General features: G+C 46.3%; 2 protein-coding genes across 4 annotated transcripts in view; one reads left to right on the top strand and one right to left on the bottom strand.

Moving 5' to 3' along the window:
* Positions 1-1,322, bottom strand: part of TMPRSS4 (transmembrane serine protease 4) — a 43,760-nt gene extending 42,438 nt beyond the window's left edge. For both annotated transcript variants that reach the window (XM_015435780.4, XM_074015303.1), the window contains exon 1: positions 1,094-1,322. In XM_015435780.4, coding sequence (XP_015291266.3) covers positions 1,094-1,096 — 3 coding nt within the window. In that variant the 5' untranslated portion in view covers positions 1,097-1,322. The remainder of the gene's footprint in view (positions 1-1,093) is intronic.
* Positions 1,323-16,235: 14,913 nt separating this feature from the next.
* On the top strand, positions 16,236-63,491 carry SMIM35 (small integral membrane protein 35). Of its 2 annotated transcripts, XM_065529025.2 has the most exons (5): positions 16,236-16,447; positions 41,720-41,867; positions 59,172-59,288; positions 60,234-60,267; positions 61,095-63,491. In XM_065529025.2, exons 1-5 carry the CDS (start codon positions 16,322-16,324, stop codon positions 61,192-61,194), a joined length of 525 nt encoding a protein of 174 aa, XP_065385097.1. In that variant the 5' UTR covers positions 16,236-16,321; the 3' UTR covers positions 61,195-63,491. The 2 variants fall into 2 exon arrangements, with proteins under 2 accessions (XP_065385097.1, XP_073871403.1); XM_074015302.1 differs by lacking the exons at positions 16,236-16,447; positions 41,720-41,867 and having other exon boundaries at positions 58,018-59,288.
* Positions 63,492-71,108: the final 7,617 nt, after the last annotated feature.

Here is a 71,108-nt window from a genome sequence, read left to right as displayed (position 1 = left end):
CGGATCTCAGCTCACTGCAAGCTCCGCCTCCCGGGTTCACGCCATTCTCCTGCCTCAGCCTCCCGAGTAGCTGGGACTACAGGTGCCCGCCACCTCGCCCGGCTAGTTTTTTGTATTTTTTTAGTAGAGATGGGGTTTCACCATGTTAGCCAGGATGGTCTCGATCTCCTGACCTTGTGATCCACCCGTCTCGGCCTCCCAAAGTGCTGGGATTACAGGCTTGAGCCACCGCGCCCCGCCGACACTCCAGGTATTAAGAGGAGAAGGAGGAGAGAGGGTGAGGGCATGAAAAGAGACCAAGTAAAAGATCTCCACAAACACCCTAGATTGTTTGAAGGCATTTCTGCACTGTTTTCTTTTCTTTTCTTTTTCTTTGTTTTTTTTTTTTTTTTTTTTTTTTTTTTTTTGAGACAGAGTTTCACTCTTGTTTCCCAGGTTGGAGTGCAATGCGTGATCTTGGCTCACTGCAACCTCCTCCTCCCAAGTTCAAGCAATTCTCCTGCCTCAGCCTCCCAAGTAGCTGGGATTACAGGCACCTGCCACCACGCCAGGCTAATTTTTTATATTTTTACTAGAGACGGGGTTTCACCATGTTGGCCAGACTGGTCTCGAACTCCTGACCTCAGGTGATCCACCCACCTCGGCCTCCCAAAGTGCTGGGATTACAGGTGTGAGCCACCGTGCCTGGTCTGCACTTTTCTTTAAAAAGAAAAGGAATCAGTTTCCCCAGGGAGTGGCAGAGGGCCACTGTGGCATCAAAACAGCCCCCTGCCTTGGAAAAATAGCGCCAACCTCTAACCAACAGACCTGGAGACACTGGGCAAAAGAACATTCAGGATTCAGGAAAGAACAGTCAGGAAGGACAGCCCTGGCTCTGTGCCTGAGGACCATGGCAATGGTGGGAGAGAGGAAGGCGGGTGTGTATGAGATGTGTATGGGACTGGGGTGTGGGGGGATTTGGGTGTGACCTCTTTTCTTAACCTAGAAGGTGTCACAGAATTCTCAGCTGATGAGCGCTTAGGCTGGTTGAAGGGCCTTTTTTGGGGAGCCCCACCCTCCCCGTGTCTTGGGAACAGAGGGCCCCCACACTCACCATGCTGGCTCTGTGATCCTCCCAGTCTCCCTGTAGCCTGGAGCTGAGATTGTCACCCCAAGGCAGCAGGAGGGCCTCCCCACACAGGTCCTGGGTGGCCAGCGGGTCAGAAGTCCCTGGTCAGCACTGGCTGGAGGAGGCCCGAGTGCAGGGCGGGCCTTGGTCCCTCACGCCCAGCATCCTTGTCCACTTAGCAAGCTGCTGCCTCTCACCGCTGTATTCCAGGAGTGATTGGGGGACTGTGGGCAGCTTGATTAAAACAGCACTACAGGTGAAGTTGCCAAACTGGAATGATTATGTGTCTTGTAACCTGACACCTGTCTTAGGGGCTGGAACAACACCTGAAGTCATTCATGGGCCCTTCGGCCTCAGAACAGGTGACACACCTATGTCACAAAAGCCTTCCTGCCTGAATGATTTCCACCCAACCGTGTGTTGGCTGAAGGTGATGCCAGGAGTTTCCGCCCTTACTCCCCCTACCTTGTAGGTGCATGACTTCTCACTGTGTGAGTGCTTTGGTTTGGGGTTGGGGGAAGTTGGAGTGGTCTGGGAGTTGGGCGACAGAGTTTGCAGCTCAGTGCAAAGGGATCATTGACAGGTGTGGGGCAACAGGATTGGAAAGTTCACAGAGAAGAAGGGAGTTTCTTCTCTTAGGGAGATAAGATGTGCCCCCTTTCCCTGGATCCCAGAAGCGAATCCACAGAGCCAATGATTTGCCAATGTGCTAGTGCTTCCTGCCCCTGCCTCAGCGGCCATTCAAAATTCTGAAAATCACTATTGGTGCCCTGGCTAGAGCCCATGTCTCCTTGTCCACAGGGTCACTTCTTTCTTTCTTTCTTTCTTTTTTTCTTTTTAAAGACAGGGTCTCTCTCTGTCCCCCAGGCCGGAGGGCAGGGGCGCAATCTCAGCTCATTGCAACCTCTGCCTCCCAGGTTCAAGTAATTCTCATGCTCCAGCTTCCCGAGTAGCTGGGACTACAGGCGTCTGCTACCATGCCCAGCTAAGTTTTGTGTTTTTGTATTTTCTTTTCTTTTCTTTTGAGACAGAGTCTCACTCTGTTGCCCAGGCTGGAGTGCAGTGTCACGATCTTGGCTCACTGCAACCTCCACCTCCCAGGTTCAAGTGATTCTCCTGCCTCAGCTTCCTGAGTAGCTGTTGGAATTACAGGTGTTGTGCACCACCATGCCCGGCTAATTTGTATTTTTAGTAGAGGTGGGGTTTTGCCATGTTGGCCCGGCTGGTCTCAAACACCTGGCTTCAACTGATCCACCTGCCTCAGCCTCCCAAAGTGCTGGGATTATGGCGTGAGACACCACACCTGGGCCCACAGGATCATTTCCGATTCATGCTCTGCCACATCCTGATAGCTGGAGCTGCCCCCCTGGCCAGGGGATGCGCAAGGTGAAACCTTATAGCCACAGACATTTTTCTGGGAGGGACTTGGATAATTGTCCACATTGTTCCTCCATTCTGTGGGTGACAAAACTAAATTCCAGAGAGGCAAAGTCAATGACCCAAAGTCATGTAATGAATTAGTGTCTGGTTCCATATGAATCTAGATCTCCTTCCATTTCTCAGACCTGACCCTCCCAGGAGACCAGCCTGGGTTAGACGTGTGTATTAGTCCTTCTGTTGATAACGTGCTTCTATGTATCAGCCCTTTAATTCTCCAGAAACAACAACCCCAATATTTTGTTTCCATTTGTCAGCTGAAGAAACTATAGCTCATGGACATGAAGTAGTTCGGGGCAGAGTTGGGGCTGGAACCTGGTTCTCTTACTGGTTCACATTGCCAGCCTTGTGAACATGCTAAATGGAACACAAGTGTCTGAAAGCTCCGGGTTTGTGGTTTGGGATAATATGGCCCATGGAGGACCCCAGTGATGTCTGAGCAGGAGGAATACCGGGTCAGTGTAACGGATTGTTGGCCAAATCTTGGCTGATGAATGCAGTGTGGCCTTGTACTTGTCTCTGAGCAGCAGAAATCTGAAACTGGCCTGAAGGGCTCTGGAGCCAGCGCAGTCCCAGCCCTTCCTTACTCAAGGCTGGTGGCCTTTAGAGTTGGGAGTCTTGGGCAGAGACAAGAGCCTGTGATCTCAGGTGACCTCAGGGTCAGGGATGTGATGATCCAGGCAGGCACCTCCCCAGCAGCAGGGCAGTGAGAAGCCAGTGGGCCACTGGGAGCCACGTTTTCAGTTGTCTTGGTTCCTCTATGTGCCAGGCTAAACATCTGGTCCACAGGTTTGCATTGCTTCACCTGGTGCTCAGGTGATGAACCAGGAAAGAGGCAGCTGTCTGGGCATGAAGGCTGCTGGGCATGGCTGGTTGGAGGGATGATGACTCAGCCTTCCTGGCTTCTGCTCCCCGTTTGGTCTGGGAATTTGTGGAGCGGTCTGGGAAGAAGGCGCATGAGCAAGACTGGGCAGGGTGGTTGTGATGCCTGCAGGTGGGGGTGAAGGTTTATAGAGGGAGGCACAGGGGCCTGGAGAGAGCAGAGGCCCCCCTCTCCCAGGTGCCGGGGAAAACCAGCTGGACCAGAGCCCACTTTTTTTTTTTTTTTCTGAGACAGGGTCCTACTCTGTTGCCCAGGCTGGAGTGCAGTGGTGCAATCTCAGCTCACTGCAACCTCCACCTCCTGAGCTCAAGGGATTCCCCTGCCTCAGTCCCCCAAGTAGCTGGGATTACAGACTTGAGCCACTATGCCCGGCTAATTTTTGCTCAAGCCACCATGCCTGGCTAATTTTTGTAGTTTTTTGAAGAGACAGGGTTTCACCATGTTGGCCAGGCTGGTCTCGAACCCCGGAGCTCAAGCAATCCACTCGCTTTGGTTTCCCAAAGTGCTGGGATTACAGGTGTGAGCCACCACACCCGGCCCAGAACCCCCATTCTCCCAGAGGAAGCCTCAGCTCCCTGTCAGCTCCGTCTTGCCTGCCTCTTTCTCTTGCCCACCCATCTCTTTAGATTCTCCTCCCATTTTTCCTCCCTTCTTTCCCTCCCATTACTACCCTTTTATCTCTTCTTCTTTATTTTTGACATTTTTTCTCTTCCTTCTTCTCTTTCCTTATCTGTTTCCAGCGTGTGTGTCAAGATCAGAGGCAGAGTTATCATGAAACTCCTGAATCTGAAGCTTCAGAGCCCGTCAAATGCACGGCTCCTTCCAGGGCCCTGGGAAAGGGACCAGCAATATGTTCACACTATCATAGGTTTTTGCAAATTTTGCCGAATATTTCTTTGATATGCTTTTTTTTCAAGAAAGCCCCTCAAGAAGTGGCCTATCCCTGTGAGTGAAGGCCAGAGCCTTCCTCACCCAGGCTGGTCCCATACAGGTGACCTCAGTTTTAGGACCAAGAGGTCTTGTCCAGCTGAGAGCTCCACGCACACCAGATTCTGAGAGGTGTCAGCAGCACTTCAAAAAACTTTGTTGTTTGTTTTCTGTGAGGTTTCTGGACCATGGACTGAGCTCAGACACATCCTGTGGGAGAATATTATTTCTGTAAAGATGGTTATTTAACCCTCCTCCACCCCATCATGGCGGCGCTGCTGAGGGCTGACCCAGAGGCCAGGGCAACTCGCTGGTGTCCATGGAGGAGGTCCGAGGCCTATTGCCACAGCCCTCCCGCCTTGCACAGCACAGAGGCGGTCACCCCAGGGACAGGCAGGCACCCGGCTGCTCCTCTCGCCCTTCCTGGAGGAGGCGCTGCCTTCTGTCCCTGCAACTGCCTTCCTTATGGGCCAGCCTGACACTCAGACTTGTTTGAAGCTGCACCGGTAGCTTTTTTGTCTCTTTTCAGCATTCACAACAGCCAGGGACTTGATCTGAATGTATTTTAAATCACATTAAGTAAAGAGTCTGTTGTTTTTTGAAAAAAACCCAAGCCCCTCAAAATGGGTAAGCTTCAGGCCTCTTAAAACCTGGATCCTCCTTGGTCAAGAGCATGAGCTCTAGTGGCCTGGGGTCCTGCCTCCTAATCTCAGCCATGAATGATTTGTGCAACCATGGGCATTTTATTTAAACCTCTTGCATGCCACCTTCTTCATCTGTAAAGTGGGGATAATAATAGTACTGACTTCATAGGGTTGTTATGAAGATTAAGAGATAATCCTGGCTGGGCGCAGTGGCTCATGCCTGTATTCCCAGCACTTTGGGAGGTCAAGGCAGGCAGATAACTTGAGGTCAGGAGTTTGAGACCAGCCTGGCCAACATGGCGAAACCCCTATTAAAAATACCAAACTACTCTACTAAAAATACCAAAAAAATTAGGTGGGCGTAATGGCGGGCGCCTGTAATCCTAGCTACTCAGGAGGTTGAGGCAGGAGAATTGCTTGAACCCAGGAGGTGGAGGTTGCAGTGACCCAAGATTGTGCCACTGCACTCCAGCCTGGGTGACAGAGCAAGACTCTGTCTCACAAAACAAAAAACAAAAAACAAAAAACAAAAACCAAAACAAAACCTTCACTTCCATGTGAAATGTTTGGTGCCTAAGAGAGAAGTTGTAAATGGCACTCTTATCCCCATTCACTTCACAAAACGTGTTTATGTAGCTCATGCTAGGCCTACCTCTTGTGTTAGGATCTGTGGATTAAGAGGTAAAACACAGGCTCTGAATACACACACCCCACAGTCTACTGAAGGAGACAGGAGACATCCACACATCATAGTAAGCTTAAAAAGATGTTCTAGTAGAGATAAAAAGAGAACATTTGGGGGTTTGGAAACCTTTTTTCATTTTTACAGTTCTCTCTGCTCCCTTCCTCCTTCCTTTCCTCTCTGCCCGATTTCCTTCTTTCTTCCTGCCTTCATTTTTCCCCTAGATATTTTTACTTAGCTACAGTAATTTGTAGGATGGTATATCAATTGCCAGTTGTTTCTTTTTGAAGACGGAGTCTAGCTCTGTCACCCAGGCTGGAGTGCAATGGCATGATCTCGGCTCACTGCAACCTCTGCCTCCCAGGCTCAAGCAATTCTCCTGCCTCAGCCTCCCGAGTAGCTGGGATTACAAGTCCCTGCCACCACACCTGGCTAATTTTTGTATTTTAGTAGAGACGGGGTTTTGCCACATTGGCCAGGCTGGTCTTGAACTGCTGACCTCAGGTGATCCACCCACCTTGGCCTCCCAAAGTGCTGGGATTACAGGTGTGAGCCACGGTGCCTGGCTGCCAGTTTTTTCTGATTGTACATTTGATCTCAGTATCAGCAGTCACCCACTCATCCATCTATATGTGCCTGGCCATCCATCCACCCATCCATCCAGCCAGCCAGCAAGTATTTTCTCTGATGATACCAGACAATGTGGTTAGACACTGTGGTTGGGGAAAGCAAAGTATCTTCTGCCTTGAAGAGCTCAGTCTGCCCATATACTGCACCTCCCTTCTAGGAGCTTCTGAGAGCAGCAAGCCCTGCAGATCCTTCCTGCTCAAGGTACGAGTGCCCATGGACCCAGCAACGCCACCAGTGCTGGAAGCTGGTTGGAAGCGCAGACTCTCAGCACGCCCCGCTCTTACTCAATCAGAGTCTTATTCAATCAGAACCAAGATCCCCAGGTGATTCGAATTTACCTGAAAGTTTGAGCAATGCTGTTCTAGGTCTCTTCCCACGCTCAGGAGTGGGTAGAGGCTGTTATTTCTGAAGTGAGCTGAATTCAGAGACTGGAGCTTGACATAGAAGAACCCCTGAGGTTCCTTCCAGCCAGCAGAGCCTATGGTTCTTCCCTTTGAACCCAAGTAAATTGAGATCAGTTTCAGTGACTGGCTCGTTTGTTCACATCTCTTCCAAGAAAGTAGGTAGAGAAGGGTGCAGTGGGTGGGCATGAGCTGGCAACAGCCCAGGCTCACTCATACCAAGCAGCTCTGGAATGCGGCATGGAGGGAACCCAGTGTCTCTTTCACAGAGGCCAACGGGGGCACCTTGGCTCACTGTGCAAGCAGGCTCCCTGTTGATTCACTAGCTTTCTAGAAAGGATTTTTACTGCTTAGCAATCCTTCTCCTAAGACATTGTTTAGGCTCAGAGGTGGTTGAATTGAGCCTCAATTATCTGTACCAAAGAACCGAGGCAATGGAGAATCCCAAACCTGGATCCCAACTCTGAGCCCTAGTCACCTCTGTTTGGTGGGAGCCGACCTTCCTCTGGCCCCTGCCAGGATGAGCAGGTGTTCCCTTCCACATGCCTGACTTAAGGCTGAGGGTGGGGGTGAGGGGAAGACAGGCATGAGCCTGACAGAATGGCAGGACACGTTTGCTTCAAATAAGCCACACACGGTAAGGAAACAGCTACCACATAATGTGCGCTCTCATGTGCCAGGCTCTTATGCCTGTGTGAAGTCTCATTGTCTCATTTTGTCTTTGCAGCCACCCTATAATGTGGGTGCTGCTGTTACCTCCGTTTCACAAGAGAGTAAACTGAGGCTCAGGCAGGGTTGAGATCCAGGTCGCTGTAACCCAGGATGCCTAGGTCCTTTGCCCTAGACCATGCACTGTGGGCCCTGCGCAGATCCTGGAGGGGTCCTACACTGGCTTCTGCAGCCCGCCAGGGACCTCTGGAAAGCACTCAGGTTCCTGTAGCACCAGAGTCCTGTCTGAGTTTGCGTCTGTTCCAGGGGACAGTTTCCATATTGTCCATTAATTTGCTAGCAGTCTCAGTGAACATCTTGTTCACTCAGTCCTCTCCCCTTTAATTAGACAAGGAACGAATTTCAGATTATTTGTGAGTCCATAGCGTTTCTTTTCATCTGTCTCTCCAGGATAGTCTTAATTTCACCCTGGGGCAGCCCAAGGGTTAGAAGACACAAGAGGGACAGTGGAGCTGGGACATATTGCTTTCCATCCTACATGCGCTCTAAACTCCAGACCATGAACATACAGTGCTTTGACAGTGTTTTTAATAAGAATCTGGCTAGAGGCTGGGTGTGGTGGCTCATGGCTGTAATCTCGGCACTTTGGGAGGCCGAGACAGATGGATCACCTGAGGTCAGGAGTTTGAGACCAGCCTGGCCAACATGGTGAAACTCCGTCTCTACTAAAAATACAAAAATTAGCTGGGCGCGGTGGCGGGTACCTGTAATCCTAGCTACTGGGGAGCCTGAGGTAGGAGAATCGCTTGAACCTGGGAGGCAAAGGCTACAGTGAGCCAAGATCGTGCCACTGGACTCCAGCCTGGGTGACCTCTGTCTAAAAAAAAAAAAAAAAAAAAAAAGAAAAGAAAAGAATCTAGCTAGAGAGTAAACAGCATAGATTTGCTTTATCCCATTTATTTTTCTCAGGATCTGGATAATGAACAACATGTACATGGAATTACCTCCGTGCATAGCTTTAAATCTTAGCTCTGTTGCCTCCCAGCTGTATTGCCTTGGTGAGTGGCATGATCTCGACTCATTGCAACCTCCGCCTCCCGGTTTTGTGCGATTCTCCTGCCTCAGCCTCCCGAGTAGCTGGGATTACAGGCGCCTGCCACCATGCCCAGCTAATTTTGTATTTTTAGTAGAGACAGGGTTTTGCCATGTTGGCCAGGCTGGTCTCAAACTCCTGACCTCAGGTGATCCACCTGCCTCGGCCTCCCAAAGTGTTGGGATTATAGGCATGAGCCACCATGCCTGGTCTCATATGAACTTCTTTCTATCCTTTTATAAGGAACCAGTTCCCAAGATAACAGCATGAATCCATTCACTGTGCCCTCATGGCCTAATACCCTCTCCTTAGGCCCTACCTCCCAACACTGTGGCATTGGGGATTAAGTTTCCAACACATGCTTTTGGGGAGACACACTGAAACCACAGCAATATTCTAGCTAAAACCATCTCCAAAGCGTATCTGGAGCCCCTGTGCTGAGCTCCTTGGGAGATCTCCCCTTTATATCTGTGGCACCAGCACAGTGCCTGGCAAACAAAAGGTGCGTAAATGCTGGTAGACTGAATTTGGTTTAAAACATAACTCCTGCCACAGAGGAAGATAATTCCGGCAGTGGTGTGGGGGCGAGGCAGGGAGAGGGGATTAGAGACAGTGCCAATAGTTCAGGCGAGAGATGGAGAAGATCTTAATTAAGGCCTGATCCAACGGCATAAAGACGAAGAAAAGGAAGATGAATATTATTTACTGACATTCTACTCTGTGTTGTGCACATATAAGATATCTAATAACCTTGCAAACGAAGTCTTAATGTTCCCATCTTACAGATGAGGGAACTGAGGGGGTGGCCCGATACCTCACAGCCTGTACTTGGCAGGCAGACCCAGAGCACAGGTGGTGCAGTGTGGGATGCTGGGGTGCTGGCATTCACAGATGCTGCTGATGCAGAATAGAGAGGACTGGCGGGGGGAGGACCTGGGGATGATTTAGTTTTCCATGAGGGTGATGAGTCGGTGGTGGTCCATTAACAAATGAGTTCTTTGGGTTGACCCTGTTGGAAGAGAGAATGCTTTTAGATCGTCGTGGTTGGACCTTGCCAAATCCCACGGATGATAATGTATTGATAATGCTGGTACCTCTGGCTCCACTGAGTGCTTTTGGCCATGGAGTGATGTGTGGGGAGAGACCATGGCTCCTGGATGCCGCGGGGCCTCTGTGGGGTGGCCGAGAATGCAGACACAGCGCCACCAGGTGGTGGAAGGTCACTCTGCTACCCCGGGTTTCTCCCTTTTCCCAATAGACCATCTGCAGCCTGAAAGGCCAGCAGGGAACAGCGCTGTGAGGTTCCACGTGCAGGTACCATCCTGGCTCACCCTCCCTGGCCTCGCTCCTTCATCCTCGCCCCAGCTCATTTCCCAGGCTGCCTGCAGAGGGGTGGGTTCGGGCTGAGAATGAAAGTACTTGAAACTGAAATCCTTGGGCCCAGACTGTCCCTTGGCCTCACCCCCATCTCTGTAAAAGCCTCTCATTCATCCAACGTTTACGAGCACCTCTAGTGTGCTGGACACTGAGGACACAAAGATGAATAAGGCGCTGTCCGGAGCTCTTTCACAGACCGGGAGGGAGACTCGACACAGAGATCGTGCTGTCATCCTGCTGGCCAACTCTAAGAGCAAAGAGCACACAGAGTCGGAGGGCTCCTTCCCCAAGGAGAGAGCATTTGGATTGTACTTAGGGGAGGAGCAGGACTTTGTCAGGTGGAAAACCGGGGGTGCAATGGGAGGAAGAGCATCCGGTCCAGAGAGGAGGCTGTGTGTGCTGGGGAAATGGTGACTGACCCACAGATACTGAGCATCCTTTCTGTGGCAGCTTGGCGCTGGGGCCGGGAAGATGAATCATACATGGCTCCAATTATGAGAAACTCTTGCAATAGATATTTTCTTTTGAAGGATCTGTACACAAGTAAGGAATTTGGACACAGACCTTATGTACTGGAAGTCTGTGATACTAAATATATATATATATATATATATTTTTGAGATGGAGTTTCACTCTTGTTGCCCAAGCTGGAGTGCAATGGCATGATCTCGGCTCACTGCAACATCCATCTCCCGGGTTCAAGCGATTCTCCCACCTCAGCCTCCTGAGAAGTTGAACTATAGGTGCGCCACCACGCCTAGCTAATTTTTTGTATTTTTAGTAGAGACGGGGTTTCACCATCTTGGCCACGCTGGTCTTGAACTCCTGACCTCAGGTGATTGGTCTGCCTTGGCCTCCCAAAGTGCTGGGATTACAGGCGTGAGCTACTGCACCCAGCCAATTTTTTTAAAGAGACAGGGTCTCGCTATGCTGCCCAGGCTGGAGTGCAGTGGCTATTCACAGGCACGATCCTACTACTGATCAGCACGGGAGTTTTGAGCTGCTCCATTTCCCACCTGGGCGAGTTCACCCTTCCATAGGCAACCAGGCGGCCCCCTGCCCCTGGGAGGTCATCATATGGATGCCGAACTTAGTGTGGACACCTGATGAGCATAGCAAACCGAGGCCCGGAACTCAAGTGAGGACTCAAGCGATCCTCCTGCCTCAGCCTCCTGAGTAGCTGTGACTACAGGCACGTGCCACCGCACCTGGTGCATTTCTAATATTTAATATACAGGTTGGCCTCATGTCTGCACTTGGTCCCTGTTCAGTGGCCCACATGTGCGCATCTGTGAGGGTCTGAGGAGGTTAGCATATTGTGACATGTTTACACGTGGTCTGTGAGGTGGATTTATCAGTGATCTCATCTGGTTTTAACTAAATTAATCCTCATACAATGGACAAGGTATTTAGCAAATTTCCTGAAAAGATATCAAGGATTAAGAGAAGGCCAGTAATGCGGGTAGGCACAGCAAATGGCCAGGCTCTTGCTCCCCTACTCAGAATGGGCTCTCATTATCTTTCTGTCTTGAGTATAAAAGTGTAACAATCTCATTTTGCTTGATAGAAGCTGGCCAAAAAAAAAAAAAATCCAGAATTATCAAGATAATGTTTTGATTTTTTTTTTTTTTAAGTCAAGGTCTCGCTCTGTCACCCAGGCTGGAGTGCAGTGGCAGGATCACGGCTCACTGCAGTCTTGATCTCCTGGGTTCAAGTGATCCTTTTGCCTCCTGAGTAGCTGGGACTCAGGCATGCCACCATGCCTGGCTAAGATAATTTGAAATATAGTCTCAAGTCTCCTGATGTTAGTACTACTCTGTCTCTCAGGGTGTATTATGCCTTCAGATATTGGCTAGTGATGTTAATGTACATAAATATAATTTATACATAAATAAACAGACATATATTAGAGATGTGTGCTAAAATTCTTTTGTTATTGACAGAAATCAAAGAACTTTGGAGACCACAGCTCTAGGCAATAAGGAGCCAGCAGGAGTTGTTTAAGCAGGAAGAGGAATTGTTTTTGTTTTATTTTGAAAGATCACTCTGGTAGCTGTGTGGATGGAGAGCCTGGGGTAGAGAGAATAGTAGGGAACTCATGCAGAGGTCCAGGTGAGAGATGAGATCCCAAACCCATGGTAGGGCAGCCAGGAGGGCAGAGCAATTTCACATGCATGTTGGACTTGGTGACTGACTAGATTTGGAAAATAAGGGCAAAGAGATCCAATCCCTGGGTACTTCCAGGTGTCTGGGTGATTAGGCAAATAATGGTACCACTTACCAAGGTGGCAGAGGTGGGTTTGGGGAGAAAGATGAAGAGTCTGGGACTGAAAGCTTGAGTCAGAGGTGCCAGGGAGAGCCCTGGGTGGAGGTCATACTTCCTGGGGTCCTGTGGCTGGTTTGGGGCTGCAGCCACCTCTTGCCCAGCAGGGTCCGGGTGAGGGAGCGGGCTGGGTCATGGTCATGATGAGTAAATCAGGCAGTAATGGTGTCCTCTGTCCAGACCTCCTGATTCTAGCCTGGTCACTGGGTGCTGCATCCCAGGTATCAGACCCTGATTGTTATCAGTGAGGGTGTCTAGGTTCTTGGCGCTTCGAACAAAGAATTGGACAAAATGCACAAACAAAGCAAGAAAATAATGAAGCAACAAAAGCAGAGATTTAGTGAAAACGAAAGCACACTCCACAGGGTGGGAGTGGGCCGAACAAGCGACTCAAGGGACTGGTTACAGAAGTTTCTGGGGCTTAAATACCCTCTAGAGGTTTCCCGTTGGTTACTTGGTGAACACCCTATGTAAATGAAGTAGAGGATCACAATCAGTCTGATTGGTTGTGGAGAGGGATCAATCAGAGGTTGAAGTGAAGTTACAAAGTTACACCCTATGCGAATGTCTGATTGGTCGTGGAAAGTGACCAGAGGCTGAAGTGAAGTTACAAAGTTATACTCCTATGCAAATAAAAACTTGGCCAGCGACCAGCCTGATTGGTTGCGGGAGGGGACCAACTAGAGGTACTTTCAGTTTTTCATCTGCCACAGAAAAGGTAGGGTGGAGGGTGATTACAAAGGGAGTAGCCTCTGGTCCTTTTGTTACTGGAGTGTGAAAGTTGGGGTTTTCCTTTTGATTTAGTTCTAGGAAGTCAGCATAAATTGGCCTTAGGTTCCCTGCCTCCAGGCCCTATTCTCCTGCCTCATGATCACTCTGTATATTTCACTTCTGCAAAACCACTCAAATGCAGGTACCCTGTCTTCCTCCTCCTCTGAGCCATCATGGACGTGACAAGGTTACTTCTTCATGGTGCTCTAGGCCAAAGCATTGGGAAAGCCGGGTTAGGTTGGGAGTGTCCTTGCTGTCATCGGATGCTGAGATAAGCAAAGTGAAATGCAGTGGAGAAGCGGGTGGGGCAGGGCAGGTTTGGGTGCTGTGCAACTGTCTAGGTTGGGGAGGGATAGGTGTTTGACCACTTGTAGATCCAAGCTAATCAGTGTCCAGCAGCCCAGGTCACAGGAACGGCTGTGGGGAACATGAGCAGGTTCTGTGGGGTCACAGGAACGGCTGTGGGGAACATGAGCAGGTTCTTGCCTCTGTGGAGGCCAGCGGGATCTGTGGGTTTTTCCCAGGGTTCAAGTGAAGTATCCTCCACCCCTCCCACTTCCTTTGATCCGACTGTGTTCATCTGGTAACCTAGTTACTGATTCTGCTTCTCAGGAGCACTAATGCCAAGAAGAAGGTAGCTCCAACTGGGGACCTGCCACTCTAGTCCCTGAAATAATTTACTACTTAAAAAATGCAATACATTGGCATAAAAGTAGCTAGAAAGCCACTTATTGAGGGAACACTTGCTAAATGCCTTCTGTGAATCGAACATCCAATCTTTTCAGTCTTGTGAGGTGGGCATTATTTTCTCCATTTCACCTACAGGGAAACGCACTCAGATCTGGGGTTTGCAGCTAGGTCTCTCTGCAGCTGAAGCCTGGGGTCTTAACCACTTCCCTTCTTGGAAGAGGCAGGGTTGAAAATGATGCTGGGCTTGCGTCTTGGCCTGTCTAGAGCCTCTCAGTCATTCCCACTGTGGGTGTCATGTGTCTGTCATGAGTGGCAGTGCTCCCGTCCTGGAACAAGCAGGGCCACGACCATATGCTAGAACGGGTGACTCAGCAGAAGCGGTGCCTCTGGGAGCCTCTGCTGGCCTGGATGCCTCCCACTGGAGTTCCTCAACCTGCAACCAGGACACTGTGATGCAAGGCCACGGGGCTGGAGAGGGGCAGCATGGAAGTGCTTTCTCTGTCCCTCTCTTACTTATAGATCAAAAAAGGAAAATTAAAAGGGGGCCAGGGTGGGTGTCTGCCTGGGGATCCAAAGGATGAGGGCAGCCATGTGGGAGGGGTGATGGGAGGACCCATGTCTGGCTGGCTAGGAGAGACTTGGAAGCCAGACTGGAACTAGCATTCCAGAGAACCTGGAGCTGGCAGGGAATTAGAGGAAGGGGTGGGGAGGGGAACAGCCATAGGGACACCCTGGCTTCTGTAGAACGGGGTCCCAGACAGCCATTTGCAGTTGCTCTCCCAGACCCCCGGGGGGCCCAGAAGAACACAGGATGCTAAGCCTAGAAGGGAAAGGCTGCCAAGGACAGTCTCCCAGGTGAGCATGGCAGCCGTCCCTGGGTTTCCACCACTAAGGCTTCCCGGGGCTGCCTGCCCCCTGTCCTGCCCTCCACTCCCAGCCTGAGAAGAAAAAACTGCCTATAACACTGGCCGAATTGAAACAGACGACAGCAAAGCTCTGACTCATGCCTTCCAATGCCAATAGACCTGATTTTGTATTTCCCAACGCTTTTATGAGCACCAAGAGCTATTAGAATTGCAAGAGGTGTGTGGGGAGGTGGGAGTGGGTGCGCACACTCACAGCATGGGAAGCGGGGCTGAGACTCTTGTCGGGGGAGAAAGACCTCAGCCTCCCACCCCGTCCCCGTTCACCTGAGAGGTGGTGGGAAAGGGAGTGGTCTGGGCTCTGGGCAGAGGCTCTAGGCAGGCCATACGGGTGGGGGACCTGGAGGAGAGGCATGTGAGTGGATATGGTTTGAGGGAGCCCCTAGAGCATGGGAATAAGGGGACTGGGCTTGGGTACAGCCCTGGCTGCCTCCTAGCACCCCACTCAGACTCCTCTCCTCCTGGGCCCTCACAAGTGGGTCTGCAGGTGTGTCTGCCAGGTCAGTGCAGGTTCCACTCGCTCCCAGGCCCAAGGCTACGAGATAAAATGCGAATCATTCCCTGCCTGTAGGCTCCTAGCTTGCTTCAGTACTTATCTTCCCTGTCATGGAGGGAGTGGGAGGTCTCCGATCCCTAGGCCGGCGTGGGAGCCGGAATTCTAGACCAGTTTATCCAATAGGATTGAGCAGCTCACTCTGCATCTCAGATATGGGGGCTTGTAGCAGCAGTTCGGGTTTCATCTGGGCGCAGAGTGAGGCAGAGCTCTGGGATTCCAGGCTGCTTTTCCAGGTGAGGTGTCCCGTCCCGCGGGATCGTCAATGTAGGCCCTAGAAGAGGGAGTGGGAACTCGGGGGGACAAGAGACACGAGAAATGGAGACAAGACAGTATCCTGATCAAGTCTCGTTTATTGGTGGCAGTGTAATGCCTTATATAGACCGGCAGGGGCGGAGGTTGGGCCAGGGCGATGATGGTGGCCCTGCGGTGGGCGTGGCCAGGTAGGTTTCGGTTTCTTCGGTCGGACGTCATGTTGCGCCTGCGCCGTCGGTTGGTAATTTTCCCGGGCGCGGGATGGCGCCTGCGCTGTAAGTTGATCATTTTCCCGGGCGCGGGAAAATGGGTGATGAAGAACCCGGAAGAGCGCCATTTTGTACTGGCGTATGAGACAGCAGAACAGGGAAGAAAGTAAATCTAGGGAGGAGGCATAGAGTGGAAGCGTATAGAGCTCAGGCGTCAGTCGTCAGTTATAATCGCTATGGCCGGGCCACGCAGCTCTGGACAGTGAGGCGGCAAATGAATGGAGGTAGAGCTACGTGGGAAGACCTGCCGAGACTGAAAGATCCTGACAGACCTCAGGGCACCCCAAGGCTTATCAGTTAGTTGCTTGCCTGGGCCCCATAGCCCCTGTTGCATGTTGCATGCTTTTGGGTTTTTAACAACAGCAGCCAACTTGTGTGTCATGCTTCACAGTTGGCAAAGACCTTTCACACATTCTGCACTCTGAGGTGTGTCTATGAGGCTGCTCATGTTCCACGTAAGAGGTAAGCCCTCGGTGAGTGGCAGAGCCCAGACCCCTGCAGGGCTGTGGGCTCCACGCTGGGTGCTCTTCCCTCCTCTCAGCACCTGCGTGAGGAGTGAGGGGCACCACTTTCCCTCCCAGACTGAGAACTGCCCCCGCCCCCATGCCTGGGCATCACAGGTGACAGCGTTCTTCACGTGACCTCACCTCTTCTAGAGACTTCTCACGTCGGGGCAATGTCATGGGATGATATTTACTGTGAATAGGAAGTCCCACGCCCTCCGGGTTATAACTCCTCTACAGGATGGCCAGGGGCTTGAAGATGTTCTCAGTCACACACTCTGGCTTCTGCAGACCCTAATGCTGGACGGGGTAGGTGCCGGCAGTGCCTGGTGACTCAGACTGAGGCTGTGTGTAGACGCCAACCTGGGACAAACCCAAGTGTGGAGGAACTGGGAAGGCCCCTTTCTCTGGACAAGACCCTGGCCTGGTGGGAGGCCGCCCCCCCAGCTCTGCCACCGCGCTCTGGGGATGTTTCTGATGCATTTGTCGCTTGCCCCACTTGCCCTTTTTGACCTGTCTCCTGCTCCTCTGTAGTTACCAGCAAAGCCTCAGAAGCACTCGCTGCTTTAGGGATAGGAAGGTGGGGAGAGGCTCTGAAGCTGCGGCTTCCTCTTCTGCAGAAGGACGACTCCCACCCCATTCCTTCCCCAGGTCCCCGGAGCTGGGCTCTTGGTCACGTCCCAGAGCAGTTTGGCCTGGAGGCAGGACGTGTGCAGCGCTGCAGGCCTCAGGTCCTGGGTGGACCTAGATGGGTGCCCTGGGTTTTTGGTTCCCAGTCTGCACTGCCTCTGCTTTGATAGAGATGCACCTGCCCTGAGTTCCCTGAGGATTTTTCTCTTGTGCTTACAACCGGATTTCTGGTTTTGCTTCTACTCCAAGCCTGGTCCCTGGCATTTGTCTCTCACCTGTGGTTTTGCATCCCATTCCTCGCCCTGTCATTTCTTCTTGTGCCAAGGCTGCAGCTGCTTGCTGGTCCCTCATCCGTAGCTGCCCACCTGCCCAGGCCTGCGCCTCTCCCACCTTGGATTCATGTGCAGCGCGTTCCCCACACTCCTGGCCCTGGGGTGAATACTGAACCTGAGACTGGGATAGGAGGAGAGAAAGCTCTGTGCAAGGAAGGGTGGGCCCAGGAAAAGGAGACAGAGATCAGCTTGGGGGCTGCAGGGATGTCCTGAGAGGTACATGGCAGCCCATGCAAGCTCTGTTTCAGGGACCCTGCTCTCCTGGCCCAGCAGAACAGTCCTACAACAGGGTGACTGGCCCCCAGGCCACGGGGACCTGAGACAAACTTTTAACATAATTACAAAACTTGCTCTAATTAGGCAGGACAACTAATTAGCTGTCAGTATGACCCTACGTCAACTAGGTCACAGGGTCAATAGAGTTTAATCCCCTGCCTGCGGTTACCCTACCCTGCAGCCAGGTATCAGATTACAGACTTGGATAAACTGGAGATGAATGTCATCGTTTATTTTGAACAATAATGTCTGTTTGTGTTTCATTCCACAAAAATTGCCTCTTGGCATCATCAAGCTCAGTCTCTGGTCAGTCATCCTCCAGTCCTGCGCTGCCATCCTTCTAACCTTCTCACCCTCATGCCTGCATTCTGCCTGCTGTCTGCCTCATAAAGAATCCCAGTTCTCAACCCCTCCGATTTCTCTCATTTCATCCGCTCCTTCCTGGCGTTGCTTTCAGCTCCCAAGGTGAATCCCCTCAACATACCATTCACTTGCAAATATAATACCTTCATCCTTGTGCTTCTCCCACACCTGGCCAGCAACACTGCAGTCCTGGGGCAGGCCAGCCATCCACCGACACCACCCCTGCACCTGGGTGCTGAAAAGTCCTTCAGCCACGGGGCGGTGACCACAGCAATGGCACTGCCTCCAGCGCCCAGCGGAGTCTCCCACCCCCAGCAGTGTATCACCTGTGGTCCAGAGGAGCCTCCTGAGCTCTAAATCTAGATCTCCATTGCCCAGTGGACATCTCCTCATGGGGTCTGGCAGGTACCTTGAGCTCAACAGGATGGTAGAACTGCCTTCCTGCATGTCCCCAGTTTGATCAGGGGCACTGCCATCCACCCTGTTGCCTAATCAACACCCAGGTCTCCCTTCTCTCCCTAACTTATTACCTCCAATTGATCACCCAGTTCTGCTGACCCTCCCTTCCAGATGTCCCATCCACCTCTCCCCTGTCGCTTGCCCTGGGTCAGGCTCCCACCGTCTTTCCGGGATGACCCTTGTGGCTGCCTGGAGGGCCACCTTAGCCTGGGCTCGCTACTCCCAGCATGTCCCAACCCTGGCCGAAGTGAGCCTCTCAGGGGCCAATAGAATCCCGCCTCTCCTCGAGGAGCAGCAACGCCTCCATGACCTGCCCCGTCCACCACTTGATCCTCGGCCACTACCTGGCCACATGGAACCTTCAGGGAACCGTGTCTCTCCTGCCTCTCCACCTTCAGCCCAGATCCTCTTCCTTCACCACATCCTCTGCTGGCAACTGACTACTGACCGTCCTTCACAGTTCATCACAGACCTCACGTAGCCCAGGGGTGCTTCCTTGACATCACCCTCAAATCTGGGTTTTGGGCTGTCCCCCAGTGCTCTCCAAGCCCCCACGTTTACCTCTTACAGCACAGATTACTTGTCAGTGTGTGCTATCTCAGCTCCTCTTTCTCTCCACCAGAGGTCTGCGGCTGTTTCTCTCATTTCCAGATGCCTGGCCTATGTGGGAAAACAATAGTATATGATTATGGAATCAATAATCAAGGAGGACTTCCTAGAAGAAGCAGCTATTAGGTGGTGTTTTGTAGGCAGACACGAACTGGTGTGAAGAGGAGGATGAGAATGACTTGCATAGAGTAGAGTCTCTGACTCAGAGCCCTTCAAGAGCCAGGGGAAACTGAGGGAAATGACTAGACATATTTGACAAAGGGGGGACACCAGCAGAAGACATGCTCCACCAAAAGACGTTACATTCAGGTATGAATTCAGGACTGCAGAGGCCAAAAACGCACAGACAAAGCATGTCTTGGTTGGAGGTGGCAGGGCCAGGGTGGTGGTGGCAAGTGTGGCATAGAGTAAGGCTGTTGAAATGGAACAGCTGGTGGGGTCCTTAGGAAACCAGGAATAGGGCATGACTTCCTGCAAGATGGGCTCTCTGTCGTTCATCCCGGCCCTGGCAGAAAATCCAGGTATCTTGGAGGCCCTGGAATTTGAGGGATCCACTCAGAGGCTGCCAAACTGGCCTTGGCAGCCACAAACAGGAATGTCATACCAGAGACATAGGAGGCAGGGATGGCCTTCCGTTTTTGGAGCTGATCATAATTCCAAAAGACACAATCCTGAATGTTGAAATCCTGAAAGTTCAAAATCCCAAAAAATAGGCCAGGCGCAGAGGCTCATGTCTGTAATCCCAGCACTTTGGGAGGCTGAGGCAGGTGTATCATTTGATACGTCACTTGAGGTCAGGAATTTGAGTCCAGCCTGATCAACATGGTGAGATCCTGCCTCTACCAAAAAATACAAAAATTAACCAGGTGTGGTGGCGCACACCTGTAATCCCAGCTTCTCAGGAGGCTGAGGCGGGAGAATCTCTTGAATCCCGGAGGTAGAGATTGCAGTGAGCCAAGATCATGCCACTGCACTGCAGCCTGGGCAGCAGAGCAAGACCCTGTCTCAAAAAACAAAATCCTGAAAATATAATTCTGGAAAAAATAATAAAAACATTCATTAAAACATATTCATTTACATTTAAAAGGGGATTTATATTGGAAATATATAAAAACACAACAGAATACTTTATAGTGTACATTACACAATAAAATAGGCAATGATAACATATATATTTTTGCAAGCATAAACACTCAGGTAATGACGGTTGCATGGTTATAAGAGTCATGAGCAGATGAACCATATTCATAAAGAAACAGGTCAAAAAGGGCAAGACATAAATGCATGTCACCAAGGTTGGTACTTGTGTGCACCCAGCTTTATAACTGTGGTCATCTGAAACAACAGGATGAGCAACCAAAGTCTTTCAATGAGTTTGATCAAAAACTTCGATGGATCACCACCAAAAATGCGGTTGTTTATGCGTGGAGCTGCATTCCAAGCTGCGAGGAGCTGAGATTCCAAGAAAGTTTAACTTCACAAAGGCAGATGTACAGAAAGGACATCTCTGTAACTACTGAGAAAATTTCAGTGTTTTTTTGTGCATACACAATGCATCCACAAAAGTTGACATTGTGATAATGCACTTTCAGGGAGCCAAATTTGAAAACAAACAAGAACAAACAAACCAAAAATCAAAAACCAAACCAAACAAACAAAAAAGCCCAGAACCCTTCATAAAACAAATTAGAACTCTCTAAAAGTCTATACAACTTGGCCTCCAGTCTTGCAAATATCGCAAAGATGAAATACCTAGAATAGGGAACTGTGAAAAATAATGCTCAAAATTTAAAATAGTGAAAAAGAAAAGAAAAAAACAACAAAAAAACTATCCTGTGATTGTGATTTTGGGGATTTTAGATGTTAGGGGTTTTAGACTTTAGAGATTACGATCTTTCAGGATTTTAGCATTTGAGGTTAAGCGTTTGCGATTTTGTTTTGGTCCAACTCTTTTTCCTCTCTGAGACCTTATAGGCAGATGTGGAGACCACATCACTGTCAGGGGAGCAGGAGCTGGGGTGGAGGTCTTTGGGACCTTGAATGAGATGAGTTCTCAAAGCTCGTTTCAAAGAATAACAGAAATTGTAGGACTTAAGCCTCCAAGTGAATAAAAGCCTCGTAAACACATTGCTTTAGGAGGTTAAAGAGCTACGCTGGATATCCCAGGAATGCCCCACCTGTTGCCTCTAGTTTTTGGGGGAAGACACCATTTTAGCCACCAGAGGGCGCTCAGGTTGCAGGAATGGTTTCTCAGACCTGCTGCTTGGAGGAGTTGAATAAGGAATCTAAGGAAGGGTGGCTGGAGCATGGGAGCCACGCAGATGGGACTCCAAGACTGAGTCCGACCTTTTCAATCACTCTGCCATTGTCCCCAGCTAAGGCCATTAATTAATTCATTTATTCAAGGAACATTTGCTCTGTACCCAGGAGCCCTGAGCTAATAAGCTTTGTTTTTGTTTGTTTGTTTTGAGACAGAGTCTTGCTCTGTCACCTGGGCTGGAGTGCAATGGCATGATCTTGGCTCACTGCAAGCTCTGCCTCCTGGGTTCAAGAGATTCTCCAGCCCAGCCTCCTGAGTAGCTGGGATTACAGGCGCTCTGCCACCATGCCTGGCTAATTTTTGCATTTTTAGTCAAGATGGGGTTTCGCCATGTTGGCCAGGCTGGTCTCGAACTCCTGACCTCAGGTGATCCACCCGCCTTAGCCTCCCTAAATGCTGGGATTCCAGGTGTGAGCCACTGCACCCGGCTGTGAGCTAGTAGGCTTTGGAGACACAGAATCAGATAGACCTGTCTGGACCCTGGAGGAACCACAGCCTGGGCTGGGAGGTGGACCTTCAACACTGCAGTCCCCTGCGGGGTATTTGTGCTATGACAGAGGGACATGCTGAGCATGGTGGCAGCGCCCAGGAGGAAGTGTTGATTCTATCTGGGACCTGGGGGAAGGCTTCATATTGTTGGAAGTATTTGCTGTGGGTCTCGGAGGGTGAGCAGGAGTGCGCCAGGCTGAGAATTCGGGGAGAGGCAGGCAGGGGCACATTATAAACCAATGCCTGCCTAAATTTGGAGAGAGAGGGAAATGCCCAGGTGGGGCTCATGAGGTGCGGCTGGAAGGTGGGGAGCATAGGCGATCAGGTTAGGGAAGAGATGGGGGCTTATCTCAGAAGAGAGAAACATTCTCTGTGGGAGACAGGGCAGACTCAGGTTCTGTGGGGACCTGAAGCTTACATAGTTTTGAGGCTTTCTTAGATGAAGAATACAAAATTATAAACACAAACTTAGGAAGAGGGGCTTGGAAGGGTCCGTGCAAGTGAGCAACTAGAGGCTTAGCTTATTGGCCTCCTGGCGAATCCTCCTCTGTGTGAGAGACACATCTTCCACAATCTCCCTGCTTCCCTGCAGGGGCCCGGCCTGCCCTCAGCAGCTCCCTGCTGGCAGCAAACCACTTCCCTCTCACTCCTGCCTCTCGTCCTTCTTGGGACCCCTGGAGTCTTGAGTAGCAGTAGAAAGCCAGACGCAGGAAACTGGAGTCTGAGGTTTCGTCTGGGGAAAGGGAGGCAGAGCTGCACAGCTGTTGCCTGAGGTGGTGGGTGGGAACGACCTTTCCTATGGTGTCTATGGAAATAGCACCCCCTACCCCCATTGTTCCAAGAGCTGCCTTTGAATCTGGCCAGCAACTCTTATTCACGCTTTCAACAACGCCATGTGGAAGAGTTTCCCCTCTTTGCCAGGCACTTTCATGCCTCTCATGTCATCTGCGCCATGTTCCAGGGAGGCAGGCGGTACTGTTCCCTCTGCAGAAGGTTCACGATTCAGACACCTGGCAGGTGGGACCTCACACCTAGCACTCTCCCTGCGTCACCCGTGTCTCTTGTTCACAATCAACCCAAGAGTATTAGTATTAGCATTAGCATTAGCATTAGTATTAGCATTAGCATTAGTATTAGTATTAGTATCAACCTAAAGTAAGATTGCCCTGCTGGGGCACCAGTGCAGGAAAATGAGTCACCGTAGACGTGAAACCACAGATGACATGGCTGGCTTTGTTTTTCTCCCCTTCCTGTGGCGTGTTTTGATGGTAAAGGTGTGCACAGGTGGGGTGGAGCTGGCAGCCCTTGTTACATTGTCTGCACTGTAGTGAGAGTTCTCACCTTTACCCCCTTCTTGGGCTGTCGGGAGAGCTCTCGCCTGGGTTTAACCTCAATTTCAGGCTATCACCAGTGCAATGGATCGCTGAGACTCAGCACTGATTTGCAAGATCTGCTGGGTGTTCAATTTGATGTCTCATCTAGGGCATGGGGAGCAAACAGGTGACTACTAATTTCAGTAGCCTTTAATCAAATAAAGAGAACTGAGCATCCACCTGTGTTAGACTGTGCTAGGATAGTGCCCAATCAGGCATGGCCTTGTCCTCATGGCTCACTTCAGCATCCATGAACCGCTCCTGTGTGCCAGGCAGTGAGCTGGCCTATGTGAGACCCAGGGGTGGGTGAGCAAGCTGTGTGGCTGCGAGTGAGAAGTTCCCATCTGTTTCAGGATGTCAGCCTTTGTTATACATCCACAGAGAACAATACAAGGCATAGCATCGTCTGTACAAAACTGGATAGGATAGTTTCTTTGCTTCTTGTGCCACCAGTTAGAATGAAAGACAATGCCTCTGATATCCACTGGTCCTTTCTTGACTCTGCATACAGGCAAACATGAGCCTGCCTCTACCTCCCTCACACATCTTCACAAAAGCCCAGAGCAATCCCTTCTGTCTCTCTTGCTTCACTAAAGGATAAGAATCAGAAGTAGGGGAATGGAATGAGTCAAAGCATCTTCCCTGCCCCCAGAGAAGCTCTTTTGCAGATGGGGTGGGGATGGATTGGGGGAGGTCACTGGAGCCATCTTCTACAAAGGATGCTCAAAGGTTTGGAAGTCCAGGGTCTGGGATTCAAGAAGCATCCCAGTGGCAGAGGTGACAAAGGAGAGAGAAATCATCCAAATATTTAGGTGTTTCAATGCTTTGGGCAGATCTACAGATCTACAAAACCCCAAAACTTCTGAACTTGCAACCAATCAAAGCAGCCCTGATTTATCTTATTTTCTGCAGCATGCATGCATTGGCCAGCACTTACGGTGAGGAAGCAAGGACAGGGGCTAGAAGAGTGAGTGAAATGGAGGCTTTGAGGCAGGAGGACTGCAGGGGTGCTCAGGTTGGGTGACCGCCACTTTGTATGTGTCAGTTGTTTTTGCTCCTCACCTTCCTGCCCAAGGTCTGGTGGGGATAAACGGAGAGCCAAAGCTGCCTTGGGTCTGCAGATGGCAGGGGCGACTGACGGTTGGTGTCAGTGGCTGGGTGCTGGAGCCCAGCTCACCTGGGCTGTGCATGACTCTGGCCCACTTGAGCCTCTGCTTTGTCTGGGCAGGGGCCTTGGCCTAGGTTCCCCCAGCTGGCAGCCCGTCTTTGTAGACCTAGGAGCACAGGAGGCCTGTGGGGCAACCTGTGCCTGGGATTCTGCCTGGGTGAAGGAAGATGTTCTACGATTCCCCAAAGGCCATTTCTTCTTCCGTTACTTCATGTGACTCTCACAGCAATAGCACAAGGTATACACCACTCACCAGCCTCTTCATTTTATGGGAGACAACCTGGAAGGTCGGAGTGGCTCACCTGAGATTGGACAGCTGGTGTGTCCCAGGGCTGGGGCTGTAGCACATGCTCCTCTGAAGGCAAACCCTATGCTTATTCCAGTACTGAGAGACTTCAAAGAGCCTCTCTATATCCGTTCCCCACAAGAATCCTGGGCCCCTTGGTACCTTCTAGGCTCCAGTGACTCCACTACAGCATGAGGTGGTTTGAACTCAGTGGCACAGGTCTCCACAACACCTCCCTGACTATCCTCCCTCAGCGTCTAGTGTGGGAGGCACAGTTTGCAAGGCAGACACACTGACAGCAATCCAAAGCAGGAGTGGTTAGTGAGGAATGTGGACTTACCTTTGCCAAACTCTTTCGATCATGCCTCCCATCAATAAACAATTTTGCACGTGCACTCTGATATTTATGTATTTATAAAGTATATTTGTACTTATACTCGAACATATATGACTATTAAAAAGCACACATGCAAAAAATAAATTAAAAACATTAAGGATGGGCCAGGTGTGGTGGCTCACACCTGTAATTCCAGCACTTTGGGAGGCCGAGGTGGGTGGATCACCTGAGGTCGGGAGTTCAAGACCAGCCTGGCCCACATGGTGAAACCCCGTCTCTACTAAAAATGCAAAAATTAGCTGAGTGTGGTGGTGCGCACCTGTAATCCCAACTATTCAGGAGGCTGAGGCAGGAGAATGGCGTGAACCTGGGAGGCGGAGCTTGCAGTGAGTAGAGATCACGCCACTGCACTCCAGCCTGGCTGACAAAGCGAGACTCTGTCTCAAACGAAACGAAACAAAACAAAACAAAACAAAAAATTAAGGATGGAACAAACATGTGAGAATTGCAGCTTCCCTTCAAATCACTCCCAGACAGTTCTGGGGTCCTCAGCCAGTGTCCCATATTCAATGTTTGGACCAGCCTCCCGGCCACTCTTGGCAGGGGCCATTGCCCCTCTCTGGCTCTGTGCAGCAGTGTCTCCTGTGGCCCCTGGTGCCAGGGCAGTGGCTACCCTGTGGAGGCCTGGAAAAAGCCCTGGCCCCTGCCCACACCTGGTGTTGCTGCTAAAGCTCACGCTGGCAACGTCCCTGGGAAGTTTGGTGAAATAGCACTCTTACTTAAAAATATATGTTTTTGGTTGCGAAAGTAGTACATTATGATTATTGGCAAAATCATCATCATTTTCACTTGCTCTTTTACTTTATTTTATTTTTTTTGCATTTCTTCAGCCTGTGCCATAGGCATGAGGCTGCAGGAGGAAGGAAAGCTGAAGGGCAGGTTTTCCCCTTCCCCATCCTGGCCCAAGACCTGTGACACTTCGTTCCTTTAGGTCATGTCCTTTCCAGAAGACACCTCCATCTCTTCCGGGATGGCCTGCTGTTTGGCTCTTACTCATGTGTTTAATCTAGAGCCGTGGTTTTTTTTTGTTGTTGTTGTTGTTGTTGTTTTCCCATACTTTATGACTTTTGCCTCATTCCAGAGCCAGTTGTACCATTATTTACTTAATATTTTTCTTTCTTTCTTTTTTATTGAGATGGAGTCTCACTCTGTCATCCAGGCTGGAGTGCAGTGGCGCAATCTTGGCTTGCTACAACTTCGCTGCCCGGGTTCAAGTGATTCTCGTGTCTCAGCCTCCCGAGTAGCTGGGACTACAGGAGCACACCAGCAGGCCCAGCGAATTTTTTTTGTATTTTTAGTAGAGACTGGGTTTTGCCACGTTGGACAGGCTGGACTCAAACTCCTGACTTCAGGTGATCCACCCACCTCAGCCACCCAAAGTGCTGGGATTGCAGGTGTGAGCCATCGTGCCTGGCCTAATATTTTTCTTAAATCTGACTCACTTTTTAAAATTAATTACCTCCTTTAACCTTGTTCTAAGAAATAAAATCCACAAAATCAAGATTTGATATGCTAGTTAGGTCTCTTCTTAAATATGTGAAAATAAATGCATAGCTATTAAAACAATAAATGGCTCCTGGGTACCACCTCCCGTGTTACCAATGGAGGCACCCCCACCGTGGGGGCGGTGATGGGGAGGCATGCAGAGAGAGGCCTTGGTGAGATTCCATCTGAGCCCCAGAGGCACCTCCTGAGACTGTCCATAAGCCACTTGAAACATGCTGGGCTGCTGCCCGCATCTGCTTCTTCCCAAGACACAGACCCTGCCTAGCAAAACTTAGGCACTCAAGCCAGTACCCTGGGACAAATGTGGAGGGTCACAGAGATCCCCAGCCCACAGAAGGCATTTGCTTAGGCCGCTGTAAAGGAAGCTTTGCCTTGACTCCCCCCAAGGTGAGTGGCCATAGCTTATACTCAAAGTCTCATTTTGGCTGCTGAAATAACTTATTTGCTTCTCTGTCCACGGGGCTTCTCCATCCACTAAATCCTTCAAACAGAAGCACTGTGTTCTCCATCTCTCCCTCAGTCTCTGGACAGGACAGTCTAAGGTCTGGGGTATACATCACTCACCAGCCTCTTCGTTTTATGAAAGACAACCTGGAAGGTCAGAGTGGCTCTGAGATGGCTGTGGCTGGCTGCGGGTGTATTGCCCATGCCTGCTCCTAGATGACATCTTGGCCGTCCTGAGCCACCATCAAGACTCTGTTCAGGAAAAGCCAGGACAGAGGAGCTGAGCTTCAGGGTGTCATCTGTCAAGAAGGCCCCAGAATGCCAAGCTCCAAAGCCCTGACTGGGGCCAGGGTTCATTCTTTGTATATTTTCTCTGTCTCTGTCTCTCTCCCTTTCTCTCTGTTGTCAGACACACAACAAGTGTGTGTATTCTAGAATCCTTGTTAATTGGTTAATTTAGTTAAAACCAGATGAGATCACCGATAAATCCATGTCACAGAACACATGTAAACATGTCACAATATGTAACCCCCTCAGACCCTGGCAGATGCGCACAACATGTGGGCCACTGACACAGGGACAAAGTGTGTGTCATTTCTCCCAAGGTCACCGCATTGGAGTGGTGGCTGACTGTCAGCAGCCGGTTTACTCCTAAACTCAGTCAGTAGAAGGAAGGCTCACTTCTATTCCTTGACGTCATCTTGCTTAGGGAAGTAATAAAACTGAGTGTTCTTGGGACTGGCTTCTACAAAGAAATTTAAAATGTTTATTTATCTTAAACTCCTTGACTCAAAACAATACATTTTCAAATCTAAACATCCTTCTCTCTAAACTTAAGTATATTCAGTATGACTCTCACTTTCTTCCTCCTCAATGTAAGATAATCAGAACTAATTACTTTGGGAAACTCCCTATACCGACTCTCATGTGAATGGACTTTGATGGACCCGTTCCTCTGTCCTCCAGACCCAAATGGTGTCAGTCTGGCTGTGAAAGAATCCCCTGGGGAACTTACTGAAAATTACAGATTCTTGGGCCCACCTCTGGAGAGCTTCCTTGGATAGGTCTGGAGTGGGTCCCAGGTACTCCATTCTTTGAAAGATCCATAGGGAACTCTGAAGAATTTGAGAACAGCTGCTCTACACCTGCCCTGACTTGCCTTAATTGTAGGGACAACTTGGCTCAGACTCAAGGCAAAGTTCTTGATACCCAGGGGTCTGTTGAGATGGAGGGCTGAGCAGGCAGGAAACTACCTGATGTTAAGACTACATTTCTGACATAGCCAGGCACCAGGACTTACAGCTTCTTGAGGCTTCCTGGTTCTTCATAAACCCTATCATCAGTGCAAAGGTTGATGCCAATCTTCCTGTGTGCTTGGAAGGAGATCACACATCCATCTAATCTAATGTGGTATCAGACCAATGTGGCATCGTCACTTAAAGAGAAAGGGGCCCGACTCTGAGCCTTGTTTTATGTCACAGGAAATTGTGATCTGTCAGGGGCTGTTTCTATCCATCTCATTCTTGTATTAGAGATCAAAGGCAGACTTTTGGTTGTCAGTAGGTGGAGATCTCTATGGGCTCATGTAACTTGGTGCCTAACTGGTCTCTTTCCAGAGGAGGACAAAGGCTACTGATAAATTAATGAAGAGCTGCCTACACTCTTATGCTGTTCTAGAAAATTTCACTCTAAGTGAAGGAAAATAACTTATCGAATATCTACCATGTGTCAGGAACCATGTAACTCTCCTTTCACACACACGTCTCACTTAATCTTCACATTAACCTTGTGAAGTTAATATTTTAATTCCCATTTCAACATAAGAGAGGATTAAAACTCAATCTTGCCCGGAGTAATGATATTTTAGCTTCCAGATGGCCTGGCTCTAGGTCTCTTTCCATCATCACACACTGCTAAGGCACATATCCCAATGGTCAAGAGTTACAAAGATCTGCCTGAAATCTGCTGTCTGTTCATTCATTATACTGGGTTGAAAGGTTCGGCACTGTACATTATCAGAGAGGGAGTGAGGGTAAAGTTTAGAGAACAGTCAACAAACCAGTGGGTCCAGTTTCAAACAGGAGATACTCGATTTTGTATTGTTATTATGTGATTGGTTCCTTTTTCTTCAGCAATATTCATCACACGAATATTTCTACTGAAAAAGATGAAAATCATATGAAATTGATGGTACTTGTTTTGACCTTTAAAAATGGCAATTTTATATGTTCAAGCTAATACTAAGGCAAAACTTGAAAGGCTCTTTTTACTTCTACTCCCTACCCCACTCCCCTGGTTCTTCATAAACCCTGTCATCACCTGCTTTACACCTGCCCTGTCTTACCTTAATCATAGGGAGAACCACAACTTGGTGAGACCCCCCCCCTCTCTCTCTTTGTGTGTGTATGTGTGTGTGTGTGCATGTGTGTATACCACAACTAGAATTATATGATATCTATTCTTCTGCAACTTGAACTGATCTTTAAAAAATGGAATTGATGAGCAACAAATGAGCAACAAAGGAAGAATTCTTGATTCCAGCTGAAGAAAAGTGTAGGCTCCATAAAACCTGATGTATTGAGGGTGAGGGGGCTTAGAAGCCAATGGAGATGAAAATGTTCCATTTTTCTTGCCAAACCTGGACCTTGGGCAATATCATCTCCACATCTGCCTCCACCATTGATCCTAATAGTAAAGCCTAGGGCCTCCCACTAGGGTTTGTTGTACTCAGGTTTTGAGTTTTAGAACTTCCTTCTGGTTTTGTTTGATGTATTGCTAATCTTGCAGGGGGTTGTGCTGCTCGCTTGTTCATTTTTTGTTTTGTTTTGTTTTAAAGTTCCTTGTCAGTATGATCTAAAAGCTAGAGAGGTCCAATCACCTGCTGGAGGTTTCTTCTAAGTGATCAAACTAGGATTTTTAAATTTTTAAATTTTTTGTTGGTAGAATGAACTTTTTTTTTTTTTTTTTGGAGACGGAGTCTCACTCTTGCCCAAGCTAAAGAACAGTGGTGCGATCTCAGCTCACTGCAAACTCTGCCTCATGGGTTCAAGCAATTCTTCTTCCTCAGCCTCCTGAGTAGCTGGAATTACAGGTGCCTGCCACCACACCTGGCTAATTTTTGTATTTTTAGTAGAGATGGGGTTTCACTGACCTCAAGTGATCCGCCCACCCTCAGCCTCCCAAAATGCTGGGATTACAGGCATGAGCCACCGCACCCATCCTAGAATGAACTTTAAATGGGAGTTAGAGGGGCATTTGGAGAGAAATCATGATTTAGATGGGCAGTGGGATGACCACGTGCAAGATCTCCTGGCCTTAGGTCAGTTCATCCAAATGGCTTGGTAAATAGTAAGGTTCATAATGGCACCATTGCCTTCATGCTGCTTGGCATGTACTCATGGCTGTATTTTTTTTTTTTTTTTTTCAATTCTGCCAGACTTCTCAGTGACTAAGATTTGGTTTCTGGAATGTGAGTAGATGGATAGATAAGTACAATTAGGGTAGATTCTTACCCTAAGTGTAAGGATCTTGATACTTCTGCTTTTTGCGTGGGTTTTGAGCGTTATGTATCTGCAGGAAACCTGGATTATAGAAAATGTATTTCAATGCACTTCTTCAAGTTTAAGAATTTAGGAAATCCTCTGTCCGCAGGATAATTTAGACAGAGATACATATAGGCTGACATTTTATTGCTTTTTTTTAACAGCTTTGTTTAGATATAATTCACATAACATACAAGTCACCCATTTGTTTTTAATATAGTCACACATATCTGCAGCCACTATTACAGTCAATTTTAGAACACTTTCATCACCTGAAAAAAAAAACCCATACCCTTTAGCTAAGATAACCCCCTCTTTTTCTCCCCACCTCCCCTGGGCCCCCATAATCTACTTTCTTTTTCTTTCTCTTTTCCTTTTTTTTTTTTTTTTTTTTTGAGATGGAGTCTTGCTTTGTCATCTAGGCTAGAATGCAGTAGTGCGATCTCAGCTCAGTGCAACCTCCGCCTCCCAGGATCAAGCGATTCTCCTGCCTCAGCCTCCTGAGTAGCTGAGACTACAGGCATGTGCCACCATGCCCGGCTAATTTTTTGTATTTTCAGTAGAGACAGGGTTTCACCGTGTTAGCCAGGATGGTCTTGAACTCCTCACCTTGTGATCCGTCGGCCTCGGCCTCCCAAAGTGCTGGAATTACAGGTGTGAGCCACTGCGCCCAGCCTCTACTTTCTTTCTCTATGGATTTTCCTCTATAGATTTTCTGGATATTTCATATAAATAGAATCATATAATATGTGGAATTTTGTGACTGGCTTTTTTCACTCAGCATAATGTTTTTGAGGTTAATTCAAGAAGCATGTATCAATACTTCATTTCTTTATATGACTGAATATTCTGTTATGTGGATATACCACATTCTGTTTATACATTTGTCTGTGGATTCCTTAAGATTTTCTTTTCTAAAAAAAAAAGAAAAAAGAAAAAAGAAAAAATCTTTTACCAAATACCGAGACTTCAAGGAGAAGGATTTTCCATGTATAAGACTGTGTTATCTGTGAATAGGGATATTTTCATTTCTTCTTTTCCAATCTGGATACCTTCTATTTCTTTTTCTTGACTATTTCCCTGGCTAGAACCTCCAGTACAATGTTGAACAGAAGTGGTGAGACCAGACATCTTTGTCGTGTTACTGATCCTAGGAAGAAAACATCTGTCTTTTACCATTTAGTATGATTGCTGTGGATTTCTCATAAAGGCTCTTTGTCAGGTTGAGGAAGTTCTCTTCTCTTCCTAGTTTGTTGAGCGTTTTTATCATGAAAGAGTGTTTGATTTTGTCAAATGCTTCTCCTGCATCTATTGAGATAATCATGCGATTTTAAAAATTCTACTGGTAAGACGTATTACAAGAATTGATTTTCAGATGCTAAACTAATCTTGCGCTCTAAGGAGAAATCCAGCTTGGTTATAATATGCACTTATTTTTAGATACTGCTGGAATTGGTTTGCTAGTATTTTGTTGAGGATTCTTTTTTCTTTTTCCACATACAATCGTTCGCAATTGTTGAGGATTTTCGCATCCATATTCATAAGATATATTTTTTCTCTGGTTTTCTTTTCTTGTGATGTCCTTGTCTGGTTTTGGCATCGGGGTAATATTTGCCTTATAAAATGAGTTGGGAAGTGTTTAGCCTCTTCTATTTTTTGGAAGAGTTTGTGAATAACTGATATTAATTCTTTAAATGTTTGGCAGAATCAGTGGGAAAGCTAACTGGGCTTGGGTTTTTCTTTGTGGGCATTTTTTTTAATTGCTAGTTCAGTCTCTTTATTTGTTATGCCTATTCAGACCGTCTGTTTCTTCTTGAGTCAGTTTTGGTAGTTTGTGTGTTTCTAGGAATCTGTCCGTTTCATCTATGTTATCTATTTTGTTGGTGTACAGTTGTTCATTGTTATTATTTATTATTATTTTTGTTTCTGTGACATTGACAATGTCCCCTCTTTCATTTCTGATTCTAGTAATTTGAGTCTTTTTTTTTCCTTGTTTAACTTAGCTAAAGGTTTGTCAGTTTTGTTGATCTTATGCCAATTTTTTGTTTGTTAGTGTTCTCTATTGTTTATTTTATTAGTTTCCACTCTAAGCTTTATTATTCCCTTTCTTCTGCTAGCTGTAGTTGAATTTGTCTTTCTTTCTTTCTTTCTGTCTCTCTCTCTCTTTTTTTTGGTGACACAATCTCATTCTGTTGCCCAGGCTGGAGTGCAATGGCACGATCTTGGCTCACTGCAACCTCTGCCTCCCAGGTTCAAGCAATTCTCGTGCCTTAGCCTCCCAAGTAGCTGGGATTACAAGCATCTGCCACCATGCCCAGCTAATTTTTGTATTTTTAGTAGAGACAGGGTTTCACCATATTGGCCAGGCTGGTCTCGAACTCCCGACCTCAAGTGATCCACCCATCTCAGCCTCCCAAAGTGCTGGGATTACAGGCATGACCCACTGTGCCTGACCTGTCTTTCTTTTTTTAGTGTCTTAGAAGATCAGGTGGAAGATTAGGCCATTGATTTGAGATCTTCCTTCATTCCTAAAGTAGGCATTTACAAATATAAATTTTTCTCTGGTCATTGCACCCCACAAGTTTTGGTATACCGGGTCTTCATTTTCATTCATCTCCAAGTTTTTAAAAATTTTCCTTTTGATTTATTCCTTAATCCATTGGTTATAGGTTGTATTTAGGAGTGTGTTGTTTAATTTCCACATATTTGTAGAGTTATTCACATTTATTTTGCTATTGGTTTCTAATTTTATTTCATTGTGGTCAGAGAATATACTTTGTATTATTTTTATCCTTTAAATTTTATTGAGGTTTGTTTTATGGCTTGGCCTATGGTCTATCCAGGGGGATGTTTTATGCGCACTTGAATGCATATTTTGTTGTTGAGTGGAGTGTTTTACAGATGTCTGTTAGGTGTAGTTGGTATGTAGTGTTGTTCAAATCTTCTGTTTCCTTGATCTTCTACTGAGTTATTCTATCCAATATTAAAAGTGGAATTTTGAAGGTTTCACTTATTATTGTTGAGTTTTCTATTTCTTCCTTCTTTTCTGCCAGTTTTTGCTTCATGTATTTTGGTGCTTAATGTTTTAATGCTTTTTTCACTATTTTAAAGCAGTTACTCTAGGATTTACCATATATATCTTAGCTTACCAGAGGTCACTTCAGATAGCTTAATACCAGTGATGTATAGAAATATTACTCCTATATAGCTCTAGTCTCTTCTCCTCTTTTGTGTATTATTGTTATATATGGTATATATTATATATTATTATATTATACAATATATTATTGTTATACATATGTCACATCTATTAATGTTACAAACTCAGCAATATATTGTTATAATTATTACTTTATCAACTACAGTCTTGTCTTTTGCTCTATACTGCTTTGCTCCCATCCACCCCTTAGTGCTCTTATTGACAAAAATATTACATTTCTATATGTTATAGGCCTAACATTACATTATATATTTTTTAGATATACATAATTTTGTATGATTGCTTTTTAAATCAGTTATGAGGAGAGAAATATGCACTTATACATTTAAAAAATTGTTACTAGTCCCCTTTGTTTTTGTGTGTATGTATTCAAATTAACACAAGATCATTTGCTTTTAGCCTGATGGATATCCTTTGGTATTTCTTGTAAGGTGGGTCTGCTAGCAACAAATTCCATCAACTTTTGTTTATCTGGGAAAGTCTTTAGTTTGCCTTCATTTTTGAAAGATAGCTTTGCTAAACATAGGACTTTTGGTTGACACTTTTATTTCTTTGCGCATCAGTCCCTCTGACCTATAATGTTTTTGCTGAAAAGTCAAGTGCTAATCTTATGAAGATTCTCTTACAAGTTCCCAATGAGTTCTTTTTCTCTTGCTGCTTTCAGGATAGTCTCCTTGTCTTTTACTTTCATCATTTTTTACTATTATATGTCTGTTTGTGAATCTCTTTTAGTTTTTCTTACTTGGAGATTATTTAGCTTCTGGATGTGTAGGTTATTTCTCTATTTTTTTTCTGAGACAGAGTCTTGACCTGTTGCCAAGGCTGGAGTGCAGTGGCATGGTATCAGCTCACTGCAACCTCCGCCTCCTGAGTTTAAGTGATTCTTGTGCCTCAGCCTCTCAAGTAGCTGGGATTACAGGTGTGCACCATCATGCCTGGCTGATTTTTTTTTTTTTTTTTTTTTTTTGAGATAAGATCTTGCTTTGTTACCCAGGCTAGAATACAGTGGTGCAATCTCGGCGCACTGCAACCTCCATCTCCCTGGTTCAAGCAATCCTACCACCTCAGCCTCCCTAGTAGCTGGGATTACAAGCATGTGCCACCACACCTGGCTAATTTTTGTATTTTTAGTAGAGATGGGGTTTCACCATGTTGGCCGGGCTGGTCTCGAACTCCTGACCTCAAGTAATCTGCCTGCCTCAGCCTCCCAAATTGCTGGGGGAGCCACTGTGCCTGGCCAGGTTATTGTTTTTCAATAAATTTGATAAGATTTCTGCCATTATTATTATTGTTTTGAGACAGGCTATCACTCTGTCACCCAGGCTGGAATGCGGTGGTGTGATCATGGCTCACTGCATCCTTGACCTTCTGGGCTCAAGTAATCCTCCCGCCTTAGCCTCCCAAGTAGCTGGGGCCACATGTGTGCACCACCACACCTGGTTAATTTTTGTATTTTTTGTAGAGATACAGTTTCACAATGTTTTCCAGGCTAGTCTTGAACTCCTGGGCTCAAATGATCTACCCACTTCAGCCTTCCAAAGTGCTGGAATTACAGGAGTGAGCCACTGTGCCAGGCCACTAGCTCCTCTATTCTTGTACAGCCTTAAAGAGGCCATTACAGAACTCCTGGACTAGGCAATAAATTCTGTGTTGGTCTGATCCAGTTTCCTAATTAACTGAATATAAGCCTTAATGTCATGTCTCCCACCAAAGCTACCTGTTCAGATAACTGGGTATTTGGTACTTATTCCATGTATTCCATGGCAGAGACAATAATTCCTCAAGGTTAAGTCACCACCTTCTCTTGCCTCCCAATTAGTCTTCCTCCCTTCATTTTTGCTCTGCTCTGATTTATTCTACACATGGCAGCCAGAGTTGTTTTAGAAAGGGCACATTTGGTCATGACGTTATACTGCTTAAATATTTGAGTGGTCTTCCATTTTTCTTATAATAGAGCCCCAAATCCCTAAAATGGATGATAAGACCCTGTTTATCTCTCCTGCTTCTTCTCATGCCCCTTTCTCTCTGTGCCCCACTCTCTGCTCCAGCCCCATCTTCACTCCACACCTTGCATGTACTCCAGCCACACACAAATCTTTCACATTTTTATTGTCCAAGTATCATGCTCTACCCTGTTTTGAGCCCTTTGTGCATGTTGTTTGCTTTGCCTAAAATGTTGTTATTATTTTCTTTTCTGATTCCTATCATTTTTCAGGTCTTGCTTAAATGTCAGATTCAGGAAAGGCTCTCCTAACCTCCTGGAGTAGTTCAAGTCCCCCTGTTTTTAATTTTTATTTTTTGCTTTCTGTTATGAAAACAAAACAAATGCCCCAGGAGAAGGGTCCATGTTACCAGAAACATCAAAGAGTGCTTTCTACTGTTTTTATTCTGTTGTATTGAGGCCAGCATTGCAATAAACAAGCTAAAACTACTTACACTGGACTCATTTGCAGTAACTGACATTTACAGGAATATACTAGAAATGGCACCAAAAAGTTTAAGAACAGTGATGGTAAACTTGCACGTACATCATATAGAAAAGTAACATTTTAAATATAAAAAAGAAAGACTTCCTGGAATTGTTATGCCAGGTATTAAAGAACAGTGCCACACTGGACGTGACCAATTCTTTACGTGGGTGTTATTCTTTCCCAAAAGACTGTCAAAAGCGTGAATGCTGCAAAAGAACAAAAATGAAAACAAACACAAAGGAAAACGTGTCTTACAGTTTATAAACAGGACGACACTGACCAGCACAAAGAGGGATCTGGAGTCCAGTTCATGCCCGAAGCCTGCCCTGCCGGCCTCCAGGGGTCATTCAGAGCATTCTCAAATCCATTTCCGACACACAACTTGTCACAGCTCCTCTCCCCTTGAAAAAAGCATGTTAGAAGCTGCCCTACAGGTCTGAGCAGTGGGACAATCTAATTGAATCACTGAGGCCTCCTAATACATAAGAAATGGACATGATCATCACCCTCAGCCCCACGGCAAGGGTGTTGAGGAAGTCATCAGTCCTCCAAAACTCTGAAAAGAAACTAGAGTTGAAGTCTGGACAGAAAGCTTTAAAAAAGTGACAGCACCAATGCAGTCACTCAGTGTGCCCTAGGTGGGCTGTCAGGGTCAGCAGCTTCTTTCTAGATGAAAGGAGTGGAGGCGACAACAAAAGAGTACCCATTCTTCCTTTTGTTATTGGAGCAGGAGTACTAAGCAAACTAGGTACTGGCATTGGCGGTATTACAACCTCTACTCAGTTCTACTACAAACTATCTCAAAAACTAAATGGTGACATGGAACGGGTCGCTGACTCCCTGGTCAACTTGCAAGATCAATTTAACTCCCTAGCAGCAGTAGTCCCTCAAAATCGAAGAGCTTTAAACTTGCTAACTGCCAAAAGAGGGTGAACCTGTTTATTTTTACGGGAAAAATGCTGTTATCATGTCAATCAATATGGAATCATCACCGAGAAAGTTAAAAAAATTCGAGATCGAATACAACATAGAGCAGAGGAGCTTCAAAACACCGGATCCTGGGGCCTCCTCATCCAATGGATACCCTGGATTCTCCCCTTCTTATTATTAACAAAAAGTAATTAAAAGTTTAACAAACTGGCTGAAAACTCACCAAGTGTCAGACTCACCAGCAATCAGAAAAATGGTAATTTACCAGCATTTCCTCATTGGAGTTCTCTCTCTGGTAAGGGCATATCTAGATATGTAAAGGTCAGTGGACTCTGAATCAATTTTATGGTTTTCAAAAAATCACCATGTATTGGCTGGGCATGGTGGCTCACGCCTGTAATCCCAGCACTCTGGGAGGCCGAGGCGGGTGGATCACTTGAGGTCAGGAGTTTGAGACCAGCCTGGTCAACATGGTGAAACCTCATCTCTACTACAATATAAAAATTAGCCAGGCATGGTGCTGGGCGCCTGTAATCCCAGCTACTCGGGAGGCTGAGACAGGAGAATCACTGGAACCCATGAGGCAGAGGTTGCAGTGAGCTGAGACTGCACCACTGCACTTCAGCCTGGGAGACAGAGCGAGACTCGACTCTTGTCTAGAAAAAAACAACAAACAAACAAACAAACAAACAAAAACCCACCACGTATTAGGATACTAATGATAGTCCCTATATCCATCCAGAAGTTCCAGAACTGCTGGCATAAAGCACTGACTACTCCACGGCTCCACACTTAGCGCCTGCCTGGAGGCTCCCGGACGCCGAGGTCCAGGAGAATGCCTGGTTTCAGTCATTTCTGGGCTGTGACAACACGTGAGCAGGGAGCACTGTGTGAGTCTCTGGGAGGGAGTCCTCCTGGGGCCCAGAGACTCCTCCACCCCTGAGGAGGGCAGACAGGTTGGGGAGAGCCTGGCCAGGGCCCTAGAGACAGGCAGGGGGCAGGCATGCCCCACCCATGCACGTCCTTCTGTTCTGATAGCACCTGGACCCCCTGTACTTTTTCATAGAACGTAAGTTTTTGAGCAACTGATTATTAGGGTGCTCATCTGTTGAACATACCTCCTCATAGAACATGAGCTCCATGAAGGCAGGGCTCCTATGTGCCTTGACCACTCTATGCCCAGTGTCTAGTACAGGGCCTGGCACATAGTAATAACTCCATACATCCTTGCTGAGTGTGGAAATTAATGCTCTTTGGGGCACAGAATTCAAGGGCTGGCATGGGAGGTGGGCAGGGAGAAAGTCCCGGGGCTTTACTTAGAGCTAATGTGGACCTGGTGGAAAAGTTGTTTAAATCTCAGATGGGCAATTTGGGAGGCCGAGGCGGGTAGATCACTTGTGGTCAGGAGTTCAAAAACAGCCTGGTCAACATGGTGAAACTCTGTCTCTACTAAAAATACAAAAATTAGCTGGATGTGATGGCGCGTGTCTATGGTCCCAGCTACTCAGGAGGCTGAGGCACCAGAATCCCTTGAACCCGGGAGCTGGAGGTTGCAGTGAGCTGAGATTGTGCCACTGCACTCCAGCCTGGGTGACAGAGTGAAACTCTGTCTCAGAAAAAAAAAAAAAAATTCAGAAGGAAACTCCTCACCACTTGTATCCATAACCGCAATTTGGACTTACTAACTGACAAGTCTAATGGGCACATATTCCAAGGGGAACTTTCCTGAGAGTTCCACCCTGGGCTAGTGTTATAATAAGGTAGTTGGCTCCTCGTTCCCCTTGTCATTCTTTGGGTGAATAGCTTGGTGCATATAGAAAGTAGCCATTTCCCTCCTACTTTCACCCTTCACATTGTGGACACTGAGCCTGTTCGTTTGTTTGTTTGTTTTGAGACAGGATCTCACTTTGTCACCCATGCTGGAGTGCAGTGGCACAATCTTAGCTCACTGCAACCTCTGCCTCCCAGGCAATTCTCCAAGTAGCTGGGACTACAGGTGTGAACCACCACGCCCAGCTAATTTTTGTGTTTTTTGTAGAGATGGGGGTCTTGCCATGTTGCCCAGGCTGGTCTCGAACTCCTGAGCTCAAGCAATCTGCCTACCTCGGCCTCCCAAAGTGCTGGGATTACAGGCATGAGCCACTGGGCTGGGCCCTCTAAGCCTATTGTAACCCATAATTGGAATGGTGAGTTTGGGAATAATATTCATTGAGTGCTCTATTTGTAGCAGACATGTATTATTTTATTTTATTTCTTCTCTCTCTCTTTTTTTTTATATGGAGTCTCGCTGTTGTTGCCCAGTCTGGAGTGCAACGGCACTATCTCGGATCACTGCAACCTCCACCTACTGGTTTCAAGCGATTCTCCTGCCCCAGTCTCCTGAATAGCTGGGATTACAGGCGCTTGTTATCATGCCTGGGCTAATTTTTGTATTTTTAGTAGAGATGAGGTTTCACCATGTTGGCCAGGCTGGTCTTGAACTCCTGACCTCAGGTGATCCGCCAGCCTCAGTCTCCCAAAGTGTTGGGATTACAGGCATGAGCCACCGCGCCTGGCCTATTTTAGATTAATTCATGGTAATTCCAGGTGTTAGGTACTTTTATTATTTCCATTTCATAGATAAATGAACTGGGTTTTGAAGAAATTAAGTATCTTGCTCATGGACACATTGTAAGTAACTGGTAAAACTGAGATTCCAGTTCACGTCTGTCTGGCACAAGCACCCAAACACTTCACTTTTGTTCTATATTGCCAAAGGATTGTAGAATTCTATAAATGATTTCTTTTTGTCTGATGGTCTTTTGAAATTTCATTTACACCTTTCACCTGAAGTGCCTTTTGAAACTGTCATCTTGAAGTCCCCTGAGGGAGGGAGGCACTTTTCTTTTGATATCAGATCACTGAAACCCCAAATCTGTGTTCACCGTTCCATGTTTGAGTCAGTGCAGGCCTTGCGCTCAACTTTCTTGATTTTACAAGGACATTTTCCAGAAGCCAAAGCAACAACGACAACAGAAAAAGTCCCTTGACTATACAGAGAAGGCAGTTTGTAAAGAAATAGGAAAGAAAATACACAGGAATTTATTAAATTTAAATTATATTTAAACAGATAATGTTCAAAGGCTCTAAGTCTGATGCTTGTCAAAGGACTTTGACCCAAACAGAAAGGTAGATTTTAAAAAGTATTCCACAGGGTAAGGTTTGGGTGAGAAAAAAGTCATTGAAACATAGACCTAAATTAATAAATAAGGCTTTTCTCAGCTACATGGTCCTGACGAAACAGCTTTGAAGTCTGTCTATGTGTTCTAGAATCCTTGTTAATTGGCAACCAAGAGCAATCCCTCATACAGATCTTTCAATTAAAAAGCCTAAATTAAATAAAATACCAGGTAAAGACTTTCTGCTACCAAAATTGTTCAAAGCCTGACTTAATTGATGAGAGCTGATCCTTCTTCACTTTTTGCCTTAACTATAGAGAAAAAAATAAAAATTTCAATATGTGTGCATGCAAATATCTAACATTATTATGTATTAGTTTTTTGAATGTAAAAAAATTAGAAAAACAGAAATGACACATAATCTCATTCTCCAGAAAACTCCTTTTTTTGTTGTTGTTTTTTGTTCTGAGGCAGAGTCTCATTCTGTTGCCCAGGCTGAAGTGCAGTGGCATGATCTCGGCTCACTGCAACATCTGCCTCCTGAGTTCAAGTGATTCTCGTGCCTCGGCCTCCCGAGTAGGTGGGATTACAGTCTCCTGCCACCACGCCTGGATGCTTTTTGTATTTTTTGATAGAGAGGAGGTTTCACCATGTTGGCCAAGCTAGTCTCAAACTACTGACCGGAAGTGATTGCCACACCTCAGTCTCCCAAAGGCTAGGATTACAGGTGTGAGCCACCATGCCCAGCCTCCCGTATTTGCTTTTCTTAGAGTAATACATGTACCTGTTTAAAAAAAAAATGAACTATGCAGGAAGATATAAAATGAAAAACCAAAGCTCTTTCCTACCACCACCCAGTTCCTCTCCCAGATCATCACATTAATTTTCTTCTGCATCTGTCCAGGAAAATAAGGTGTATATATACATTAAAATGCATATCATGAAATATATAGTCTTTTAAAAGAATTTTACCATATCCATTTAACTTTGCTTTTTCATATATAATGTCTTGGAGATTTTATAAACCAGCAAATAGAGACCAATTGCATTTTAAAAGTTATTATTTTTCATTTTGAAATGATTACAAACCTGTAGAAATTTGGAACTACTGTGTATTAAACAACAACAACAACAACAACAAAAATGTTCTTGAGTGATTTGAAAGTTACTGACCTGATGCCCCATCACGCCTGAATACTCTAGAATGTATTTCCTACAAAGATGTTTCCCTACATAACCATGATACAGTGATCAATATCAGAAAATTAATAACAATACACTATTCCCATCTAATTCTCACATTATTCAAGTTTTGTCAGTTGCCCTGATAGTGGCTTTTATAGCAAAAGGATCCAGTTCAGAATCACAAGTTGCATTTAGTTGTCATGTCTTTTTATTCTGCTTCAGTCTGGAGTATTTTCTCAATCTTCTCTTGAATGATCTTTATACTCAGGCTGGAGTACAGTAGTGTGATCTTGGCTCACTGCAATCTCTGGTTTCTGGGCTCAAACCATCCTCCCACCTCAACCTCCCAAGTAGCTAGGACCATAGGCGTGCACCACCACACCCAGCTATTTTTTTAATGTTTTTGGTATTTTTTTGGTAGAGACGGGGTTTTGCCATGTTACCCAGGCTGGTCTCGGACTCCTGGCCTCAAGTGATCCTCCTGTCTCAGCCTCCCAAAGTACTAGGGTTACTGGTGTGAGCCACCGTGCCTGGCTGATGCTGGGTTCTTCTCCTCGCCTCCCCTCAGGTGGTATGCCGTTTCTGTTTCTCATTACTGATGAAGCTCACTGTGGTCACTTGATTAAGGTGGTGTTTGCCAAGTTTCCCAACTGTAAAGTTATTATTTTTTTCTGTTTGTAATTAATAAGTACTTTGTGGAGAGGAATTTGAAACTAAGCATGTCATTGCGCAGCAAACTTTTATTTAATTAATTAATTAATGTCTTTTGGACTCATGGTTTCTATTTTATTCAGTGGGTTGTTCCCACCATCACTTATTTGGATACTCAAATATCAAATCAAATTTTGATACTCTCGCTTTCCCTTCAAAACCCAACAGCCACTGCTTTGTCCAATAGAAGCTAGCTTATATGTCTTTTGACATGCCCCCATTGTTGTTTAGGACCTTCCTTATTGTTGCTGTTATTGTTTTGGCACAGAAAGATGATTCAAATTCATCTTTTACTTTCCCTGCTGGTACTGAAATCCGCCATTTCTCCAAGGGACCCTGGTTTCTTTGAGTGGAAAATGGCATTTAGAAGCCAAGATCTTGGTGGTAGATGTGTCTATTGATATTGGGACATTGCTGCCTCAAGCCCTCTTAGTGGACAGAGCTACATACATCCATACACGTCTACGTTCATTTCTATATCTATTTATATGAGGTCACGCCAATAACTTCAATTCCAATCTAACACCACAAGGTTTATTCTAGGTGTCTCTCTTTTTGTATTTGTAACTCTTGTTTCCAACAGTGTGAAGTCTGGCTTCCGTTAGTCTTAACATACTTACTTAATCCTTTGTACATAATCAATATCGATATTGTTATTGATTGATCAGTATCAATCAATATCTAGTCTTTGCTGCCACGTCCCCTCTAGCAGTAATGCCTGTCTTTTTCTGTTTGGGCTCTGATACCTTATGCTGGGCTGCTCCATCATGGCCTTTCTTTTTGCTCTGTTGGGCTCTGACTCCACTTGCTGGGCCATAATCCCCAACACTGCCATGGATGTCCTCTTCATCCCATTCAGGCTCTGACTCCACATACCAGGCTATCCTCCACCTAGAATCCTCCTCACCCTGCTTTGGCTCTGATGCTCCAGGTTAGACTACCTCATTCCCTATGCCTTCCTCTTCCTGCTCAGCCCTGACTCCCCACACCAGGCTTCCCATCTTCATGGACACCCTCCTCCCCCAACTTGGGATCAGGCACCTTGTGCTGAGCAGCCCTCCTCCATGGACCCTGCTTCACACTGCTCAGGACCACCATGGTGCCACTCCAGCACCAATGGCTGCTGGGCCCGAGAAGAACATGTAGATGTTCTATTATTTAAGTTCTTTTATATTTGAAAATGTCTGTCTTTTATCTTTATATCTGAACATGTTGGGTTGTTAAAGTATTTTTGGATTTCATCTTTTTTCTCTTAGAACCTTGTAGATTGTGCTCCATTGTCTCCCAGCATTATGTTTCTGTGAAGAAGCCTGGGACCAACATAAATTATGGTGCAAGTCGGGCGCAGTGGCTCACACCTGTAATCCCAACACTTTAGGGGGCTGAGGCGGGTGGATCACTTGAGGTCAGGGGTTCAAGACCAGCCTGGCCAACATGGCGAAACCTCATCTCTACAAAATACAAAAATTAGCTGGGTGTGGTGATGCATGCCTGTAATCCCAGCTACTTGGGAGGCTGAGGTGGGAGAATCACTTGAACCTGGGAGAGAGAGGTTGCAGTGAGCTGAGATCATGCCACTGCATTCTAGCTTGGGCGACAGAATGAGACATTGTCTCAAAAAAAAAAAAAAAATAGTTCTATCTCCCTGCCCATTCCCCAAAATATTTTTATGTTTCTGCATGGATAATCAGGGTCTAGTTAGGAAACATAAGCCACAACAATCATTTTACCAGAGAGAATTTATTCTAGAGAACTGTTAACTAGGTAACTGAAAAGACAGACAGAGAACACTTGGTGATGTGGAGGTAGCAATGCAGGAGGCAGCTGCTAGCATTAAGACTGGGGAAACAAAGGGAAGAACTTGGAAGTATCAAAACACAGAGCCTGGGGGAGGACCTCAGACCTCTGGGAAAGTGGGCTTTGGCAGTCTAGTGCTGGTGTTTCTGGGGCAGAAGGTAGAGTATAGCGAGACTGGTTCCATGAATTTGGAAAAACTGCGAACTAGACCCAACTGATACTAGAAGAAACTGCTGGGGTGAAAAAGAAACACTGGGTGATGCTGACAGTGATATGACAATAGGAAGCAGATAGGGGGTAAGTTCCCTCTTCATCCTCCAGCCTTGTAGCCTCTCTCTATTGCCTCCTATTGGCAGAACTTCCCCCAGCTGGCAAGAAGAAACTTTTGCGGAGTCCTCACTGTAACATCACAAAGCCAAATGGAGAGAGTGGGTTTGAAATTGAGAAACAATAGCTTAACTAGAACAACACTTTAACTAAACTATATCTTGGTCTTGAGTATTAAGCTAACCTCCCACCTCAGCCTCCTGAGTAGCTGGGGTTACATGCGTGTGCCACCGTGCTTAGCTACTTTTTGTATTTTTGTAGAGATGGGGTTTCGTTGGCCAGGCTGGTCTTGAATTCTTGACCTCAAGTGATCAGCCTGCCTTGGCCTCCCAAAGTACAGGGATTATAGGTGTGAGTCACTGCCCTGGCCTCTTAAGTAATATTTTATTGTATATCAGATTCTTTGTCCCTCTTTTGCGTTTGATTTTATTTACTTATGCTCTACTTCACACGTGTGGTTGCTATGTCCTTTATTTGAGTGATTAAGTCCAGACATTCTGTTTGTCTGACATTGATGACAGACTATTCTCCTGTATCTTGATTCTATTTTCAAAAAGTGAAATTACCATTTTTACCCCAAACAATATAGCCACGAATTTCTCCTCCTCCTCCTCTTCTTTTTCCCCTCCTCTTCCTCCCTCCTCCTCCTGTCCTCCTTCCCCTCCTCCTCCTTCTCCCCCACCTTTTTTCTTCTTCTTCTTCCTCCTCTTTCTTCTCCTCTTCGCCTTCTGCTTCTCCTCTTGTTCCCCCTTGTTTTTTCTCTTCCTCCTCCTCCTTTTGCTTCTATTTCTCTTCTTCCATCTCCTTCCCCAACCTCCTAATTTACCCCTTGACCTTACTTTGTTTTTAGACTTTTTTTTCTCTCCACCTTCTCCTCTTTCTTCCTCATCATTCTAAGTAAATTTTATGCCAATTTTCTTCTTTACAAACTGAAAACCCACATTTCCCATGTCAACATTTTATATATGAATAAGCATAGTTTTATTTGTAAAATCAATTTGTAATTTTTTAAAAAGGGGTTTTTATAGAATTAAGATAGTATTTTGCTCAGACCCAGGAATACTGGAATCTTGTCATTGACTATACAAAATATGGCAGAGACACATAAAGAAACAGGAGATAAATGTCAAAGAAAAAATAACATATCATAGGACTCGTATCCCAAGTCCCCACAGGCCTGTCTTGTAAACTTGGCTGGAGCAATGACCAAGGTTAAAGAGCCTTAGGGCATGTTTTTCTCCTCCTTAGCCCAATACCAAATCCTGGGTCTTGCCATGCTTTGGTCTGCAGGGGCAGGGAACTGTCACAATGAGCGTGACTGCATGTAAATGCGGGGAGATGGTGGTGTCTACACTGGCTCCCTACTGCTCCAGTCATATGGAAGGAGGCAATGGAATAGAAGGGCCGTAGTTATGCCCTCTGAACATATGTTGATCCTGCCTGTCAGTAAACTTGGCCCAACTGGCATGACTTCAGACAGTGAAGCAGGGAGGAAAAGTGGATGTAAAGGGTCATCTTGAATGCATCTCTTGCCCTAGAGCCCCATGCTGCTTTCTGGGATCAGGACTAATAGACGATCACAATTATATTGACTCTTCATGGGCCTTTGACTACATGGCTGGGGATCCACATGCAACACTTGCGTCTTAATGGTAAGAGTGGAGGTTGGGAGAAATGGCTCCCCCTAGGCCAAATACTACTGTGAGTGACACAAAACAGGACTCTGGCCGGGCGCGATGGCTCACGCCTGTAATCCCAGCACTTTGGGAGGCCGAGGCGGGCGGATCACAAGGTCAGGAGATCGAGACCATGGTGAAACCCCGTCTCTACTAAAAATACAAAAAAAAATTAGCCGGGCATGGTGGCGGGCGCCTGTAGTCCCAGCTACTCAGGAGGCTGAGGCAGGAGAATTGCGTGAACCCAGGAGGCGGAGCTTGCAGTGAGCCGAGATCGCGCCACTGCACTCCAGCCTGGGCGACAGAGTGAGACTCCATCTCAAAAAAAAAAAACCAACAGGACTCTGTTTTGAAGAACCTCATTCTCTCAAACACCTTTGTGGTCTGAAACTGCTTTTGGATAATGTGGATGTGTGCCTCCCTGCCACAGGTGTTGGAAGTGTGAGTCCTTATGTAGACTGATGGCAGTGGGTAGATTGGATGAGGGGACTCTTCAGGAATCAGTGGGTATGGTTATCTAACTGCTAACATAAAGAAGCTCCATATAGGCTGCTCTAAAAGTCATAGCATAGTTCTGGAGATGTCTTCTAAAATTTATTTTATTTTATTCATTTTATTCCTGTCTAATTGCCTTATAGAACAAGTAATTTTAAGCAATAAAGAATAAAGAATAATGGAAAGGACATGGGTTTTGGCGACAGAAAGAACTGAGTTTTCACTGTGGCTTTGGCATATACAGCTCTGTGAATTGGGTGATTACTTAACTACTAGGAGCTCTATTTACAGTTTCCTCAACTGCAAAATAATGGGCAATAATAATGTAGTCTAAAAAACTAAAAACTACCGAGCAAAATAAAAGTGGTGGTGGAGTTTTAAAAAATTCACATAGCTGACAGCCTGTTGGAGAAATATCTGAGAATTTTCACCTGTAGCAACATCTGTGGGGCAAAGGTTTTATTGACCCTTTCTTAAATTTGGATTTTGTGGAGAGGAATATCAGTTTACTATAGATTCTTGGCTACTGAGACTTGCATAAGACCTGCATTTTATTTTATTTATTTTATTTTTTTAAAAAAGAAACAGGGTCTCACTGTGTTGCTCAGGTTGGTCTCAAATTCCTGGGCTCAAGCAATTCTCCTGCCTCAGTCTCCCAAACTGCTGAGGATTACAGGCATGAGCCACCATGCCCAGCCTAAGACCTGCATCTTAATGAATGCAGAGTCAGTAGATACATTATTTCCCTCTGTTAAATCCTAGGTAAGGATTCATGTGCCTATCTGATGTCCCAATTATTTTGGCCAGTAATTAGAATATATTAATTAATCAAGCAATAAATTTATTCTGGCAAGATCACCAAGAGTGATTTTTCTAAAGCCAGATGTTCTAGTGGGAGTCCCATGATAACACATCTGTTTGGAATATATTAACCCAAAGAAATCATCTTTAATTATTCATATAGTAGAGATATCCTAGACATATTTCTGAGAAAAACTCTGGCTGTGTCTGAAGATTGGCCCACCTCAGTATAGGCATTGTCCAGGAGAGAAAAAGGGTCAGGCTTCTCCATTTCTATTGAGAAAATACCCCCTCATCCCCAACTTATTCATTTTCTATGTTTAGTTCTAAAATATTTGGCTTTACCACAGGCATCACATTACCCAACTTCAAACTATACTACAAGGCTACAGTAACCAAAAGAGCATGGTACTGGTACAATGAGACACATTAGACCAATGGAACAGAATAGAGAACCCAGAAATAAAGCTGCAACCATTGGATCTTTGACAAAGGCTACAATAATAAGAAATGGAGAAAGGAGTCCCTATTCAAAAAATGGAACTGGGATAGCTGGCTAACCATTTGCAGAAGATTGAAACTGGACCCCTAAGTTTCACTGTATACAAAAGTTAACTCAAGATGAATTAAAGACTTAAGTGTAAGACCTAAAACTGTAAAAATCCTAGAAGAAAAGCTAGAAAATATCATTCTGGACATTGGCCTTGGTGAATAATTTATGACTAAGTGCCCAAAAGCAGTTACGACAAAAATAAAAACTGACAAATGGGACCTAATTAAACTAAAGAACTTCTGCACAGCAAAAGAAGCTATCAACAGAACAAACAGACAACCAATAGAATGGGAGAAAATATTCATAATCTATGCATCCAACAAAGGTCTAATATCTAGAATCTATAAGGAACTTGGGCAATTTGACAAGCAAAGACCAAATAACCCCATTAAAAAGTGGGCAAAGGACACAAACAGACATTTCTCAAAAGAAGACATACAAGTGGCCAACAAACACAAAAAAATGCTCAACATCAGTATCATTGGAAAAATGCAAATCAAAACCATAGTGAGATAGCATCTCATGCCAACAAGCATAACTACTATTAAAAAGTCAAAAAATAACAGATGTTGGCAAGGCTACAGAGAAAAGGGAACGTTTATACACCGTTGGTCGAAAAGTAAATTAAAATGTAAATGTAAAATGTAAAATTCAGCCACTGTGGAAAGCAGTTTGGAGATTTTTCAAGAAACTCAAAACAGAACTACCATTTGACTCCACAATCGTATTACTGGGTATATACCCAAAAGAAAATAAGCAGTTCTACCAAAAAGTTACATGCACTCATATGTTCATTGCAGCACTGTTCACAACAGCAAAGACATAGAATCAACCTAGGTGCCCATCAACAGTGGACTGGATGAAGAAAATGTGGTACATATACACCATGAAATACTACACAGCCATGAGAAAGAACAAAATCTTGTCCTTTGCAGGAAAATTGATGAAGCTAGAGGTCATTATCCTATGCAAATTAACACCGGAACAGAAAATCAGATACCACATGTTTTCCCTTACAAGTGAAAGCTTAACACTGGGTACATATGGACAGGGAAAAATAGAAACTAGGGACCACTAGATGGGGGAGAGAGGGAGAGGAGCAAGGGTTGAAGAACTAACTATTGGTACTAAGCTCACTACCTGGGTAATGGGATCATTTGTACCCCAAACCTCAGCATCATTCAACATACTCATTTAACAAACCTGTACATCTACTCCCTGAATCTAAAATAAAAGTTGAGGTTGGGCGCAGTGGCTCACGCCTGTAGCCTAGCACTTTGAGAGGCTGAGGCGGGCAGATCACCTGAGGTCAGGCGTTCGAGACCAGCCTGGTCAACACGGTGAAACCCTGCTTCTACTAAAAATACAAAAATTAGCCAAGCATGGTGGCAGGGACCTGTAATCCTAGCTACTTGGAAGGCTGAGACAGGAGAATTGCTTAAACCTGGGAGGCGGAGGTTGCGGTGAGCCAAGATCACACCATTGCACTCCAGCCTGGTGACAGAGCGAGATTCTGCCAAAAAAAAAAAAAAAAAAAATTGGCCTTACCCTTTATAAGCAATACAGTAAACATGCAGCCCAGGACCTTACCAGACACCACACCCTTGACATGTATATTTTCCAACCTATACTATGGTTTAGTTAAAAAGAATGATTCTTATGAAGGATTGGTTGAAAGGAAATGTAGTCTATTTGTTCCTGAGGATAGTTTAGGCCTTCCTTGATGTAATAAAAAAAGAGTTATGGTATCAACCATGGACACTAGAATTCCTCATAGGAAAAGAAATGTCTTGTTTGAACAAATAACTTGATAGGTTCTTCAAAATTGGAAAATTGTTGGCCATATCTCATCAATTTTTTTTTTTCTGTTTTCCCTCATTTTCTCCTTCAGGGAATCTAATTACACATATATTAGGTGGTTTGAAGTTGTCCTGAACCTCACTGATACTCTTTCCTCCCTCCCTCCCTCCCTCCCTCCCTCCCTCCCTCCCTTCCTTCCTTCCTTCCTTCCTTCCTTCTTTCCTTCCTTCCTTCCTTCCTTCTTTCCTTCCTTCCTTCCTTCCTTCCTTCCTTCCTTCCTTCCTTCCTTCCTTCCTTCCTTCCTTCCTTCCTTCCTTCCTTCCTCTCTCTCTCTCTTTCTCTCTTTCTTTTGTGTCTCACTCTATCACCCAGGCTGGAGTGCAGCACAACCTCCAGCACCCATGTTCAAGCGATTCTCCTTCCTCAGCCTCCTGAGTTGCTGGTATTATAGGTGCATGCCACCACATCTGGCTAATTTTTTAAATATTTTTGGTAGAGATGGAGTTTCACCATTTTGACCAGGCTGTTCTGGAACTCCTGACCTCAAGTGATCCATCCACCTTGGCCTCCCAAAGTGCTGGGATTACAGGCTTGAGCCACCACGCCCAGCTTTTTCATTTGTTTTATTGCTTTTTTTCCCCTCTATGTCTCATCTTGGATAGTTTCTATTGCTATGCCTTCAAGTGCACTATTTTTATCTTCTGTAATGCCTAGTCTGCTGTTGATTCCATTCAATTTAATTTTCATCTCAGGTGTTGTAGTTTTCATCCCTGGAAATAATTTGGGTCTTAAAAAATTTGGATCTTTTATAATTTGAGACTTATTGAATCTCTCTTTCTCCCTTTCCCTCTTTTTCACACACACATGAAACTGAGACTCTTCGTGGTTATATAACTTGCTGAAGGCTTCAGACTGATAAGTAAATAGGATTCAGACCCAGGCTGCAGGATTCCAAGGCCTGTGCTCTGTTGATTGTTCTGTTCATTATGAGTCATTTTGCTCTGCCTCTCTGAGTGCCTGGTAATATTTGATCGAATGAGGATATTGTGAATTTTTACTTTGCTGAGTGCTAGATATTTTCGTTTGCCTATAAATATATTGGGAAGCAGTTAAGTTACTTGGAAGCAGTTTGACCTTTTTGGGTCTTCGTTTTATGATTTGTTAGATGGGTTCAGAGCAGTAGACAAATCATAAAACCAAGACCCAAAGTGGTGGAAGTAATTAGCCTTAGGCTGAACAGTCTAAGGCTAATTATTCTCACCACTAAGGAAAGAGCTTCCTGAGTTCCCTATCCAATACCCTGTGAATTATGAGTTTTTCTAGTCTGGCTTATGGGAATAGGCACTGCTTCTAGCGCTATTTGAATGCTAGACACTGTTTCCCACGAATGCTTTCAGATGATTCTCTGGCCTCAGGTAGCTCCTTTAACACACATACACTCATTACTTATTGAATACTTGAGGGGGTCCCTCTGCACATCGCTAGATTTTTTACCCGATGCAGCTTTTTCCTCTGTCTTGTGAACTTTAGCTGCCTTGGACTGTCTCCTCAACTTACATTTTTGATATGTTGTGTTTTCAATATCATTCAGATCCAAGTATTTTCCAATTTCCCTTGTGGTATCTTCTTTTACCCAGGATGCTTTTAAAAGTGTGTTGTTTAATTTCTGAATATTGAGATGTTTTCCAGATATCTTTTTGTTTTTATTTTCCAATATAATTCTGTGGTCAGGGAACATATTGTATATTATTTTAACTTCTAAAAATTTATTGAGATTTACTTACTTAGACTTATTATTGGGCCAGGCGCGGTGGCTCACGTCTGTAATCCCAGCACTTTGGGAGGCCAAGGCAGGCGGATCATGAGGTCAAGAGATCAAGACCATCCTTGCCAACATGGTGAAACCCCTTCTGTACTAAAAATACAAAAATTAGCAAGGCATGGTGGCAGGCACCTGTAGTCCCAGCTACTTGGGAGGCTGAGGCAGGAGAATCACTTGAACCAGGGAGGTGGAGATTGCAATGAGCCGAGATTGCGCCACTGCACTCCAGCCTGGCGATAGAGCAAGACTCAGTCACAAAAAAAAAAAAAAAAAAAAGACTTATAGTTTTATGGTTTAGCATATGATCTGTCTTGATGAATGCTCCATATATACTTGAGAACAACGTGTATTCCACAGATGTTGGATGTAGTGTTCTGTAAATGTCTACAAGGTCAAGTTGGCTGACAGTGTTATTTGTGTCTTCTACATCCTTACCTGATTTCCTGTTCTACCAATTGCTGAGAGAGAAGAGTTGAAATCTCTAATAATAATTACGAATTTTTAAAGTTAGTCTTTCAGTTTTATTCATTTTTTCTTTTTATATTTTAAAGCTATATAATGAAATGTCCTCTTGATGAATTGTCCCTGTTATCATTATGAAATGTCCTTCTTTATCCTTGGTAATATTTCTTGTTTTAAAATCTTTTTTGTCTGATATCAATATAGCCACTTCAGCTTTCCTTTGATTAGTTTTTATATGGAATATCTTTATTTTCCCTCTTATATGTGACTGTGATAAGTTAAAGATACATTTTATAAACCCTAGAACAACCAATAAAAAATATGGGAAAGATGTATAGCAAATGATATAAAATTAGATATAATGGAAAAATTTAACAAATATTGGAAATTATAAAAAAAGTTAAAAGTTAAAATTATGGAAATGAAAAACAATAACAAATTAAAACACTAAGGATGATTAATGGCAGATTAGACACAGCTGAAGAGAGAATTAGTCAGGTAGAAGATAGGTCAGAAAAAATATCTAAGACTGAAGTTTAGAGTGACAAAAGTAAGTAAAAAAATTTTATTGTTAATGTCAAACTTTTAAACTGAATTTTCAGTAACATTCACAATAATTTCCAATGTTTTACCTCCTACAGAGTAAGCTTCTAAAAGCTTTACTTTGACTTCATGAGTTAGATGAAAACATTGAGCTACTATTAAAATTAAATTAACTGTTACTCTTTTCTTATACCAGCCATAACTCTTTAACTCATGTCTGTCTTAATAAATAGTAAAACAAACAAACAAACAAACAAACAAAAAAAAAAAACACCTTACCCTGTGAATTCAGAAACTAAAAAGGCACTGCCAAATACCTCAAGGGTTAAAGAGGATATCCCAGTGGAAATTACAAAACATTTAGATCAGACAAAGGTAAAAATATTACATATCAAGTCTTATAAAATTAAGCTAAAGCGATGTTTAGGAGTACATTTAGAGCATCAAATACATATATCAAAATACATTATACTGGAAGTTCTAACGAATACAATTAGACAAGAAAAATAAATTGAGACACATAAGAACAGAAAGTAAGAAACCAAATGACCTTTATTTGTGGACAATATAATAGTCTACACATCCAAGGGAGACCAGAAGAAAATGATTAGAATGAGAGAATTCAGCAACACTATTACATGGAAGACCAATGTACACAAAACAAGCTCCCATTCACACTTACAACAACATTATAAAGTACTGAGGAATAAATCTAGTAAGAAGAGTACCAAGCATTTAAGGGACAAATTATAAAACATATGATAGTCTCTAAAAGATGACCCAAAATAAATGAAAACATTTGCCATATTTGTAAGTCTGAGGACTCAGTATCTCAAATATATAAGTTTTATGCAAATAAACCTATACATTTACTGCTACCTCAATCAAATTCTAATAGAGATTTTCACTGACCTTGAAAAACAAATTCCCAAATTCACAAGAAAGAGCAAAGTACTCAGAATAACTAACATGCTTATGAGGGAGGATAGAGTGGAGCGTTTATTTTACCAGTTATCAAGATTTATTTATTTATTTATTTATTTATTTATTTATGAATGATTGAGTCTCATTTTCTTGCCCATGCTGGAGTGCACTGCTGCTATCTCGGCTCACTGCAACCTCTGCTGCCCAGGTTCAAGCAATTCTCCTGCCTCAGCCTCCTGAGTAGCTGGGATTACATTTGCCCACTACCACACCTGGCTAATTTTTGTATTTTTAGTAGAGACAGGGTTTCACCATGTTGACCAGGTTGGTCGCCTTGAACTCCTGACCTCAGTTGATCCCACCATCTCGGCTTCCCAAAGTGCGGGGATTACAGGCGTAAGTCACCACGTCCAGCCAAGATTTATTATGAGGCCATAGTAATTAAGATAATGTAGCAGTGTTTGTCATTACATGTCTAGTGTCCAGTGACAGACATGTAGACAAATAGAAGACAGCTGAAAGTCCAGAAAAAGAAGCAGGCACATCTGTATAACTTGATATATGAAAGCAGCAGCAATGAAGGGGAAAAGGATAGAAAATTAATTTCCATATAAAAATTATGGAGAAAATGTAAACAAAATGAATTCCAGGTTGATTAAAGTCCTAAACTGTAAAAAACAAAATGTTAAAACTTTTAGAAAAAAATTAAGAAGTATGTCTTGGAGTAGAGATGGATGTCTTAAATAAGATTTTTAAAAAGCACACATATGGATAAATTTGATTAAAATATTAGTTAAAATTCTGCTCAAGAAAGACACTATAAGCAAACTTAAAAGGCAAGCCACAGCCAAAGACTTTGGGGGATCCCTTTGCAGATCTCTGTGGGTCCTTGTCTCTGTCCAGCTCCCTTCTCTCTGGTGTTTTGTCCTATAAATTTTCGCTTCCTGGGCTTCCCGGAACTCTAAATTGACTCCTCCATTTGACTGCTGGGCTCTTTCTGGGTTTTCCCTCCGGTGCTGGAACTTAGGGAACTCACCCGGGCAATAAGCTAGGCAATCCTAGAGAGCTCTTCATTTTATTTCCTTCCTTCAGGGATCACTATTCTGTACTACCTTTGCCCATTGTTTTAGATGGTTTGTTGGTTTTCTAGTTACTAAAGTAGGAGAGTAAACCTGGTCCCTATTATTCCACCATGGCCAGAAGTGGAAGTGGTCCTAATACAATTTTCATGAAGTTTGAAAACATGTAAAACAATGCTATATATCTCTATATCTACATAGATATACAGAATTTATTAAAAATATGAAGTAATTATATAAAAAAGGTGTATAGAAGAGATAAACACCAAATTTGGAATGGTATTTACTTGGAGAGAGAGATAGGAGAGGACTACTCTGAAATGGAGCTACTTTATAAGTAAGAATGGTAACATTTTAGAATTCTTTGAAAAATTAGTAGTAGGCACATGGCTGGCTGTTCTTCATGCTATTTTATGTACTTCTTATAGGCATGAAATATTGTATAATAAAAATGTAAAAGTATTAAAAAGAAGACTAAAGAATATTAGGTAAAGGAGCATCCCAGAAAGATCAAGAGGTAAAATAGAGTAATTGTTTCTGCAAGCTGCCTAAGTCAGAAGGCACTGTGTAGAGGGGACAAAAAAGTAACAATGGAGACATAGCATCTTCTTCCCTCACCTTGGGGTCTCTGGAAGGCCTGTGATTTCCCTGCTGGTGCTTTCCTACTGGTATTTCCTACTTTTGGACAGACTTTTCTTTAATGAAACCCTTCAAACCCCAACTTCCACAAACACCACCAGTATCACTATGACGCTGTGTTGTCATCTGTCCGTCCACCTGTGAGTCACTAACCCTTAGTTCTTGAAGATTTGAGCCCTTGGGTCACTGTTCCTCTCTCTGTCATCCACAGAGATGATCTTCTTTGACCTTGGCCTCTTAGTTCCTTGCACTGCTTTCCTGCAATTACCATCTCTTGCTTGGATATTGCAGTAGCCTCCTGACTGGCCCCCTTTCCCCAGCATCATTCCCTACCTCTTTAATTCTTAACACAGTAGCCAGTCAGAGACATCATTTTAAGGCATTGGGTCATGTCTTTCTCTGCTCCAAGTCCTCAAGTGACTCCCCATCTCACTCAGAGGAAAAGCCAAGCTCCCCTCATTGTCTTCAGAACACTACATTATTTGACTCCTGGACCTCCTCTCCTGCTGCCTTCCTGCTCATCACCCTGGACTCCTGGATGCTTCTGGAACCTGCTAGGCATGCTCCTGCCTCATTTGTACCCACTGCTCCCTCTGCTTAGACATTTTCACTCTAGATACCTCTAAGGCTTGTTTCTTCTCTCACCTTCTGATATGGTTTGGCTGTGTCCTCACCCAAATCTCATCTTGAATTGTAGTTCCCATAATCCCCATGTGTTGTGAGAGGGATCAGGTGGGAAGTAATTTAATCATGAAGGTTGTTACCCTCATGCTGTTCTGATAGTGAGTGAGTTCTCATGAGATTTGATGGTTTTATAAGGGACTTTCCCTGCTTTTGCTTGGCACTCTTCTCCTTCCTGTCATCATGTGAAGAAGGATGTGTTTGCTTCCCCTTCCACCCTGATTGTAAGTTTCCTGAGACCTCCCCAGCCATGCTGAACTGTGAGTCAATTAAACCTCTTTCCTTTATAAATTATCCAGTCTCAGGTATGTTTTTATTAGTAGTGTGACAATAAACTAATACACCTCCTGTAGGTCTTTGCTCTTCAATTGTTACATTTGTCATAAGACCTTCCTTGACCACTTTATTTAAAACTGCTCTCTCCCTGTACAATGCTTTCTTTCTGCTTATTTGTTTTCTCTAGCATTTACCACCCTCTAATATGCTATATAATCAATTTCTTTATTTTGTTTATTGCCTGTCTCCCTTCACTGGAATGTAATCTCCATGAGGACAGGGGATTTCACATATTTTATTGCTTTAATACAAGTGCCTGGAACAGTGCCTCGCACAGAGAAGATGCAGTTAAATACTTGCAGAAAGACTGGAAGCTACTTGGGCTTGCAAGAGGCTGTTCCATTGTTCCCCTCCCCTTCCCAACCATCTGTAGCTGCCTCCCTTGAAGCACCTTCCAGTTCCCACGGCCACTGCCCACACACGCTTCTCTGCCAGCATTTAAGCTGTTCTTGTGTTCTGGGGTCCTGGGACAATAGCTCACTTCCATGCTGGACTCCGGGATTGGGGTCAATAATAAGCCTTTCTTTCCATAGCACAGGAGTGTGTCATCTCCTGCTTCTTCCTTTTACCTGGCTGTCTAGCTAAAAATGATTGCATAGAGTCAAATAAGATTAGTAATTACATTGGTCAAGCAGGCTAAACTGCTGTAACAAGCAGATCCAAACTAATTATGGCTGAAACACAACAGAAGCTTACTTAGACCTCTAGTCTAAGTAGGTGTTCATGTCTCTGATGGCTGTCCTCCACATGGTGACTCAGGGATTCAATTTGATAGCAGCTTTGGCATCTTCAGCATGTGACTTCCACATTTGTCCAGGCTATTATCATTCCAGTTGGCACATAACTGCAAAAAAGCCTGAGGAGAGTGGATTTTGGTGGACAAGTAGTTGCCTCCACACAGTAATAATATTTGTCATCTTCATCATCGTGGTCTTAGTAGGAGGCATACATTTCAGTGGATAAACTCATATATGCAAGAAATGTAACTTTGTTTTTTCTAAAATCTAACTTCTATTTTCAGTCTCAGCCTGTTAAGATAGCATAATTTTAATTTTAGTCACTGGGAGATCCCTGTTCCCCTCTTTTCTTGGGGAGGGGTTAAAGGGTGGGGGTAGGGAGAAGTGCATAGTTCCTGATGTCATCTGCTCACACCAGTACCCATAGGGATGGCCATCATCTGGAATAGGCTTTGAGCGTCAGTACTAAAGGATGCTGCAGAAGTGTCCCTAGATCCCAGCTCTGTGGCTCCTCCAGGTCTGGAGGGGCTCTCTATGACTTCCCTGCCTCTCTTGTGGATACAGGAATCATTTGGTTACTCTCATGTCATGACAACAACTTTTCAAGGCTGTGTGAGGCTCCATTTGGCAAGGCACCCCATGCAACTATTCTTATCTGGGCTCTTGCTGTCTTGGAGCTCAGCCCAGCTCTTGGATCCCCCACAACTCCATCTGGGAATTCTATTGCCTTCCTGGGGCTTGACTTTGAAGCAGGGAACAAGGTTGCTCTCTCTGGGACCCATCAGCATCTTTATAACCTGGCCTTTTTCTTTATCTCTTTCATCTCCCTGGGTTGGGTATTTTTTCCTAGTATGATGAGGAGGGTAATTCTGGTTCTGGCTCACTTCTTGTCTATGCTGTGAATTCTTCCCCTCTCTCTAAGGGCATGGGTTTTTGGAACTTAAAACTGAAAGGAGAGACCGCTTCCCTCTGCATTTGGCTGTTACATTCTCTTCACTGAGTAGAGAATAACCTGGTTGCTAGTGAGAGGAAGGACCAAGGGGCATAGCATGGGCATACCATTTTTTTTTTTTTTTTTTTTTTGAGACGGAGTCTCGCTCTGTCGCCCAGCCCAGGCTGGAGTGCAGTGGCGCGATCTCGGCTCACTGCAAGCTCCGCCTCCCGGGTTCACGCCATTCTCCTGCCTCAGCCTCCCGAGTAGCTGGGACTACAGGCGCCCACAACCGCGCCCGGCTAATTTTTTGTATTTTTAGTAGAGACGGGGTTTCACCGTGGTCTCGATCTCCTGACCTTGTGATCCGCCCGCCTCGGCCTCCCAAAGTGCTGGGATTACAGGCGTGAGCCACTGCGCCCGGCCAGGGCATACCATTTTTAATGGGAGAATTGTGAAATACTTAAAAAATACAATTGCACCATTTGATAATACTAATGACAACAACAATAATGATGTAATTTATATCTATTGAGCATTTAGTGTATGCCAGATCCTCTCCTAAGTGCTCTCTACATATGGTATGTCTTTTAATTGTCACAACAAATCTATGTGTATTTAATATTAGTCTTATTTTCCATCAGAGCAGTTGAAGTTCAGAAAGGTAAAGGGACTTGCATGTGTCAGGGTCTCACAGTTTGCAAATAAGCCAGTGGATCTAGGCTTCAGATGCTAGCCTTCACCTAAAGTCTGAGCTCAACCACTGCAACTCCTGGCCTCTTGGCAATATCCCTGGAACCTCAGGACACCAAATGGGGAATCATTTCATTCTTCCACACTCCTGGCATCAGGCAGGAGTGGGGCTGGCCTTCCTGATTCCCTGCCCCAGCAGAGGTGGGTTGTCCCTAGGGTGCCCCTACTGTCAGCCTCTTCCTCAGAACCGGTTGCCCTTTCTGCTTCGACCACGGCCTGTCTCATCTCCCTGCAGGTTTCCAACCTCTCTCTCTCTCTTTCTTGGTTTGGCTTTACAAATAAAATGTAAATTTAGCTAAGAGCTCATACCACAAAAAGGGAAGAAGTGGTAAGTACAGGCAGCAAACAGAGCTCAAGGGTTAACACCCTGCTGCCACTGGGTGCATGGGCTTTGCAAAGGGGAGTGGGGACTGAGGCTCCTAGGTAGGTGTTCTTGGACCCTCCAGGTGGCCCCTCTGATCACCTGGCTCATGCTGAGGCGAGACGTCCCAGGCTCTCCCCCAGACAGGCAGAGCCTTTTCCAAGTAGAGTGCCTGTGGCTTCAAAAAGACCTCAAACAATCTCTACTATCAGATGACTATTCCTTTGGATTAATAAGCTCCAAATACTGGATAGGCTCACTCTAAAAATTCAGGTGTCAAACATTTTCATCTTAGTCTAGCTGGGCTGAATCCTCGGGCTCAGAGCAAGGCTCCCAGGGGAGTTATGTTGGTGGGCAGTGGGAAGGGAGGAGAGGAGCTTTGGAATGTGGTGCAGGTGGCTTGGTGCAGGGGGCTGTGGGAGGGTGCACAACTGTGTGTCTCTGCAGGTGAGGACTCCATCAGCACCTTGGGCCTGATCCTTGGCGTGGGGCTGTTGCTGCTGCTCGTGTCCATCCTCGGCTACAGCCTGGCCAAGTGGTACCAGCGCGGGTACTGCTGGGAGGGTGAGTGTGCACTGGGCCCTGTCGCCCCAGTTCTGCCCAGCTCCTCCTCTCCCATAGCAATGCCTGGCAGGGCTGCAAACTCTTCAGCATGGTGGGATGCAAAAATATTTCCTGTGGTGGTTGCAGTGGTTGAAGACTTGAGTGGGTGGCTGAGCAGTTGAGGTGGTGAGGTGGGGCAATGGCGCCTTTATCGAGGGAATGGGGGCTCCTCCCACCCCAGCAAGCCGCCAGCTTCCTCCTCCTTCAGCGTCCATGCCAGGGGTCTGTGTGGACCCCCAAGGCCAAGAGCAACAGGCTAGACAGGCCAAGCTCCAAGTGGTCTAACTCTGGCTCCTTTTGTGTCTCTGCCCCTGCCTATGGGTCTTGGGGCCCTCTCCTAAACTTGTGGAGGTATCAGCTTCTCTGGGAGTCTCCTGGAAATTGCTGTGGTGTTCCCAACTCTAGACACAGCTGCACTTTTCACTGGATTCTGGGAAAGCTGGAAGGGTGTGCTGGAATGCCAAGAGGTAGAGACTATTTCCTAGATCTGCAGTTAACTTTAACAGAGTCCATGGATATTTGTCAGGCACCTACTATGTGCCAATGCACTTTCATCTAATATGATTTTCTTTAAAATTCCACATGAGAAAGACATTATTATAGGCTTCATTTTTAAAAATGGGGACATGAGGCTAAGGTCATGGAGTTAGAATGAGGTGGAGTCTGAATTCAAACCCAGGTCTGGTTCTTTTGGGGTCCAGGCTAGGACTGCCTTCATCCCAGGATAATCAGAACCCTTAATGGGGGGCCCTGAAGGAGGCTGGGATGCTCCCACCCCATCCTGAGGTCCAGTCCAGCCACCTTCCTCCTCCAGACAAGGGAGAGGGAGCACCAGACATTCTTAGAAGGGTGATGGACTGCTTCCCCTGGAGGTACTAACCCTCTCTTTTTGGATTGTCCTCCTAGGGCCTAATTTTGTCTTCAACTTATACCAAATCCGGTGAGTAAATTCAGGGAAATCTGGGTGATGTGGGGGTTGGGGGTAGATATAACAGAAAAACAATCAAAGATAGAGTAAGAACTGACTGGTTCCCTTTCCTTTCTTCTGTTCATGCCCCTAAGAAAACAAAAGAAGGGCACGGGAATCCATTTAGAAAAGTCCCATGAATTAAAACTTGAACACAGACAGGACTATGTGAAACCCTGATGACAATGATCTCCTTAACACTCACCCTTAGGCAGGGAATATCCATCCATCCTTCCATCCATCCATCCATCCATCCATCCATCCATCCATCCATCTCTTCCCCAAGCAGGCAGAGCCTGCCTGCCTGCCTGCCTTCCTTCCTTCCTTCCTTCCTTCCTTCCTTCCTTCCTTCCTTCCTTCCTTCCTTCCTTCCTTCCTTCCTTTTCATTTATTCAGAAAGATTCTATCATAACCACCACTACTGCGGTATTAGTTTCAAGGAGTACAAAGATGACAGGGCATAGTCTCTGTCTTCAAGCATTTCATGTCTCTGCTGGAGACAGGTCTGATTACAGATAATGTAATCTCAGGCACAAGATGGTATCAAAAAGAGGAGCATATGAGAAAATCAGGGATTCAGGGAGTGCGAGCCAGAAGTCCTCTTGGCACTGGTCATCTCATCTACTTGCTACAGACAGGGCTGTACCTCCTTTGGCCCTGAGAGATGATTACAGTAATTGGCCCACTTGCTTTTCTGGAAGACAAGTCAGTGAGTTGGTGCCCTGGAGTCAAGGGAGATGGGGTCCCAGGGAGAGGCTAGGTTATCAGCTCCAGTAGCCTGATTGGGTCATCTTTTTCAGGAACCTGAAGGATCTAGAGATGGGTCCGCCCTTCACCATCAGTGGTCACATCAGCAGCTCAGATGGTGGCTACATGAAGTTCTCCAACAGGCTAGTCTGATGCAGAGGCAGCAGCTTGTGGAGCCCTGGGGAGAGGAGTTGGAGTTGGGAGAGCTGCCGAGTGAGCCTGATGTCCAAGTAAGGTCTTAAGACAGTCCAGGCACCCAAGCCTCGCACCAAGGACCATTTGGAACCCAAAGAGATTATCTGGTTCATCCCCTGTCTTCTAGTGCTGATCTCAGGCTTGGGGTCATGTTTTCCCCTACCCGCTTCTGGCACTAGGCCTGCCCTGTTTCCTCCTGTCCACCCAATCCATGCCCAGCCTTTCCTTCCCAGGAAGGTTCTGTTTGTATTCAAGGTGGAAGCTTCTAGAGCAGAGCTTTTTATCTCAGCTCTTGCTCTGAGATGAAATATCCAGATGGCCAATATCTCTGAGAAGCATCACTTCAGTTCTGAGCTTTCCACGCCCAGGAGCCTCCCCTGCTTCACGGCCCACCGATCCTTTGGCCACACCTTCCCTTAACTGCCTTCAAGCCAATCCCTTCCCCGCATTTCAGATACTTTTTCCCATCCAAACCATTTCTCCCTCCGGCAGTTCTTGCCCCTCCCAGACTCCCCTGGACTGCCCTCATCCCCTTGGATCTTCAAGGCCTGGCCTAGCCTCTCATTGTGGAGAATGAGGGGGTCTCCTCTGGATATGCCATCAGCCTATGGCATGGGAGTCCTGGGGAGTCAGGCCTCCGGGGATGGAGTCTGGCTGGGCAGCAGCAGCTTTCTCACAGAACTAAAAGAGGCCGCCATTCCTCAGGAGGGAGCTGGATCCCAGGAAGCCCCTGAGCCTGTAGGAGGGGTCAGAGATGTCCTGGAGAACCGGCCCTGCCCAGTGCAGTCCAGTGTGGGCGAGGCCTCCAGACACCAGTGGGGAGCTTCTTTATGGGGTATCTCCAGTCACCTCCCCTTGTACGGTTGACCAGGGGCCAGAAAGTCAGTCATAGCTTCAAATAGGCAAATTACACAGAGGTGATTCCAGACATGGTTTTAACATTCCCACCTGAGGCCAATTTCCCTGAAGCCTGAGCTGGGCCTCGACTCTGCCCCGCCCCACTCTGTACTTGGTTCCAGCACTTTCAACCCTCCCCTTGCCCCGTCCCCAATCTGGGCCTGTTCTCTTACTGCTGAAGGCCTTAGTGCATCCCAAACATGACCAACTCCCAATTTTGATGTGCAGTGCTGAGAACAGTCTAGAAACATGTTCTTGTTGCCTAGGCCCCTGCGATGGGGTGGGTACGGGGGAGTGGGTGAGTGCCACCTTACAGTGTTCTGCATTTCTTGTGCAAAGCCTGCCCTGTGGCAAAAGGGGGCCGGAAATGGTGGGAGTGTGAAGAGGAACCCAGGCGAGGCTGAACAAACCAGATAATGCAGCAGGGAAACCAGGAATCCACTGTAGTTTGGTGGACAGTGGGGCAGTTCCCCTCGTGAGTCATCATCCTTTTTCCGGTCTGTGCCCTGCTGGACTGGAGGTGGAGTGTGCATGGGACATCAGCTCAGAAGGTGCTTAGTGCAGACTTGTTCAAACCAGAGAGGCAGTGTCCTCAGGGCTCCTGTGGTTGGAGTAGGGCAAGAGAAGGGGGCCTGTCACTGCTGAAACCTGCAGTTAGAACAGCCATCCACCAGCCCCTCTGCTAGCAGCCCAGCAACAGATGCAGGAGCCCAGTACAGCAAGGGGAAGGAGGAGGGTAGCTGTGTGATTTCTCTTCCTATGCTCCCTTTCCTGAAGCCTCATTTCTCTTTTTGGGTTGTAGCAGATTGTAGAGGAAGGAAGGCAAGGAGCTTTACCAGCCCTTACCCCATTTTCTGCCAGGGTCTGGCGGCCATCCTCCCAGCATAGCCAGGCTTTGACTTAACTACCAAGTCTCTGGATTTGGAGGTCTTCAACTGAGTCTTCTGTCCCTGAGTAAGTGGGAGTGAGGAAGGCCCCTTAATGGTTCTGGGACCCCTCCCTTCCTTGAAGGCCTCTTGGAATAGCAGGGAGGGGAGATGGGTTGTCTTCAGCTTCCTTCCTTGGATTTCAATTCTGAGGACTGGGGCCTGTTTCCTAATCCCTGAGGTTCGGGCCCCAGTAATCCATCCATCCTTCCTTCCTTCCTTCCTTCCTTCCTTCCTTCCTTCCTTCCTTCCTTCCTTCCTTCCTTCCTTCTTTCCTTCCCTCCCTCCCTCCCTCCCTCCCTCCCTCCCTCCCTCCCTCCTTCCTTCCTTCCTTCCTTCCTTCCTTCCTTCCTTTCTGACAGAGTCTCACCCTGTTGCCCAGGCTGGAGTGCAGTGGTGGGATCTTGGCTCACTGCAACTTCTGTCTCCCAGGTTCAAGGGATCCTCCTGCCTCAGCCTCCCAAGTAGCTGGGATTACAGGTGCATGCCATCATGCCCAACTAACTTTTATATTTTTAATAGAGATGGGATTTCACCATGTGGCCAGGCTGGTCCCGAACTCCTAACCTCAAGTGATCCACCCACCTCAGCCTCCCAAAGTGCTGGGATTACAGGTGTGAGCCGCTGCACCTGGCCCGACCCCAATAAAACTCTCTACCCACACCCTGTCTAGCAGGGATCCTGGGTCTGCAGTCCATGCCTGGCCTACGCCCCTGGAAGTGCTCAGAACTCAGTAGCCTTGGGGAAACTTGAAAGGGAGGATGGGGCCCAGGAGCCAGGTGGCCCTGGCCTCAGGTCTGTGGCTTCAGGTGAGGAGATGGGGACAGCTGCCTGGGGCTGGGAGCATGGAGGGTATTTCCCATCCTCGGGAGCAGAACTGATACTGGGCGACTTCCTCTTTTAGGGCCCTCTGACGCACCCTCTGTCCCCTCAGCCTCCCCCTCTTTTCCTTACTTCCGCAGGCCACTGGCGAACACAGCTTTCTTCACCCTTGGGGCCTGGGCCCCACCCCTGGACTCTGTGTGTTTCTGTTGAGAGCTCCAAAGGGCAGGTTCCAGCTTGTTTAGAAACGATTGGGGAGCAGATGCCTGGAAACCCAGCCACAGGTTTGGCTGAGCCAGGCACTGGTTGGGCACCCAGACCACGGCTGTGCCAGGGCCTCTCCCAGCACCTTCCTGCTACCTTTTTACAGTTCTTCTTTCCACTGGCCCTAAGAGCCCAGAGGTAGTCACAGGGGCCGAGGGCCCAGGGGCTGGCTGCTCCCAGTTCCCCTGCCACCCTTTGGTGCCTTCTCTGGGGCTATTCTCCAGCCTGGGTGCCCTTTTGTCCCCACAGCCCCTCCCCTCCTAGCCATATCTAGTCTCTGTGGGATGGCTCAAGTCCATCTTTGCTCTGACTTTGCTCAGGGTTCGAGACTTGATACCACCCATTTTGATCTGAATTGCAGGTGACCACATTTCCTCCATTTGTGCTGTTCCTCAACCAAGCTGAGCCCTCTGCAAGCAAGGTTATGTTCTGTAGGTCTTTAGTAGCTCCTAAAACTGGAGCGTGCCGGAGGAGGCCAGTAACTTTACTTGCCGAGTAGAAAAGAGACACCCAGTGTAGCCACAGAAAGCTTCTTTGTCCTAGAAAATCATTTAAAATCATGATGAGGCTAGGAGGTGAAGAGGGAGCTTTTCTCTCCTCTATGTTCTCCTTGAAGTCTTAATGATCTTCTCCCATGCCAGTGGCATTGGAGGGGGCCAGGTGACAGAAGCCAGGAGGCCAGAGTCTATGGTGCCCCTCTCTCTGCTTCAGGAGTCTGAGAAACTCGAAGTAGGAGCAGATGGGAGGATCATTATTATATTTTTAAAAACTGCTTAGTGATCAAAAGGAGGAGCAGAGACTGTTTGCACAGTCCACAGTTCACAGAGCACAAAGCCTTTTCTCGCATGGTACTGCGTTTGAGCCTTATGTCAAGCTTGAGACACAGGGATTATTCTTGGTCCTGTTTTACATATACGGACACTTGGGTCAGAAAAGCAGCATGTTTTACCCAAGTTCCACAGCTGGCTACTGGCTGCACCAGAGCTGAGCAGAGTCTGCGCCCTCACGGATGCAGCTGACATCAGGGCGTAAGGATGAGGACTAAATGTAATATAAGGTCTGGTTCTGACCCTGCCCTGACGTGCTGTGTGGTCATGGGCTACTTAGTCCACCTCTCTGGACATCTATTTCAGCATCTGGAAATCAAAAGTTTGGACTATTTTTCCAAGGTTTCTCCTGGTTCTTACTTGTAGAAGAGCAAAGACCTTATCTATTTTTTTTTTTTAAAGCCTCCGCATTCTCAGTTCTTAGCATATAACCTGGTCCATAGTAGGTGCTCAGTAAACAATTAAAAGATGCAAGTACAAAGTGTCAATGTATCTTTCTAATTTAGGAGATAGCAGTTGAAAGGTGACGGCTGCAGTTCCCTAATGGTCTAGGATTCTAAGCATTACTTAGCCTTTCCTTGACTCTGAATGTGTCTGACCAGGTTCCAAGTCTGGCCCATTCCCAGCCAAATTGTTCTTTACCTGTAGGGTGAAACGCTAATGTTTGCTGAGCATGTATCAGTGCAGGGACGAGGCTTATGATGCACAGCCTGTCTTCATCCTCACAGCCTCACAGGTGAGGGAACAGAGGCTCAGAGCGCTGTGAAGTGATTTGTTCAAGGCCAGGCAAGAATCTATTTTCTTTATAATCCTTTGTCACCCACTTCTAGCCTCAGTCCAAACTGGCAGCTATCCTGACATCCTTGGCCCCCAAGAACATACTCCTCCCTGTAGATGGTCTCTAATCTCTTTCTGGGGTCTCCTTGTGTGGTGAGAAGGGAGCTCAGGAGCCCAGTCCTCCCTAGGCCCCATCCTTAGCTCTGAGCTTCCCACTGACCTACTCCCCTTTCTTCCTTTTGTTTTTTTAGACCTTCCTTGACCTCCAAATCACCAAATTCTGCCCATTCTTCATGCCAGCTCAAATTTCCCTTCTCCAGGGAGCCTTCTGTAAGACCCATGGATCTTGTACTCTGCTGATTTTAAATACAGATAGTCTCAGGCTCCCATAACTTTATTATTGATTATTTCTTTGCATTCATTTATTCACACTGCTTCCATAACATGCCAGGAACTATGCTAGGCACCATGGGGGCATCCAGTCTCCCTGAAATTAACCTTGTTTTCTCCTATTTGATGGGCATTTCTTGCAGGCAGAATCAGGTTTTAAACCTCTTCTGAGTTCTCCACGGTACTTTGCATGCCTCTGGCCATAGCCAGGAACTTCTCAGGAAATTGTGTTGAAATCTCTCTTCAGAACATCTTGATCATTGCTTCATCCCTGGTGCAATCCCAGGTGCTCTGAAAACCAAAACTTTCTCTCTTTGCTCATCCTTGACTACATTCAACCTTGTGCTCATGATCAGTTACATTTCTGAGAGAGAGCACATAGATGACGATTTTTCTATCTTGAAGTATAACTAAGGAATGATCAAAACCATGACGACGCTGGCAGGTGAAGAGGGAGCTTTTCTCTCCTCTAGGTTCTTCTTCAAGTTTTAATGATCTTGTCCCATGCCAGTGGCATTGGAGGGTGCCTAGTGCCAGGGACCAGGAGCCCAGAGTCTATAGTGCCCCACTCTGTGCTCCAGGAGTCTGACAAACTCAAAGTGGGAGCAGATGGGAGGATCGTTATTATATTTCTAAAAACTGCTTAGTGATCTAAAACCATCTAGAAGCTGTGATATTTAAACAGATCTGATACAAAACAGGAAGCTGGTGGCCTGGTGAATTCTCACACTTGGAGACCAGAAGTGAAAATGTTCTGCCTGCCTGGAGCAGCAGCAGGCCAGCAAAACAACAGGTGGGGCCGGGCGCAGTGGCTCATGCCTGTAATCCTAGCACTTTGGGAAGCCAAGGTGGGAGGATCACTTGAGGTCAGGAGTTCAAGATCAGCCTGGCCAACATGGTGAAAACCCGTCTCTGCTAAAACTACAAAAATTAGCCAAGCGTGGTGGCTCGTGCTTGTAATCCCAGCTACTAGGGAGGCTGAGGCAAGGGAATTGCTTGAACCCAGGAGGCAGATGTTGCAGTGAGCTGAGATTGTGCCACTGCACTCCAGCCTGGAAACATAGCGAGACTCTCACTGGAAAAAAAACCAAAAAAACAAAAACCGTTTGGGCAGTGCTGGAGGTGAGTTTTCATCTGCAGAGCTATTGGGCTTGTCTCCTCCTTTCCAATCAGGAGGATGCAGTTTCTCACGATAAGCAGGGAGCCACTGGGGGAATGATGGTGGGCAATATTAGAAGTCGCATCTTTAGCCGGGCACAGTGGCTCACGCCTATAATCTCAGCACTTTGGGAGGCCAAGGCCGGCAGATCACAAGGTCAAGATATTGAGACCATCCTGGCCAACATGGTGAAACCCTATCTCTACTAAAAATACAAAAATTAGCTGGGCGTGGTGGCACGTTCCTGCAGCCCCAGGAGGCAGAGGTTGCAGTGAGCCGAGATCGCACCACTGCACTCCAGCCTGGCAACAGAGTGAGACTCAGTCTCAAAAAAAAAAAGAAGTCACATCTTCTATTCTAGTCCCATTTCCTCCCCTTGTAGCTGGTGAGCGCAAGCTTTGAGCCCCTGATGCTGTGTTTGTATAAGGCTGCCATTGGACCTGAGGACTCTGAGGTCCCTTCCAGCTGGGAGGCTATTTCAGAGCTCAGGTAACTCTGAATAATCCTTTTTCACCCACTTCTACCCTCAGTCCAAGCTGGCATCTACCCTGACATCTTCGGCCCCCAAGAACCTACTTCTCCCTCCAGACGGTCTCTAATCAGTTCCACAGTGCTGGGCGGGGGTGGGGAGTGGAGAAGGAGGTGGGTGGAGACACCCCTGCATATGCCTGTGTGTGTGTACTACACAACTGAGCCAACGAGGAGAAGGATCATGTCAGATCGCCTTTTGTGTTTCCAGAGAGCCCGCCCATGACAGAGGCTCAATGTTTGCCCAAAGAGTGAATGCATGTTGAATGTTTTCATGGTCCTTTGCCTTTCTCTTGACCACATCCCCTTGCCTTAGTCTTCCTGTTTGGTCTGTAGCCCTGAGTTCCTACAACACCCAAGAGTTGTAGGGTGAAAATAGCAAGGAAGGGAATCAGCATGGTATAATATGCCTTGGCTAAGAAGATGGCAAGCCTGAAGATAAAATCTAAAATCATAGTTAGGTACAGCCTGCTTTTCTTTAGGCTCAGTCTAAATGCCTCCCAAGTGTCTGTTCAGCCACAAGCTACCATCACCACTGTTACCTTCTCATGTTTGGATACTATGCTTCTTCAAGTTCCTTCCCACGAATGGAAGAAATTCATTCATTCATGCATTCATTTATTCATCAAAATTTATTGAGCACCCATTGCAATGTGTTAGGCATTGATTGGGTGCAAAGGACACAGAGAGAAATCAGAGGGGTTTCTGCTGTCCGGGAGCCCACAGTCAGTACTGCATGTAGCACACTCAGGGAGAGCAATGTGCCCAGGGCCCTAATGAAAGAAGTCAGCTTGAAGACTACTCTGTCCATTTCACAGATGAGAAGACTGAGGTCCAGAACTGACATGATGGTTTCATGTGGAGAGAACAGATAGTGGCTCAGCATTCTTTCTACTCCCTGGGGCTGTTGCCTCTTCCTGTTTGCCCTTGGAGCATTTTCAGACCAACAAGCTTGCTGTGGAAGTCCATCCGGCCATTCGCATATTATAGCACACCATGTGCGGGGTGTTCCTGGAGCTGTCAGTGCTGCAGAAGCAGTTGGAAGTGGAGTCAGTGAATCTTTCAATTATTTCAAAAAGTTGATTGTGAAGGATGGGAGAGAAGGTGGTGCTGGCCAGGAAGTTTTCAGAACCCTTGGCTTGTCTTCCCCAAGGAGGCCTCCCAGAAAGCACCAGCTGGGCCAAATGCCTGCTGTCCACACGCCTTTGATCCCTGTGCACATCCCCATGACAGCCCGTACAGTCAGTGCCTCCTGTCCTCCTGGCCTGACAAAGTCTTGTCTCCAGTGCCCACGGCCTGCCATCTGCTTACTGCCTGGCTCCTCCAGTTCCAGGGGAGCCCATGCAGCCCTGTGTACTACATCAGAAGGACTGAGGGATGGAGATTAGACTGAGGGAGCAGGAGTGGATGCAGAGGAGCAGGACAGAACCTCATGGTGGTCCAGGGGAGAGGTGACAATGAATTTGACCAGATGACAGTGGGAGGTGGCAACAAGTGATCGGATCCACCATTTATCTGGAAGGTAGAGCTGATAGGACCTACTGAGGAGTTTGATGGGGCGGAAAGGGCTGACTCCTGGATTTTTGGCCTGAACTAGGGGAAGGGTGGTGCCATTTATCAGGTGGGGAAGACTAGGGGAGGAAGGAGTGTCAGGGAAATCATGAGCTCTGTTGTAGACACTATCATTTTGAGATGCAATGCTAGACATCCACATGGAGCTGCTGATGAGGCAGCTGGATAGAGTTCTGGAGAGAAACCCTGTTTGGACATTTGGAAGCCACCAGCATCCAGATGACACTTAAAGTTGTGGACTGGGTGATACCAAGTAGAGGGCAGTGGGGAGAAAAAGGACTGATTTTAACAGAACAAGCGGCAAATCATCAGGTTGTTTCTTAAAGGGGTGACTCAGTGTGTGCTGGAATCACCTGCAAGGTGGTCGCTGTAAGTTGTTTCCCTAGCAGGTCCTTGGGAACCGGCATTCAGAAATTCTGGGTCTTGGCGAGCAGCTTAGGAAGACAAATACTCCCAAGTAATTCTGACAGAGGCAATCGTCTGGGAAACTCTGCCTTAGGGGACAGGTAGAGGGGGTGTGGGGAGGTGGAGGGCAAGGGACACTTCCAGGGCTGGGGTGACCAGATAGTAGGATCCTGAGGAATGTTCCTGTTCTCTCCAGGGTCACTGCGAGGTCTTAATCTCCACCATGCCCTTCTGCCCCATGTGGGTAGAGGTAGACAGGTGTGGCACCCTACACCCAGGCCTTTGCTGATCATGTACTAGTCTATACCCCTCCCTGAGCCTCTCAGCTCTACAGATTGAACAACTTACTAAAGGGAGCCCTCAGCTGCATCCTTGATGATGGGCTGTGATGGACCAAGGACCCCCAGTGAGGCTCCTGGCTGGGGTCTGCAAGACAGATGCCAAATACAGCCACGGCTCCTGTGACTCGATGAGTCGAAGGGATGGCAGCCTGCTTTTCCTCAAGGGAGGAAGTCATCACGTGAATATTCTAACTACCTGTTGGCTGCAGGGGTTTGGGGATCTTCTCCAAGCCGGTGTCCTTACCTTCACACTAAGGGCTATGGGCTCATTCACTCTCACATGGGAATCCCCAGCCCTGAGCCTCACAGATCCAGGCCAGCCTTGCCAATTGCTGAAAGACATTTTCTGGGATGACTTGTCATTATTAAGCCAGAATTCATCATCTCCCCTCTCCCTCCACACGTGTGTCTCCCTTCCATGTCCGTATTTTGCTTTTCTCAGCATTGGGTTCAAGTGTGACCAGCACTTCTGAGACCTTCTTTCACTCTGGCCTGTCGCTCCATCTTGGAAACTCTTTCTTTACAATGTCTTTGAGTCTGTCCCTTTCTCTCTGTTCCCACTGCCCCTGCTCAATACTCTCATTTGATTAGACAATTGTATAAGCCTCTCTTATGAACTGAATATTTTTGTCTTCCCCATATTCATGTTGAAGCTCTCACTCCCAGTGTGATGGTAGTTGGAGGTGGGGCCTCTGGGAGGTAATTGGTTGAGATGAGGTCATGAGGATGGGGCCTCCGTGATGGGATTAATGCCCTTGTAAGAAAGTGGAAGAGAGGCCAGAGCTCTTTATCTCCACCATGTAAGGCCACAGCAAGAAGGAGGCTGTCTCCAAGCCAGGAAGAGAGCCCTCCCAGGAAACTCACTCAGCTGGCACCTTGATCCTGCACTTCCCCACCTCCAGAACTGTGAGAGATAAATGTCTGTTTTTTAAGCCACTCAGTCCATGGTGTTTTGTTGTAGTAG

This window comes from Macaca fascicularis, chromosome 14 (genome assembly GCF_037993035.2).
Source record: "Macaca fascicularis isolate 582-1 chromosome 14, T2T-MFA8v1.1".
NCBI lineage: Eukaryota > Metazoa > Chordata > Mammalia > Primates > Cercopithecidae > Macaca > Macaca fascicularis.
Note: the sequence above shows the minus strand (reverse complement) of the source record. Positions and strands in the feature narration are given on the sequence as shown.

Coding starts and splice junctions, on each gene's coding strand:
- SMIM35 (XM_065529025.2), top strand. CDS start 16,322: ATGATATTTACTGTGAATAGGAAGTCCCACGCCCTCCGGGTTATAACT. Junction 16,448..41,719: donor AGACCCTAATGCTGGACGGG/GTAGGTGCCGGC, acceptor TTTTTGGTAGAG/ACGGGGTTTTGCCATGTTAC. Junction 60,268..61,094: donor TTCAACTTATACCAAATCCG/GTGAGTAAATTC, acceptor CATCTTTTTCAG/GAACCTGAAGGATCTAGAGA.